The 65,000-nt window shown below is 43.3% G+C and overlaps 2 protein-coding genes across 51 annotated transcripts; one reads left to right on the forward strand and one right to left on the reverse strand.

The window, feature by feature from the left end:
• Positions 1-19,019: 19,019 nt before the first annotated feature.
• Positions 19,020-32,931, reverse strand: LOC127003215 (uncharacterized). Its single transcript, XM_050869592.1, has 5 exons — positions 32,890-32,931; positions 31,590-31,707; positions 31,328-31,383; positions 19,797-19,991; positions 19,020-19,742 (listed from the first exon to the last, which is right to left on the reverse strand). The coding sequence occupies exons 1-5, from the start codon at positions 32,929-32,931 to the stop codon at positions 19,158-19,160; spliced, it is 996 nt and encodes a 331-aa protein (XP_050725549.1). The 3' UTR covers positions 19,020-19,157.
• An 8,870-nt stretch (positions 32,932-41,801) lies between these two features.
• Positions 41,802-51,965, forward strand: LOC127004022 (mucin-1-like). Of its 50 annotated transcripts, none has more exons than XM_050871593.1 (11): positions 41,802-41,900; positions 42,469-42,603; positions 42,734-42,854; positions 43,890-44,305; positions 44,360-44,918; positions 45,081-45,115; positions 45,170-45,223; positions 45,278-46,139; positions 46,314-46,410; positions 46,590-46,709; positions 51,500-51,965. In XM_050871593.1, the coding sequence occupies exons 1-11, from the start codon at positions 41,850-41,852 to the stop codon at positions 51,537-51,539; spliced, it is 2,490 nt and encodes an 829-aa protein (XP_050727550.1). In that variant the 5' UTR covers positions 41,802-41,849; the 3' UTR covers positions 51,540-51,965. The 50 variants fall into 50 exon arrangements, with proteins under 50 accessions (XP_050727550.1, XP_050727594.1, XP_050727303.1 ...); XM_050871637.1 differs by having other exon boundaries at positions 45,386-46,139; XM_050871346.1 differs by having other exon boundaries at positions 44,360-45,223; positions 45,278-45,331; positions 45,386-46,139.
• The last annotated feature ends 13,035 nt before the right edge of the window (positions 51,966-65,000 follow it).

Here is a 65,000-nt window from a genome sequence, read left to right on the forward strand (position 1 = left end):
CAGTCCAACCGGTGAAGTAGAGACAGCTTAAGTGGCACCTCACCACGGAAAACTTGTCCACTCGTCCTAGGTAGTCAGCAAGGGAGACCTTTGGACAACTCTCAACATCTACATCAGGTAGTAAGTCTTCAGAGACGATCACACAGAAACAGCCAGTATCCCTGATGATGTTGGAGCTCCAAGACCCGTTAACAGTGCCCGAAACAGAAAACTTCGGGACACTTTTCTCGCTAAGGCAAAAGCCTACCTGATAGGATGGTTTATCAGGTTCGACATCTTTGAAGGCGCGGGGATTCTTCGGGCAGCGCGGACGTAGATGGCCTTCCTCCCCGCATTGGTGACACCTCAGGGTTGCTGTACTGGGCTGGCCAGAGGTCTTGGCGGAGGCTCCCAGAGAGGACTCTGAAGACTTCGTGGGCGAAGCAGCCTTAGAAGAGTCTCGGGAACTAGGAGAGGAAGCTTTCGGGTAGGCGTTGCGGGCAGACGACCAATCGTCGGCAAGTCTCACTGCGTCGGGAAGATGTTTCGGCCGGCGCTCCTTGATGAAAATCCTCAAATCTGGGGTAAGATTAGTGAGAAACTGATCCAGGAGCATAAACTCCCGCAGCTCTTCACATAGGCGGATCTAGGGAGGTTTCCTGGGGGGGGCCAAAGAGGATAGGGGCGCTTTGAATTTTTGGTGAGAGAGATAGGCGAGCGAAGCGAGCCCAATCAGCTGTTTTTTGAGATTTTGAAGTATTTTATGTGCTTTTTAAAGCACCATGAGCAAGGCCTTTCAGAAAAAATCCTGTGTTTTAACAATAAGTGTTTTGCTATTTAGAAAGTTCATTTGATATTTTTTTCACAAGAAGATTGAAATAGGTAAAAAAAAAATACTTGCTAATCAAAAATATTTATAGAAGTAAACATCAATAATAGTTAATGAAAATTTAAAACATAAATAATTTTACTTGCAAGTTTTCATACTTTCAATGAGTAATTATTCCATGGATTTTACTAGTACCTGAATCCATTTGAAAATGTTATAGGATGAATGATTATGATAGTTAAACGTACAATCAATCAGTAAAATCAAAATATACTGTAGTAGTAACTAAGAATATAATGCAGGGCACCTGGCACCAAATCCTACAGTTGGCAGCTTATATACAAATCATTCATGTACAGTTGCCCAAGGAAATTCTTCTAATCAAAGAAATATACCTTTCAATCTGGCTTTAATATACTCTTTCAAATCTGAATAAAATGATCTAATAATGGTCAGAAAAGAGATGACGAAGATTTTAGTGCTTGAAGGGGATAATAGTAGTATTCGTATTTTTGTAAAATTTGCATTGAAAAATGGATAGGGTTTTGTTAAATTGTAGACTGACTAGAACTAACTTAAGGTTTTCTTTCTCCTAATCAATACAACCGAACTGAGATTAAATTAAAAGCTATTCTGGACTTCTGAGCAAATGAATGTAATGAATCTCGAAACTCAACTCATAAGCAACCAGTGTTACCATGCAGTCTGCAATGAATTGGGGTCTCATAGAAGACTCTACAAGGTAAATGATAATTTCCTTAAAGCAGACATGGAAAACCTATCTATTACAGCTTCTGTAGAAGGAAGACGATTGCGATGTGTTTGGAGCAGAACAAGGGCCTCAATCTCTCTTCGGACATTGTGCTCCTGATAGCAGAGCACGTACGGTCAACCTTGCTGAACATCCTCTCTGCCTCACAAGTTGACACAGTGTGGCTAGAGAGTTAGTAGAGTCAGCATATTGGGAAATACAGCTTCCATACCCATACACTCATTGATTGTTGCCACTGCTGTTGTAGGTTTTTTCTCACATGATGACCAATGCCTCTGCCAAATCTTGAACTCGTCTCTTACAGAAGATTCTATTGGGTTATCTTTCATCAGTGGGCCATATTTGACAAATGCAGGTTGTACATCCTCCCATGACTTGTCACTCACAATACTAGGAATGAGAGAGCTCAGTCCAGCAGACAGTTCAGTGTGCTTACCGAACCTTTCACTAAAAATCTCTGAGCACTGCATCAAGTGCTGGAATGTGGACATTAATTCTGTAATATGATTTAGTGTCTACTGTGTCTTCACTGGATGCTCCTGTGCTTCAGTAAATGCATCTAGATGGAAGACGAGGTTTCTTCCACTTCAACTCCAATTTCTCTGCTGTGGCCTCAATATCTTTGAAAATCTCTGCAAACGATGTCTCACTGCTTTCACGCATAGATTGTAGCTCAGATTTTGTGGCATTCAGTAGTTTTAATGCTTGGGTGATATCACCTCCCTTTGCTTGCAGTGCGGCACATAATGGTTTCATAACTGATGATATAGCTTGGCAAGCCAATGAGACTAATGTTTCTGTTCTTCTAAGGAAGCTAGAAGACTGCTGGCTTTTGAACTGGCTTCTCTGTCTGCCCATGTCATCATCTCATGAAGTGCAGAAACTATAGTAGGTAGGCATTTCCAGAAGCGTGATACTGCAGTGTGTCTTTCAACAAATCGAGTGGTACACAGAGTTAAGAGATTGATGTTGTCACATTCACTTTCTTCTCCATGTTTCTTGAGCAAAGCAACACGTTTGGCACTGCTGTTAAAATGGTTAATCACAGCTGCCATTATGCCATGTGCATTTCTGATTGTGGTAACTGTTAAACACTTTGAGCAAGAGAGGTTGGTTGCATGGGAGACACAGTGAAAATAATCGGCGTACGGGGCTGATTCCTTCACAATCATAGCTGCACCAGATACCATGCTTGACAGTGCAGCTGCTCCATCATAACCTTGCCCAACACAGCGTTTGACATCCAAGGTTGCTTTGTTATGAAGAGCCTCTTCATAAGTGCAGGGGACATCAGAGGCTTCCAACCACGCCTGGAACAACCGAGTCAGATGGATGGAGAACTGCTGGTAGTTTTCCCCAACTCTAATCCTTGCGTGACGGAAGTCTTGACGATAGTTATCCGCCGTTTTACTAAACCCCGTGAGGAGAGCTTTCTTCAAAAGACCGTAATCTTCGGTTATTTTTTTTTTCTTACAACAAAGGAGGCAGCTCAAGGGCACACAAAAAAGAAAACAATAATAAAAAAGCCCGCTACTCGCTGCTCCCAAAAAAGAATCAAAAGAGGTGGCCGAAAGAAAGGTCAATTTCGGGAGGAGAGGTGTCCTGATACCCTCCTTTTGAAAGAGTCCAAGTCGTAGGCAGGAGGAAATACAGATGAAGGAAGATTGTTCCATAGTTTACCAGCGTGAGGGATGAAAGAGTGAAGATGCTGGTTAACTCTTGCATAAGGGGTTTGGACAGTATAGGAATGAGCATGAATAGAAAGTCGTGTGCAGCGGGGCCGCGGGAGGGGGGGAGGCATGCAGTTAGCAAATTCAGAAGAGCAGTCAGCGTGGAAATATCGATAGAAGATAGAAAGAGAGGCAACATCGCGGCGGAATTTAAGAGGTAGAAGACTATCAGTGGAGAGCTGATGAGACGAAGAGCCTTGCCATATTCTCAGTGAAGCTCTTCCCTCTTCGTCGAAGCGTCTCTTAGAGTGTATTTCCGTTGAAGGGTATGCCCAGTCCCTAACCTTCGAAACAATCTTTCCGTGTAGTGTTGGTACTACTGCAAATCAAACAAACGTTGAAAACCGAAACCTTAATGCAATTTTTATTTTATTTTTTTTTTTTTATTTTTTACGTCGCGGCCTATAGCGCCGGTAGGCTTTTTCCCGGTGGGGCCTGATGGTCGGCCCAAGGCTTCTTCCCGGTGGGTCCTGATGGTCGGCCCAGCCCGTTCTGGCGCAGGCAAGTGTTTATAGTGGCGCCATCTTGCATTGGCTCATGCTGCCCTCCCGGAGCTCATCTTTAATCCTAGAATCTAGAGTCCGGGTTGATAGGTGTTCTTCTGGACAGCATGTGGGTAGTTTTAAGCCACTCGGCGGCGGCTGAAATACCCCAGCTTGGTGGCACCGGGCGGGGATTGAACTCGCGTCCTCCTGAACGCGGTGGTGTTACTCTGTCGATTCAGCCACCGCCTCCCCAAAATTTAGGTACATTTCTATAATGGATTATATAGTGTGACTAATATTTATGTAAACAGTGCTTGATACAGTGACATACATTATATATAGCAGAAATTTTACATTGATACATTTAATTGGTTGGTACCCATGGCTATGTTTGCTTCGCTTTCTTATCATCCCGTTACCTGTGGGCGGAGCTTAGGAGACCTCGTTAGAATAAACTGCTTTTCTTTTCTTTATTTTCCTCCTGTTCCATGAGACATCTCTTTCACCCTTCGTTATTTCTCACTTGTAAATATATTTTAACTAGCTTTAGAGCTTCTATCAGTGGGTGGAAAATGATATCATCTATATTGCTGAGCTTTGCTAAGCTCCACCCACTGGTGACGTCACGAGTTTGGAGATTGGCTGTGGTAAGCCCAGCGCGGAGTACCACATAGCACCACATATTCATACAGACTTGTGAAACAAGCGCCCGGAGAAAGCCTGTTAGTCCGTCACTTTAAAATTCATCCCAGCAATCTTAATTCATGCTTATGGTTCGAAGTGCCCGCCCTACAAACGCGCAAAAAAGAGAACTGTTGTGAATAGTTGAGACTAAAGGGCGGGGCGTGCTGGTTGAGAGGTGTGTTCCAGTGTTGGCTTAAATTATCATAGGAACCGTGAAGTCTTGAATAAACAGAAAAATATTGTTTCTCGCATTGTATTATTTTTTATATAAGGCCTAGAAAACTTAAATTGTTCTTATACCCAATTAATAATACAGCAACATGGAAAAATGTTGTAATAAAGCATTAAATGTGCGAAGATATTAGCGAAGAGCGGGCCTTCACCTCCTCTTCGTCAAAAGAGGAAATTAGTTCATTTTTTTCCCGCTCGCCGCTTCGCGCGCTGTATCAAAGACACTCCTCGTCACTGAGAATACCGTTTGGTCCACGAAGCCTTGTTTCCTCGCGTGAAGGGGGAAGAGATTCACTGAGAATACGGGCGTTAGACTCCACTCTGTCCAGAAGAGCTTCGTGAGTGGAGCCTCCCCACACGTGAGATGCATACTCCATACCAGGGCCGACAAGGCCCCTGTATATGGATAGCAACTGCGCGGGGGAGAAGAACTGGCGGAGACGATACAGAACGCCCAACCTCGAAGAAGCTGATTTGGCAAGAGAGGAGATATGAAGTTTCCAGTTGAGATTTTGAGTTAAGGATAGAGCGAGGATATTTAGTGTTGATGAAGTTGACAGCTGAGTGTTGTCGAAGAATAGGGAATAGGTGTTTGGAAGATTGTGTCGAGTTGATATGTGGAGAAATTGAGTTTTTGAGGCATTGAAGGACACAAGGTTCCTTCTGCCCCAATCGGAAATGTAGCAAGGTCTGAGGTTAAGCGTTCTGCAGCCTCCAGTCTGGAGTCGTGTAGTTCCTGTTGTGATGGTCTTCTATTGAAATAAGTTGAATAATGCAGAGTGGAGTCGTCGGCGTATGAGTGGACAGGACAGTTTGTTATGGAAAGAAGATCATTGATGAATAACATGAAGAGAGTGGGTGATAGGACAGAGCCCTGTGGAACGCCACTGTTGATAGGTTTAGGGGAAGAGCAGTGACCGTCTACCACTGCAGAGATAGAACGGCCGGAAAGGAAACTGGAGATGAAGGAACAGAGAGAGGGATAGAATCCGAAAGAGGGCAGTTTAGAAAGCAAAGACTGGTGCCAGACTCTATCGAAGGCTTTCGATATGTCTAGCGCAACAGAGAAAGTTTCACCGAAACGGCCAAGAGAGGATGACCACGAGTCAGTTAAGAGAGCAAGAAGATCGCCAGTAGAACGCTTCTTGCGGAATCCATACTGGCGATCTGATAGAAGGTTAGAAGTGTAAAGTTGCTTTTGAATCTTCCGATTAAGGATTGATTCAAAAGCTTTAGATACAGGAAAGTAAAGCTATAGGGCGGTAGTTTGAGGGATTGGAACGGTCACCCTTCTTAGGCACAGGCTGTACAAAGGCATACTTCCAGCAGGAAGGAAAGATAGATGTTGATAGGCAGAGACGAAAGAGTTTGACCAGGCAGGGTGTCAGCACAGAAGCACAGTTTTTAAGGACAATAGGAGGCACTCCATCAGGTCCATAAGCCTTCTGAGAGTTGAGGCCAGAGAGGGAATAGAAAACATCATTTGGAAGAATCTTAATAACAGGTATTAAGGAGTCAGAGGGGGGATGAGTAAGAGGAATATGCCCAGAATCGTCCAGGGTGGAGTTCTTACAGAAAGTTTGAGCGAAGAGTTCAGCTTTAGAGACAGATGAGACGGCAGTGCTGCCGTCAGGGTTAAGGAGAGGAGGGAAAGAGGAAGAAGTGAAATTGGAAGAGATATTTTTGGCTAGATGCCAAAATAGAATAGATAGATAATAGAAAAATAGAATAGATTTGGCACGATTCCGGGCTGAAATGTAAAGATCAAAGTTAGCGGGAGTTCGAAGGCTCTGGAACCTTTTGTGAGCTGCCTCTCTATTTTTAATAGCACGAGAACAAGCGTGATTAAACCAAGGCTTCTTAGCGTGAGGAGTAGAGAAAGTGCGTGGAGTGTATGTCTCCATTCCAGAGACAATCACCTCTGATGCGCTGAGCACACACAAAGGGGTCCCTCTCCTGGAAGCAGTAATCATTCCACGGGAAATCGGAAAAGTACATCCTCAGGTCGTCCCACCGAGCTGAAGCAAAATGCCAGAAGCATCGCCTCTTCGGTGGGTCCAGAGGATGTACAGGAGCGATAGGACAGGATACAGAAATAAGGTTATGATCGGAGGAGCCCAACGGAGAGAACAGTTTGATAGAGTAAGCAGAAGGATTAGAGGTAAGGAAGAGGTCTAGAATGTTGGGCCTGTCTCAAAGACGGTCGGGAATACGATTAGGGTGCTGAACCAACTGCTCTAGGTCGTTGAGGAGAGCAAAGTTGTAGGCTTGTTCACCAGGCTGGTCAGTGAAAGAGGATGAAAGCCAAAGTTGGTGGTGAACATTGAAATCTCCCAAGATGGAGATTTCAGTAAAGGGAGAGTGAGTCAAGATGTGCTCCACTGTAGAGTTCAAATAGTCAAAGAATTTTACATAGTTAGTAGAGTTAGGCGAGAGATAAACAGCACAGATGTATTTAGTAATAGAATGACAATGAAGTCTTAGCCAGATGGTGGAAAATTCAGAAGAGTCAAGGTCGTGGGCACGAGAGCATGTGATATCGTTGCGCACGTAGGCGCAACATCCAGCTTTAGATTGAAATTTAGGATAGAGATAGTAGGAGGGAACAGAGTAGAGGTTGCTGTTAGTAGCCTCAGAAACCTGTGTTTCGGTGAGGAAGAGAAGGTGAGGTTTAGAGGAGGAGAGATGGTGTTCCACAGAATGAAAATTAGAACGAAGACCGCGAATGTTGCAGAAATTGATAAGGAGGAGGTTCGAGGTGTTATCAGGACACCTCTCAAGTCGGCAGCCAGAAGGAAAGTCCTCCCTGGGGGAATTTATGGTTCCCCCCCAGGCGGGGATTCCGAGGCGGTGTTTTCGTTAGCCATTTTGAATTTTGAATTTTGGGAAAAGGTGTGTGTGTTATGTGAATGTAGTGTGGTGTAGAAAGAGAGAAGAACTGTCTTTTGAGAGCATGCTGAACTGCTCTCTGGTGTTGATGAGACAAAAGGGAAACTGTTAGTGAGGGCATGGGAAGGGTCTTTGAAAGGCTTCAGCACCCTCCTCGCGTCCCATATATCCTCACCGGGAGTAGCTCACGCCCGTTCGGTAGGTTTCTTCCTACCTATTCCTGCTATGTCAGCTGACAGGGAAGTATACAGTTCAGTGGCCTTACCCGTGAGGAGACAACCCAACCTCGCAGCGTAGCTATCCTTGTCGATCCGCAGAAGTTCAGCCACCCTTTCAAAGCGGACGAGGTAGTTGTTGATGTCCTCTCCCTCTTGGTAGGTGGGCAATTTCGGTCCTCTCACGTTCTCGCAGGAAGGAGAAGCCGTTTTCCCCTGGGCGACGACACGGGCGAGTGCTATCTTTTTTTCCACTTGCATCTTGGCAAGTTGGAACTCTCTCTCGGCAAGGAGACGTTTTTCTTCTCTCTCTGCAGCCCGCTCTTCTTTCTCCCTCTCGGCAAGGAGGCGCTTCTCTTCTTTCTCCCTCTCAGCAAGAAGTTTTTCCTCTCTCGGCAGCTCGCTCGTCCCTCTCGATGGCTTGCTGCTGGACGACGTAGCGACCAAGATCCTCACCCTACAGCCCCAAGGCTACAGCCTGAGCTTTAAACACCTCAAAGCTGGACATGGTTAGTACAAGAGAACAAAGCAAAATAATCCAAACAGACAATGACATCAATAAGACAATAAAAAACAACAATAAATGCAACAAGAAACAAAAACAAACGAAGAACAAAAACACAAAAGGAATCAAGGAAGAAAAATTAGCAAAAAACTCTGCAAAAAAGGGTACTAAGGGGCGTAGAAGCCCACCTAATACTCAAACGAGTGATTGGGTGATAAGGGCAGCACAAGAGCTGAAAAAGTGCTATAGCAGCACCAACAAATCCCACCGTGGGCATACAACAGCCCAAAAGAACGGTGAAGGATTAAACACTCACTTCCGGGCCGCAGACAGCAAGTGGCGCGCAAAGGCGACTTCACAAGCCAACCCTTCCGATTAGCAGATGACCCAATCCTGGCGAGGTCGCCACATGTCAAGGTTCCAGTGTTGGGTGCTGTAATCGGAAGGGATAAACAACAAGATAAATGGTTAGACACCAGTTTACTTTAAATAAAGTAGAAAACCCCAAAACAGCCTCACAATCTGAAGTCTCCAACACGAAGGCTTCAGCACACCGGACTCAGCAATGACCCGTTGCACGGCTTCTTCCTCTTCTGGGCGTCTCGTCCTTTAAGTGACAATGATGAGGCAGCACAGCTTCGTCCTTGAAGTGGTGTAGACATAGTAGACGAGGGAGGCGTAGGAGGAAAAGGGGCGTCAGGTTCGGGGCGTCAGGTTCACGGCAGTAACGGGAGTCCAGGGCGTGGAGAGGAGAGAGGTAAGGCACCCAGAACGAGCCCACGGTATCCGAGTTAACCCGAGTGAGAGCAGGGCTGGAGCCTTAGTAGAATCAAGCGTTCAGAGCGAGGCTCGGCCGCTGTCTGACGAGGAAGGCGCTGGGGGTCACCAAGTCGCCTCCCATAGCAGGTTGAGAAGCCTCGGTGGTTCAGTCGACCGAGGCGTCGAACGGCGTCAGGCGAACGAGCAGCGGGAGTGAAGCAGGTGGTTCGCTGCGCCTCGGTAGTTGAACAGCTTCGAACGGCAAGATGCGGGCGGGCGGCAGAAGTGCCCCGGTCGTTCGCCCGCTAAGTTGGTAGTTGCCCTCACACACACACACACACACACACACACACACGGAGGTCCGTAGTGCAGTTGTTGAAACTCTGTCCTCCCAACCTAGAGTCGGGCTAGAGGAGCCGGGTTTGATTCGCAGGCGGAACGGATTCTTCTTAATCAGTTCCCCTTGCCCACCCAGAAATGAATGGGTACCGGGTGTCAGAAGGGGTTGTGTCCCGCATCTCGGGTGTGTGTGGATGTGATGTGAGGTTATAGCTGTACCCAAAGACCCCTGAATATGTGGTTCGAAACTCAAAACGGTGAAGATAATTACTGGCGATTGCGGATCCACACATGATGGTGGATGAGACATTAATACACTCTCTCTCTCTCTCTCTCTCTCTCTCTCTCTCTCTCTCTCTCTCTCTCTCTCTCTCTCTCTCTCTCTCTCTCTCTCTCTCTCTCTCTCTCTCTCTCTCTCTCATGTATGTGTGAGTGGGTGTGAGTGGGAGGAAAGAGAATTACATAGTAAAGGCTCATAATATGTTATTTCTGTATCTTGTCCTATCGCTCCTGTACATCCCCTGGCCCACCGGAGAGGCGATGCTTCTGGCATTTTGCTTCAACCCGGTGGGACGACCTGAGGATGTACTTTTCCGATTTCCCGTGGAATGATTACTGCTTCTAGGAGAGAGACCCCTTTATGTGTGCCCAGCGCATCACAGAGGTGATTGTCTCTAGAATGGAGGTACACATTCCACGTACTTTCTGTACTTCTCATGCTTAAAAGCCTTGGTTTAATCACGCTTGTTATCGTGCTGTCGAAGATAGAGAGGCAGCTCACAAAAGGTACCAGAGCGTTCGCACTCCTGCTAACCATGATCTTTACATTTCTGCCCGGAATCATGCCACATCTATTCTTCGATTTACCAAAACATCTTTCATAAATAGAAAATGTCAAAACCTTGGTTTTTCTAATTCTCCCCGTGACTTCTGGCATCTAGCCAAAAATATCTCCTCTAATTTCACTTCTTCCTAGTTCCCTTCTCTCCTTAACTCTGACGGCAGCACCGCCGTTTCATCTGTCTCTAAGGCTGAACTCTTCTTTCACACTTTCTGTAAAAACTCCACTTTGGACGATTCTGGGCATACTCGTTTATGCCTGTTATTGAGATTCTTAAGAACGATGTTTTCTATGCCCTCTCTGGCCTCAAATCTGAGAAGGCTTATGGATCTGATGGAGTGCCTCCTATTGTCCCTAAAAACTGTGCCTTCGTGCTAACACCCTGCCTGGTCAAACTCTTTCGTCTCTGCCTATCAACATCTACCTTTCCTTCCTGCTGTAAGTACGCCTTCATACAGCCTATGCTTTAGAAGGGTGACCGTTCCAATCCTTCAAACTACCGCCCTATAGCTTTACTTCCCTATCTATCTAAAGTTTTTGAATCAATCCTTAACCGAAAGATTCAAAACCACCTTTCCACTTCTGACATTCTTTCTCATCGCCAGTATGGGTTCCGCAAAGGGCGTTCTACTGGCTTTGCTCTCTAAACTGCCCTCCTACGGTTTCTATCTCTCTCTCTGTTCCTTTATCTCCAGCTTCCTTTCCGACCGTTCTATCTCCGCTTCTATCCCGTTCTATCCCCTAAACCTATCAATAGTGGTGTTCCACAGGGATCTGTCCTATCATCCACTCACTTCCTGTTATTCATCAATCATCTTCTTTCCATAACAAACTGTCATATCCACTCATACGCTGACGACTCCACTCTGCATTATTCAACTTCTTTCAACAGAAGACCTTCTCAGCAGGAATTACAAGACTCCAGAGTGGAGGCTGGAGAACGCTTAACCTCAGAACTTGCTATCATTTCCGATTGGGGTAAAAGGAACCTTGTGTCCTTCATTGCCTCAAAAACCCAATTCCTTTATCTATCAACTCGACATAATCTTCCAAACACCTATCCCCTATTCTTCGATAACACACAGCTATCACCTTTTTCAACACTAAATATCCTCGGTGTATCCTTAGCTCAAAATCTCAACTGGAAACTTCACTTCTCATCTTTTACTAAATCAGCTTCCTCGAGGTTGGGAGTTTTGTATCGTCTCCGACAGTTCTTCTCCTCGCACAGATGCTTTCCGTTTGTAGGGGCCTTGTCCGCCTTCGTATGGAGTATGCATCTCACGTGGGGGGGGGCTCCACTCACACAGCTCTCCTGGACAGAGTTGAGTCTAAGGCTCTTCGTCTCATCAGCTCTCCTCCTCTTACTGATAGTCTTCTATCTCTAAATTTCCGCCGCATGCATCTATTTCTATCTTCTATCGATATTTTCATGCTAACTGCTCTTCTGAACCTGCTAGCTGCATACTTCCCCCCATTCTCGCACACACACGACTTTCTTCTCATGCTCATCCCTATACTGTCCATACCCCTAATGCGAGAGATAACCAGCATCTCCATTTTTTCATTCCCTTCACTGATAAACTCTGGAACAGCCTTCCTTGGTCTGTATTTTCTCCTGCCTATGACTTGATCTCTTTCAAGAAGTGTATTAAGATACCTCTCCAGCCGAAATTGACCTCTCTTTTGCCTACTCTTTACTTTTTTTTTATTGGAGCGGCGAGTAGCGGGCTTTTTTTTGTACTCTTTTTGTTGCCCTTGAGCTCTGTCCTCTGATGTAAAATAAAAAAGAAAAAAAAAAAAATCCAACACCATTGTAATGATGCCAGAAACGAGATATTTTTTGTGTGTGTGTGTGTGTGTGTGTGTGTGTGTGTGTGTGTGTGTGTGTGTGTGTGTGTGTATATATATATATATATATATATATGTATATATATATATATATATATACATATATATATATATATATATATATATATATATATATATATATATATATATATATATATATATATATATATATATATATATATATGTGTGTGTGTGTGTGTGTGTGTGTGTGTGTGTGTGTGTGTGTGTGTGTATGTATGTATGTATGTATGTTTGCATGTATGTATGTATGTATGTATGTATGTATGTATGTATGTATGTATGAATATATTGAATGTATGTATGTTTGTACGCATGTATGTATAATTTTGTATGTATATAGAAAAAAAAAACGGAATGATGTATGAAGATGTAACTCCTATTGTAATACAATGACAGTTTTTTCTTCATTGGAGTGGTCGACACCGCCCCCCCCCAAAAAAAAAAAAATAGCTGGATCCTTTCAGATCTAACTTCTCGCATTTGCGAATCCTCCGCGGAATGTTGCTCGTTTGACTTTGCTTCCTGAACCAAAAGGAAAAGACACGCAACTTTTGTGCACAAACATTCTATTATTACATTAGAGAGAGAGAGAATTTTGTAGTTTTATTTAGCTTGATAATGTGTTTGTGTGTGTGTGTGTGTGTGTATGTGTGTGTGTGTGTGTGTGTGTATGCGCGCGCGCGCGCGTGCTTGCTCACGTGTGTTTATCTTCATTGTAGATAGCCCAGGAAGAACTTATTCTCTCTCTCTCTCTCTCTCTCTCTCTCTCTCTCTCTCTCTCTCTCTCTCTCTCTCTCTCTCTCTCTCTCTCTCTCTCTCTCTCTCTCTCTCTCTCTCTCTCTCTCTCTCTCTCTCTCTCTCTCTCTCTCTCTCCTATTTCCCGACCAATGGTTGTCTTCATTATTTCCGCCTTAATTTCCTTCCCGGCCATCATGTTTAACAGATACGCACACAACTTTCGAGCGTAATTTCCAACGAGTCGTACATAAGAGCCACTGGCGGCTAATTTTATACAAGGAGGCAAAAAGATTTCTCGTGTCCACCCGACGTGCACTTCTTCCTTATTTCTCCCTAAAGTATTAAGGAAAATCTAGAGGCAATTTCAGCGGGACTGCCTGAACAGGTAATTACATCCTACTTGGCCTTGAGAGACGGCCACAGGTGCCCCTCCTGGCAATGGCGCTAGATTAGCTCTTTTTCTCCCTCGGCGAGTGAGAACGGTACTTACTTGAGGCTGGCGGAGGGTGGAGACTAGTGCAGCGAGGCGAGAGTCCATGCAGGAGTGCGTGAAGACTGCTAGGTGTTTCTTTGTATTCCCTGCACGAGGAGTCGGGGATGGGTAGGGAGAGGAGGTGTGTAGGTATTTGTGTCTCGTACGTGAGGAGAGACGGTTGCGGTTAAGGACAGTGTGTCGGGGTAACGACGGGGAGGGAAGGGACGCAGCACCCATGTTTCTTTTTATACTGTGGTGGAATTGCGTGACTAATTTAACAAATCCTCCCGGATCTGTGGAGTAGCAAGTCTTTAGTGTCGGTGTGGCGGGAAAAATTGGAAAACCTTGCATCTGTTTGTTTGTTTTTTTGTTTTGTGTGTGTGTGTGTGTGTGTGTGTGTGTGTGTGTGTGTGTGTGTGTGTGTGTGTGTGTGTTTCCTTTGTGCACGTTTTTGATGTGTAGGTGTTGGCGTGAATGTTCGCTCTTGCCTGAGTACGCTTTCATGCATTCATGAGTCTTTTCAAGACAATTCTACTGAAGCAAGTGACAGTATTGGGAAAACAATGGGTGCAACCCTCCTCGTCCTCCAGCAAAGACAAGGCTGAAGATCATTATTTAATCTCGGGTGCCAAGCTAGCTGGTTGGTGCACCGCGGGCCGCAGGGATGCAGAATGAACTCACTATACGTTCCATCTGTATCAGTTATTCGTCATTACTGTTTATAATTTTGTCTACTTAGTTTTTAGCACTGAGTTGATGCCCAAGAAGCAGACACAGACTGGAAATGTTGTGGCTCTCAGCTGTCCTTATTACGAATTTTGGTCGCGGTGAATATCAGAATGGTACGTGCACACCAACGCGGCGGCTGGTTTGTGTCGGGGTCAGGTGCAGCCACTACCAGACACAAGCCTTCCTGACACTATGATTAACATAAATATATGTGTCCTGTGTGTGGTGGTGACTGTACCTGACTGCAACACGCGCCAGCAGATGAGTTCAAATGTATCTTCCGCCATAAGTAATCTGACTTGGCCAAATATAAGATAATACTTCAGGCGGGTGGCTTGTAGCTGAAATTCGTGATGCTGAAATGAATGAAATCTTCTACTCCTTCTTGGTGTATTGCAGCGCCGGAGTTGATGACGTAACTGATATTTAATGCCCAGACCGTAAACATATTATGAGCCTTTACTGTGAAATTCTTTCTCTCTCTCTCTCTCTCTCTCTCTCTCTCTCTCTCTCTCTCTCTCTCTCTCTCTCTCTCTCTCTCTCTCTCTCTCTTGCTTTCTATATCTATCTATCTAACTAGATCTCTTTATATCTCTATCTATCTAAGTAGCTATATCTATATTTTTTACAACACGGAAATCAAATCAACAACAACAGCAACAACAACAAAAAGCCCGCGAAACACTGTTCCAGCAAATAGTCCTGAACGAAGCAATTGTCAGTTTCGGTTGGAGAGGTTCTTGATACTCCATCATAGCAAGGTAAAGGGAGGCCAGCCAGTTATTCTCACGTGGGACGACGCTGGACTAGAATCTGTGTGGACTGCGCAGAGGTCTATCTGAGCTGTCCGTTTTCTCTGACATGGGAAACTCTTGTATAGTATGCCTTCATGCTGCATAGTTCGTGGGTGCAGATCCCTGCATTCCAAAGGAACCACACTGCTTTTTCATAGTCTCCCAAAAGATGAAGTTACAAATAATACCCTTTTTGGCATAGTTTTTTTTTTATTAGATCCTAAGCTAATTTAACAGTTTAGTACTGTGTATGATTTCATCAAGCATATACTGTACATATATAAATCATGAGGCTGTAGCCACATTGCATTGCACAACGGAAGCTGCCAAGCTGTAAAGGGAAGGACCTCAATGAGTTTAGCTGCACTGGGCACCATGGTCTGTACCCAAGACTTTGGTGAACAAATACTTTAAAGAGGAATGGGAACCCTGGATTATATGTTAATGCACATGCCCTATAGTCATAATTTTTATTATATGAGTGAATTGTCCTCACACTATAATGAAAATTAATGCAGAGGGCACTAAAACAGTACTGAAAATGCATTCCCGGATCAGAACCTACTTAGACATGCAGCAGAGTACATTACATTAGGATATCTTTAAATTCTTACATTCTCTCTCTCTCTCTCTCTCTCTCTCTCTCTCTCTCTCTCTCTCTCTCTCTCTCTCTCTCTCTCTCTCTCTCTCTCTCTCTCTCTCTCTCTCGTCTAGGTAGTGACGTCACTAGAATGCGCAGAGAGTGGTGGGGTAGGGGGGATCGAGATTACCTGGTGTTTCTTCTACCATGCATGAAAGAGTTCACTTCGTAGTCCGGAGGAAATACAGACGAAGGAAGGATGTTTCAGAGTTTGCTAGAAAAAAAGGAATGAATGCTAGTTTACTCTTGCATAAGGGATGTGGATAACATAGCGATGAGCTAGAGTAGAAAGTCGTGTGCGATGAGACCGCTAGATGGATGGAGGCATGTAGTTAGCAAGTTCAGAAGAGCAGTCTGCATGAAAATATCTATTGCAGATAGAAACATAGGCAACATTGCGGCGGAGTTTAAGAAACAGAAGACTGTCAATAAGAGGAGAGCTGATGAGAAGAAGAGACCTTGACTCAACTATGTCCAAAATGTCTGTGTGTGCTGCCCTCCTCCCCCTCTCCCCCCCACACACGCATGAGATGCAAACTCAATACGAGTACGGACAGGATCCCTACATGTGGATGCATATATGCATTTGGGAGTGAGAAAAAAAAGCGTGAGGATACAAAACGCCTAATAACGAGAAAGAAAATTTAACAAGAGATGAGATATGAAGTTTTCATCTGAGATATTAAGTTATAGATGTACTTAGAATGTTTAGAAAGGGACTGTTGAGTGTTGTCCAATAATAAGGGATAGGTGTTTGGAAGATTGAGTTGCACTGACAGGTGGAGAAATTGATTTTTTGAGGCATTGAAAAAAAAATCCTTTTGCCCCATTTATAAATGCTGGCAAAGTCAGAGGTTAAGCGTTTTGCTGCGTCCAGCCTCAAATCCTAAAATTCCAGTTGGGAGGGTCCTCTGTTAAAAGACGAGTAATTCGGCGTAGGAGTAGATATAAAGGTTTGTCTTGGAAAGATCATTCGTAAACAATAGAAAAAGTGGGAGATAGATCAGAGCCTTGCGGAACACCAATGTTGATAGGTTAAGGGTTAGAACAGTGGTCGTCTGCCACAGCAGAGGACAGATCGGCCTGAAAGGAAATTGGAGATGAAAATACAGAGAAAAGGATAAAATCCATTGGAGGGTAGTGAGACATGGACACTGAATAGAGGCTTGGAGAGGCGTGTCGATGCCTTTGGTAACAAGTGCCTTCGCAGGGTCTTGAGGTATCGCTGATATGACCGTGTCGAACCAGCTACTACTCCGTGAAAGTGAATCGAGGTTTGTTTATAGCTTAGTCCGTGAGCGCTAACGCCAGCTATATAGGCACGTGGCACGCCTCCCGGACGTCGATCCTGTTCACAGGGTTGTTTCTGTACGAAGCAATCCTGAGTGGGGGAGACTAAGGGGACGCCCTCGTAACTCATGACTGGGACAAGTCAGCCGCTCCTACAGGGAAGGACTTGGGATGGACAGGGCAGCTGCGTGGGAGCTTGCTCGGGAGGACCGTCGGGGGTATGGGCGGCGAGTGAATGAAGCGACGCATCCCAGGGCGTATTCTTCCCATAGTAGTTAAGAAAGCAAAGCAGTAAATTTTTCTAGCAATCCATCCATTTATCTCTATCTACCTATTAATCTATCTATCTATCTATCTCTCTGTATTTAACCATCTCTCTCTCTCTCTCTCTCTCTCTCTCTCTCTCTCTCTCTCTCTCTCTCTCTCTCTCTCTCTCTCTCTCTCTCTCTCTCTCTCTCTCTCTCTCTCTCTCTCTCTCTCTCTCTCTCTCTCTCTCTCTATATATATATATATATATATATATATATATATATATATATATATATATATATATATATATATATGCAAAACCGTTATTTATGTTAATAATTTTCCGCAATGATGTTTCGTATATGATATATGTAAACCGCTGATATATATTCCTGCTTAACATTTCTAAGGTTTCGTAGGTCACACATATATACTGTTAGTACTATGTGGTAATTGAAACTAGTCGTAGAATTCGTTAAGGGTATTTGCGTGATGTTATTTTATATGTGGGAGGTAACTAATATACGTACATCTCTAATTAACATATTTATTAACGCTGCTTATATCATAAATACTTATAGATGTTACACAACGTTGGTAAATAAGGCACTTGAAAGTCGTATTTGGAGTAACCAATTTGATATTTTCCGTGACATCTTAGGGCGCGGTTGAAGGAAGCTCTGGGACATATGTAGACGTGTTTTCCCCTGAAGCTTAAGCGGCCTTCGTTGCATGCTTCTGGCACAAGACTCTGTACAAGGAACAGAAAAGATAATTAATATTATGAATAGAAATTCCAGGGGTGACAATATCCCCATATCTTTTCAATGACTTTATCAGGACATCATAGGTTTTCTTTTATCTCACTCACCATCAGAAAAGTTACAATATTCAATACTGCATTTCCTCTATCCGCAACCAACATTAATATCACTACTCTTGCATTCATGTCCGTCACCCCTGGGACGATAATTACTACCTTCACTAACTCAAGTATCACCCCACAACCACCATGCTTATCTCCTCCACCGTATCTTCAACATCCCTCTTAATCTGGCATCCACCATCACCACCACAGAACGCGTACCGGACCCACTCACCTCTTTAAGTTGCTGCACTTCGAGTCGTTCCAAAAGAAATCCTTTGACTTCCTCATCTCTGTGCAGTCCTCGTTTTCAAAATTATTCGGCTCTCCGTCATGCCATCTGGTGAACAGGTACACCGTTTTGGTTTTAAATGCGCGTGTGCGCGCGCACACACACACACACACACACACACACACACACACACACACACATACTTCTCTAAGGCATACTTTTGTATGAATTACACTCACAAAGTGTTACATTCCTGAGTTTTTCATTCTATATTCTATATTGGCTGTAGCATTTTACGGGCTTGGTACGTTCTCCAAACACTGGCTAGAGTTGAATCAATAAATAGTAATATTGCAATATTTACCTAGTCGAGTTTGGAAATCTACTTGTTAATGCCGTGTGTGATGTCTACAAGGAAATTTCAAAGTAAAGTTAATAAAAACCTACCCTTTGAATACTGGTACGGAGTTATCTGTCCATCTGAACATTCCCTCGGTATTCCGATCTTCTAAACCAATCCACGTGTCATAAGTGACGAGACCTGGGGACAGTTGCGGGGGGAAGAACACTTTATGGTTACGATTTTTTAGTGTGCAAAGTCTCGACCTATTATGATAAATAAAGCATATAAATTGGTACTTTAAAACAGATGTCTTGCAAACTTTCATATCAAAAATTTTGTGCTTTAAAATCTTAAGAGAAACAAATAAAAGAAAATTTTCTGCATTACCTCTAAGGAACTGAAGTTCATCATTTGTCGTAATTTTGACGTAGTCTGCATTTTTACCGAGACAGAAGTACTGTCCCTTAACCCAGTCAAGTGTGATATCGTTGTCGACATGGTAACACGACGCTCCATGCAGTTTCCATCCTGCCTCGCAGACCCACGGAGACTCAGTGGTGGTTGTAGTCGGCTCATCTGTGATTGTTTGGGGTTTTGTGGAGTCCACTTCGCCTCCCTTCACGCATTCAATCAATGTTGTAGCCTCTGATGTGACAGTCGAACTTAGTTCAGTCACCTCAGAAGAACTGACGGGGACAGTGGTGAGTGTTGAGTCACCTGTGACAGGGGTGGGTGTTGAGCCACCTGTGACAGGGGTGGGCGTTGAGCCACCTGTGACAGGGGTGGGTGTTGAGCCACCTGTGACAGGGGTGGGTGTTGAGCCACCTGTGACAGGGGTGGGTGTTGAGCCACCAGTGACAGGGATGGGTGTGGATTCACCAGTGACAGGGGTGGGTGTGGATTCACCAGTGACAGAGATGGGTGTGGATTCACCAGTGACAGGGATGGGTGTGGATTCACCAGTGACAGGGGTGGCTGTGGATTCACCAGTGACAGGGATGGGTGTGGATTCACCAGTGACAGGGATGGGTGTGGATTCACCAGTGACAGGGGTGGCTGTGGATTCACCAGTGACAGGGGTGGGTGTGGATTCACCAGTGACAGGGATGGGTGTGGATTCACCAGTGACAGGGGTGGCTGTGGATTCACCAGTGACAGGGATGGGTGTGGATTCACCTGTGACAGGGGTGGCTGTGGATTCACCAGTGACAGGGGTGGGTGTGGATTCACCTGTGACAGGGGTGGCTGTGGATTCACCTGTGACAGGGGTGGGTGTGGATTCACCAGTGACAGGGGTGGGTGTGGATTCACCTGTGACAGGGGTGGGTGTGGATTCACCAGTGACAGGGGTGGGTGTGGATTCACCTGTGACAGGGATGGCTGTGGATTCACCTGTGACAGGGGTGGGTGTGGATTCACCTGTGACAGGGGTGGGTGTGGATTCACCTGTGACAGGGGTGCTGGCGCAAGCTTCAGACTGTAGGGCTGACTGAAGGTCTTGCGTTTCTGAAAGTTATGATAATCATTACTTTATTATTATAAATATTATTATCATTATTATTATTATTATTATTATTATTATTATTATTATTATTATTATTATTATTATTATTATTATAAATATTATTATCATTATTATTATTATTATTATTATTATTATTATTATTATTATTATTATTATTATTATTATTATTATTATTATTATTATTATTATTATTATTATTATTATTATTATTATTATTGTTATTATTATCATTATTTATTTATTATTATTATTATTATTATTATTATTATTATTATTATTATTATTATTATTATTATTATTATTATTATCGTTATTATTATTATGGATAATATTATTATTATTATTATTATTATTATTATTATTATTATTATTATTATTATTATTATTATTATTATTATTATTATTATTATTATTGTTATTATTATCATTATTATTTATATATCATTATTATTATTATTATTTTTATTATTATTATTATTATTATTATTATTATTATTATTATTATTATTATTATTATTATTATTATTATCATTATTATTATTATTTATATTATTATTACTATTATTATTATTATTATTATTATTATTATTATTATTATTATTATTATTATTATTATTATTATTATTATTATTATTATTATTATTATTATTGTTGTTGTTGTTGTTATTGGTATTATTATTATTAATATTATTTTTATTATTATTCATATTATTATTACAATTATCCATTATACATTTAATATTATTTATTTATTATTATTCGTTTTTTCTGTTGAGTTTGGGACACTCAAAACTATTATTTTCCGGCCTTTTGAACATAATTCGTAGGTAGGAACAGGTAGGAAGACACCTACCGAAACGAGCGCAAGCCACTCCCGGTGAGATATATATTGGAAGTGAGGAGCGTGCTGAAGCCCTCCAAAGACCCTTCCCATATCCTCACTTTCCGTTTCCCTATTGTCTCATCAACACCAGAGAGTAGTTCAGCATGCTCTCTTAGGACAGATCCTCTCTCTTTTCACACCACACTACATTCACACAACATACACACCTTTCCCAAAAAATGAAATTCAAAATGGCGCACCATAGCACCATGGCACATAAACGACCTTCCTCGGAGTCCCCGCCTGGGGGGGGGGGGGGTATCATAAATTCCCCCAGAGAGGATTCCCTTTCTGGATGCCGACTTGAGAGGTGTCCTGAAAACTCCTCAAACCTCCTCATAAATTTCTGCAACATTCGCGGTGTTAGTTCTAATTTCCATTCTGTCGAACACCATCTCTCCTCCTCTATACCTCACCTTCTCTTCCTCACCGAAACATAGGTTTCTGAGGCTACTGACAGCAATCTCTACTCTGTTCCCTCCTATTATCTCTATCCTAAATTTCAATCCAAAGCTGGATGTTGTGTCTATGTACGCAACGACATCACTTGTTCTCGTGCCCACGACCTTGACTCTTCTGAAATATCCACCATCTTCCTAAGACTTCATTGTTATCCTAATACTAAATACATCTGTGCTGTTTATCTCTCACCTAACTCTACTAACTATGGAAAATTCTTTGACTATTTGAACTCTAAAGTGGAGCATATAATTATTGACCCACTTTCCCTTCGCTGAAATCTCCATCTTGGGAGATTTCAATGTTCACCTCCAGCTTTGGCTTTCATCCTCTTTCACTGACCAGCATGGTGAACAAGCCTACAACTTTCCTCTCCTCAACGATCTAGAGCAGTTGGTTCAGCACCCTACACGTATTCCCGACCGTCCTGGAGACAGGCCCAACATACTAGACCTCTTCCTTACCTCTAACTCTTCTACTTACTCTATCAAATTGTTCTCTACGTTGGGCTCCTCCGATCACAACCATATTTCTGTATCCTGTCCTATCGCTCCTGTACATCCTCTGGACCCACCGAAGAGGCGATACTTCTGGCATTTTCCTTCATCCCGGTGGGACGACCTGAGGATGTACTTTTCCGATTTCCCGTGGAATGATCATTGCTTCCAGGAGAGAGACCCCTCTGTGTGTGCCCAGCGCATCACAGAGGTGATTGTCTCTGGAATGGGGCCATACATTCTACGTACTTTCTCTACTCCTCATGCTAAAAAGCCTTGGTTTAATCACGCTTGTTCTCGTGCTGTCAAAGATAGAGAGGCAGCTCACAAAAGGTACCAGAGCCTTCGAACTCCCGCTAACGATGATCTTTACATTTCCGCCCGGGATCGTACCAAATACATTCCTCGACTTATCAAAACCTCTTTCATCCATAGCAAATGTCAAAACCTTGCTTTCTCAAAATTCTTCCCATGACTTCTGGCACCTAGCCAAAAATATCTCCTCCAATTTCACTTCTCATCTTTCCCTCCTCTCCTTAACCCTGACGGCAGCACAGCCGGCTCATCTATTTCTAAGGCTAAATTCTTCGCTCAAACTTTCTGTAGCAATTCCACTCTGGACGATTCTGGGCATATTCCTCCTACTCATCCCCCCTCTGACTCCTTTATGTCTGTTAATAAGAATCTTCAGAATGATGTTCTCTATGCCCTTTCTGGCCTCAGCTCTGAGAAGGCTTATAGACCTGGGGCGGGATTCATCAAACCATTTACCGGACCTCTGTCTGGTAAGTCTCGCGGTATCTCCGCCCACCCGGTAAATCGGCATTCATCAACCACTTACCGGAGCCGTGGTAAGGCCAAAAGTTACCGCGGCTCCGAGCACCCGTAACTGAGTTACCGCAGGCGTGGTAAGTGCTTAGACACTGCCGCGGCTCATGTTCGGAGGCGATTTTGAGCCTATGTATTTTTTACCTCGTGACGTGCCCTTCACCATCAGAAGCAGAAAAGGATGCAGATTTAGGATCTGGGCTTATAGAAGCGATGTGACGAAAACCAGCTGAGTACGAAGGAGTTGAAGAGAAATAAATGCAAGAAAATGTGTACTCCCTATTCATTTAACTTTGATTTTCGTATGTGTATTTACACATTATTGTTACAATTGTATGCTAGTGTGATGCAGAATTTTCTCAAGAAGATGATGGTGGTCTCCATTTTTCTCAAAAATGAATGTTGGGGTCAGGAAACGGGGTGGGAGTGAGGTGTGTGAAGTCGTCGGTTTGGGATGAACTGGGCAGACCCATGCACTGCCTCAGGCCGGCTTCACTTGCAGGCCGCATTCTTTAGTATGTAAGTCTGTGGAACTGTCCACCCACATGACTTTTCCCTACTTGTTAAAACACTGCAGAGGGAATAATGTTCTGTCTGTGACAGTCACCTCCCGTCTCAAGTCTCCAATATTCTTGCTGTGGAGTTTAATGTCGTAAAATTTTGCTCTGACCTCCTCCACACTACTCACGAAGCCACTCGATCACGCCATTCACCTCAGCAGCCACAACTTCCCACGCCCACACCCATTGCTTGGCTGCACCAGTGAGGCGTGATGACAATGGCCCCCTAGCCAGTTTTGGTTGCGAGGGGTGAGTATGGGCAAACATTAGTGATAGCGAGGCACGCAGCTGGCGTTGGCGACGGAAAACTATGTAGGTAACACAAAAATGTTCAGAATATAGCTAGGCTACATAAGCGAGTATATTTTTATTTCAAGAATAAATATACAAGTAACAACGCATGTAATTGAGGGATCACCACGCTAATTGTTTGTTTTAAGGCAGTGTTTACGCCTGTACAATACGCATGTCTTGATTTTGAAGTATGTGTATTAGTAAACAAACGACACGTGAAAGCTGAAATACAGCATCAAAGGTCGCACCTGATTGGCTATCAGCCCAGACAATCGTCGTTAGGCTGCTGCGTACCGGAGCGTTACCATACCGTTGATAAATGCCGTGTTTGAAAGATGCCGCAGCTCTGGTAGCGCTCCGGTAAATGTGAGAGATACCAGAGGCGTGGTTGGTAAGATTGATGAATCCGGGGCCTGATGGAGTGCCTCCTATTGTCCTTAAAAACTGTGCCTCCGTGCTGACACCCTGCCTGGTCAAACTCTTTCGCCTCATCAGCTCTCTTCCTCTTACTTATAATCTTTTACTTCTTAAATTCCGCCGCCATGTTGCCTCTCTTTCTATCTTCTATCGATATTTTCACGCTGACTGCTCTTCTGAACTTGCTAACTGCATGCCTCCCCCCTCCCGCGGCCCCGCCGCACACGACTCTCTAGTCAAGCACATCCCTTTACTGTCCTAATCCCTTACGCACGAGTTAACCATCATTTTCATGCACTCTTTCATCCCTTACGCTGGTAAACTCTGGAACAATCTTCCTTCATCTGTATTTCCTCCTGCCCACGACTTGAACTCTTTCAAGAGGAGGGTGTCAGGACACTCTCCTCCCGAAATTGGCCTTTCTTTCAGCCACTCCTCTGGACTCTTTGTAGAAGTGAGTAGCGGGGCTTTTTTTCATTGTTTTTTTGTTTTTTGCCCTTGAACTGTCTCTTTTGCTGTAAAAAAAAAATATATATATATGTATATATATATATGTATATATATATATATATATATATATATATATATATATATATATATACATATATATATATACATATATATATATATATATATATATATATATATATATATATATATATATATATATATATATATATATATATATATATATATATATATTTTTTTACGTTGCTGCCTATTGCGCCGGTAGGCATCTTCCCGTGGGGCCTGATGGTCGGCCCAAGGCTTCTTCCAGGTGGGGCCTGATGGTCGGCCCAGCCTGTTCTGGCGCAGGCAAGTGTTTTTATAGTGGCGTCATTTGCATTGGCTCATGCTGCCCCCGGAACTCGTTCTTGATTCGCTTGGACGGCTTCCTCTAGAGTCCGGGTTGATGGGTGGTCTTCAGGACAGCATGTGGGTAGTTTTAGGCCACTCGGCGGTGACCGAAAAATTCGAGGGGGTAGCGTGGGGACTCGAACTCGCGTCGTCCATCACGTGGTGAATGTGGGCCCAGCACGCTACTTTCAGTTCGGCCACTGCCTACCATTAGTTCGTATATATATATATATATATATATATATATATATATATATATATATATATATATATATATATATATATATATATATATGCAAGAGGGACCTGAAAGCCCTACACATCAACACCGACTCATGGGAAGCAACAGCCTCAGAGCGACTGCCTGGCGGCAAGCAATTCAACAAGGCCTCCATGTGTTTGAGGGAGACACTGCCCAGCAGTCTGAGGCAAAGAGACAAAGAAGAAAGGCCCAAACCCGGCAGACCAACCAGCCTCTATCTTCACCTGTGATCAGTGTGGGAGGGATTGCCACCTCTGTATTGGCCTGTCCAGCCACACCCGACGCTGTACCTGAGGTCTTCAACTGCTCCATGGTCTCCTGAGACCGACGGATATATATATATATATATATATATATATATATATATATATATATATATATATATATATATATATATATATATATATATATATATATATATATATATATATATATATATATATATATATATATATATATATATCCTTGCGTCTTGGTACGTAACGGGAAGCGCATTGTTTGCGTTTAAAAAAAAAAAAAATATCCATAATCATGCACTTTTTGTGAATATTATCACACACCTTTCTCGTTTTAGTATTGGTGTTGTTACTGTATAAGGACAATCAGATTGAAGGGAAACTGTTGTCAAGGGCTAGCGGAAAGTGAGAGAACTCGGAACTAAAGAATATTAACCTAATATCCTGTTTTTGTATAGTGTACGTTTAATCTCCGAACTATGCAAAGACAGACAAGTTTTGGACACAAAGGCATGCATGGAAAAATTATAGTTTCTAATCAAGTTGTAAGCCTTACGTCTTAATAAAAACAGTAAATACATTAAATCATTTTATATCAAAGATACAGAGGAATCAGTGTTCGAAAACTCTACTTTAGGGTATGTGAATACAAGTCGTGGAAGGTTAGGATTTTGTTATGGTAAGCCACGGTAGTGGGAAGACCACGTTAGCTCACTGTTTCAAAACTGGGCGCGGAAACAGTGAGGACGGGAGCTGGGAGGGAGGCGAAGAGGTTAAAGGGCCTTGTTTGCCTAGCGGTCTGGTTCATAGAGGTTTCCTTATTGCTATTTTTTTCCTGCATGCGCTTCCATTAGCAATGATTGATTTAAGCCAGGTTATCCCAAAAAAAGATACCAGGAAGTGTGTTAGCTGTAATATATTTTATTAATATTTCATAATGTTGATGATAGCAATCACAATAATAATAACAATAATAATAACTATAATTATTATTATTATTATTATTATTATTATTATTATTATTATTATTATTATTATTATTATTATTATTATTATAATTATTATTATTATTGTTATTATTATTATTATTATTATTATTATTATTATTATTATTATTATTATTATTATTATTATTATAATTAATAATAATAATATTATTATTATTTTCATTATTATTTTCATTATTATTATTATTATTATTATTATTATTATTATTATTATTATTATTATCATTATTATTATTATTATTATTATTATTATTATTATCATCATAAAGATTATTAGTATTGATATGATTTCCGTATCCATGAAAAAGACTATCAATATGAGCCCCTGCCCGAAACAATTTAAGTTTAACAATTGTTGAAAGCAAGCAATATTGCTCCAGGCCCTTTGTGCCTGTGCGTCTGTGCTTATTATTTATGTTATGTCTGGAGTTAGCAAGTTCAGAAGATCAGTCAGCGTGAAAATATCGATTGAAGATAGAAAGAGTGGCAACATGGCGACGGAATGTAAGAGGAAGAGAGTTGATGAGAAGAAGAGCCTTGGTCTCTACCCTGTCCAAAAGAGATGTGTGTGTGGAGACCCCCACACACGTGAGATGCATACTCCATACGAGGCCGGACACGGCCCTTGCACATGAATAGCATCTAGGAGGGGGAAAAGAACTGGCGATACAGAACGTCCAGCCTCGAGGAAGCTCATTTAGAAAGAGAGAAGATATGACGTTTTCAGTTGAGATTTTAAGTTAAGGATAGACCGAGGATGTTTACTGTAGAGGAGGGGGACAGCCGACTGTTATCGAAGAACAACTGATAGGTGTTTGAAAGATTGTGTCGAGTTCCCAGGTGGAGGAATTGAGTTTTTAGGGGTTCAAGGACACCAAGTTTTTCTTGTCCCAATCGGAAATGATAATGTGGTCTGAGGTTAAGCGTTCTGCAGCCTCCAGCCTGGAATCATATAGTTCCTGTTGAAAGGTCCTTCTATCAAAAGATGTTGAGTAATGCAGAGTAGAGTCATCGGTGTAAGAGTGGATAAGACAGTTTGTTTTGGAAAGATCATCAACGAACAACATACATTGAGAGAGAGAGAGAGAGAGAGAGAGAGAGAGAGAGAGAGAGAGAGAGAGAGAGAGAGAGAGAGAGAGAGAGAGAGAGAGAGAGAGAGAGAGAGAGAGAGAGAGAGAGAGAGAGAGAGAGAGAGAGAGAGAGAGAGAGAGAGAGAGAGAGAGAGAGAGAGAGAGAGAGAGAGAGAGAGAGAGAGAGAGAGAGAGAGAGAGAGAGAGAGAGAGAGAGATCGGCCTGGAAGGAAACTGGAGATGAAAGTTCAGAGAGAGGAATAGGATCCGTAGGAGGGTATTTTGAAAAGCAAAGATTTTTACAAGACTCCATCAAAAGCATTCGAGATGTCTAAGGCAACAGCAAAAGTTTCACCGAAACGCCTGAGAGGATGATCAGGAGTTAGTTAGGAAGGCAAGAATATCACCAGTTGAACGCCCCTTGAGGAACCACTGACGATCAGATTCAACGTCAGAAGTTGATAGATGTTTAAGAAATTTCCTGTTAAAGATTGTCTCAAAAGCTTTAGAAAGACAAGAAAGTAAAGGTATTGGACGGTAGCTGGAAGAATTAGAGAGGTCACCCCTCTAAGGAACAGGCTGTATGTAGTTATACTTCCAGCAGTAAGAAAAGGTGGATGTTGAAAGGCACAGACGAAAGAGTTTGTCCAGGCAGGGTGTCCGCACGGAAGCACAATTATTAAGGACGATAGGAGGCACTCCATCAGGTCCAAAAAACTTCTGAGGATTGAGGGCAGAGAGGGAATAGGAAACGTCATTCTTAAGAATCTTAAGAACAGGCATAGTGGAGTCAGAAGGGAGGATGAGTAGGAGAAATATGCCAAGAATCATCCAGATTGGAGTTTTTAAAGAAAGTTTGAGCGAAGAGTTCAGCCTTAGACATATGAAAAGGAAAAAGAAGTGAAATTGTGTGAGATATTTTTGGCTAGGTGCCAGATTTTCTCGGAAGAATTAGAAAAAAGCAAGGCGTTGACATTTGATACTTATGAAAGTATTTTTGGTAAGTCGAAGAATCGATTTGGCATGATTCCGTGCAGAAATTTAATAAAGATCGTGATTAGCAGGAGTGCGAAGGCTTTGGTACCTTTTGTGAGCCGTCTCTGTAGCCTGTCGTAGCACGAGAACAAGCGTGATTAAACTAATGTCTAATCACTAAAAGAGAAAGTACGTGGAATGTGTGCCTTCATTCCAGAGACCATCACGTCCGTAATGCGCTGGGCACGCACAGAAGCGTCTCTGTCCTGGAAGCAGGAATCATTCAATGGGAAATCGGAAAAGACATCCTCGGGTCGTCCCACCGAGCTGAAGCGAAATACCAAATGAACCACCTCTTCGGTGGATCCAGAGGCTGTACAGGAGCGACAGGACAGAATGCATAAATAAGGTTGTGATTGGAGGAGCCAAACGGAGAGAACCGTTTAATAGAATAAGCTGAAGGATTAGAGATTGGAAGCGGCCTAGAATGTTGGGCGTATCTCCAAGGCGGTCGGGAATTCGTTATGGTGCTGAACCATCTGCTCTAGATCACTGAAGAGAGCAATATTGTGGGCTTGTTTACTAGGCTGGTCAGTGAAAGAGGATGAAAGCTGGTAATGAACATTGAAATCTCCTAAGATGGAGATTTCAGAGAAGGGAGAGTGAGTCAAGATGTTCCCCACTTTATAGTTCAAATAGTAAATTTTTTTTACATAGTTTATAGAGTTAGGTGAGAGAGTTCACAGACTAAGCTGGTAACAGACCTCCTTTCAGTTTCACGGAGTAGTCGCTTTTTCGACAGGAAGTTATTCCAGAGATGCACCATGATCCTGTGAAGGCACTTGGTACCAAAGGCATCAGCACGCCTCTCCAAGTCACTTTTCAGTGTACAAGTCTCACAGCCATACAGAAAAATATGGAGCACAAGCGACTTATAGACTAGAATCTTTGTCCGCCTGCAGAGATATCGACAACGCCATATACGTACTCGTGTTGAGCGAGTCCATAACACCGTATGCCAGCCAATCCGTCGAGTGACATTCTGGTAAGGCCCACCATTATTATGCATTACGCTACCAAAGTATGTGAAGCTTTTGGTGACATCGACATCCTCACCACATGCTTTAATAGACTGAACTGTGTCATCTAGTAAGCCTCCAAACGACTGGACCGTGGTTTTGGCCCAGGAGACCTTCAGTCCCAGAGGCTTCGATTCCTCACACAGCACTTCGAGGGCTATCACCAAGACCTCCAGCAATTCCGCGAGAAGTACAGCATCATCAGGTCTGTAACCTTGATATCACCAACAGATACTTCGCAACGACTATGATTAGCAACTTTCATTGATACCCAGTCCATGCAACTGTTGAAAAGTGATGTAGCAAGGACGCATCCCTGCTTCACTCCTGAATTGACAGGGAAGAAACCGGAAACGAGCAACTTGCCCAGTACACTGAGTATTGTAATACCACGGTAATTGTTGCAGTCCTGTCACTCCCCTTTTTCTTTCCACATAGGGACTACCAACCCCCTTTTCCAGTCAAGAGGAATAGCGCTGAACTGCCACACGACAGACAACACCGCATTCCACCAATGGATCATGGCTTCACCCCCGGCTTTCAACATCTCGGCACTGATATTACAGATCCCAGCTGCTTTTCCATCCTCCAAACTTCCTCAGTCTCTCCCACCTCCGGAAGAGAGGTTGGAGTTTCGTCTATTGGTGGATCAACAGCCGCTCTCTGCAACCTAGTCCTATTTGAAGGAGTCCGCTTGGGCCTCTGCCGTGTACAACGGCCCAGAGTGCTCAGCCCAACGCGCTCGGTAACTTTCCGCATCTGGTACTGTCTGCCCATTAATCGTAGTACTCCTCAGAGATATGGATTTGGAGCGGAATTTCTCCATAGCTCGAAAGGAAGGTCTTAGGTCGTTTGCATTTAGACAACCCTCCACATCCTCAGCGTGGCCTCTGACGTACGTACCTCTCCCTATCCCTCCTCAGAAAGGTCCTAGTTTTTTTCTCACCGTGTGCAATCTTTGATTCAGAGTGAGTCTTTGACGAACTATGGGTTTAAACTGGATAAATTCAGATTCAACAGGGATATAGGCAAAAATTGGTTTACAAACAGGTGGTGGATAAGTGGAATAGGCTTAGAAGTCATGTGGTGAGTGCCAATACAATTGTCGCATTCAAAAATAGATTAGATAAATTCATGGACAGCGATATTAGGTGTGGTTAGATACATGGGAGCTACACGGGAGATTATGTTCAGAGGAGCTGCCTCGTACAGGCCTACCGGCCTTTTGCAGACTCCTATGTTCTTATGTTCTTAACTGGAGCACTAATGAGATCTAACATTGGCCGCAAGTTTCGCAGCTCTAATGTTTCGTCAGGAGTACTATAAATGGTGAAGACTAATTTAAAGTTTCGAAAGAAAACGCCTACATATTTTTTTTTTGTCAACAATAATCTGTTCATCCTAAGTTTGTGGCTGAATGGACAGCGTGACGGCGCCGCGTCCAGGACGACGCGGGTTCGCGCCCCGCCACGTGCCACAAGCCGGGATTTTTCAGTCACCGTCGAGTGGCCTAAGACTACACACATGCTGTCCAGAAGACCACCTATCAACCCAGACTCTAAATTATCTCTCTAAAAGAGAGGGTCAACGATGAGCTCCGGGAGGCAGCATGAGTCAACATACACTTGCCTGCGCCACAACGGGCTGGGGCTGACTATCAGGCTCCACCAAGAAAGCTTACCGGCGCCACAGGTGGAGACGTAAAAATAAAAAAAATAAAAAAGTGCTTCGAATTGTATCACCCCAAAAGTTTTGGGAAACTGGAGAGCCTCCCAGCATCTGTTTATTACGATTGAAAGAAGGAAAATATTAAGTTTGAAAATCAACATTTTGCACACAAAAATGTCCCTTCATGGGAAATCGTCTCGTGACGGCTGTCTGATCTGACTGACCTGGCATGTCCCTGACGAGGGAGCAGGTGATCGTGCCGTCCTGGCGGTACTCCTGCCTCACCATGTAGCCCTGCTCCGTCAGGCGAGCCTCCCGCCTGAACAGCGGTCCGGCTGACCATGTCTGAGGGAAGAATTCTGCTGAGCTGGCTGCCACGGCATCGTCAGGCATGAACAAATTTGCATCAAGCAAGTGAACTATAAACATTTGTGTCATGGTGCCTTTGACCGAAATAACTCTGACTCACCTTCACGCTGTCTTCACATGGTGAGGAACAGTCCACTTGCGGCTCGGGGCCAGAGAAGTCAAGGTTCAGAGTTTCATCACACGCCAGCCCTGTCCCCTGCCGCCACTCCCCACCCACGACACCGCCACACACTAGCTGAAATACATTACGAAAGTCGTAAGAAGGCATACATTATGCAATGTCTATGATTATCATTTGCAATAGTATTGTGAAAACTAATCAAGAACGATACTCGACTCTCATTTGACATGGAAATTTTGTAATGACTCGTTATTTTTATTCTGTAAAAGTTAGGCTGATCTTCCACAGAGAAGATTTTTAGATATTTTTAACATATGTACATTTTTTACAGCAAGGGAGACAGCTCAAGGACACTAATACAAAGTGGAACAAAAAAGCCCGCCAGTCGCTGCTCAAACAAAAGAAAAACGGAACAAGAGGCCAAGAGAGAGGTTAATTTCAAGAGAAGAGGTGTCTTGACACTCCTCTCTTGAAAGAGGTCAAGTCATAGGCAGGAGGATATACAGATAAAGGAAGGCTCTTCCAGAGTTTTACCAGCTGAAGGGAAAAAAAGAATGCAGATGCTGGTTAACTCCTGCCTAAGGGATTTGGACAGTATAGGAGTGAGCATTAGTAGAAAGTCGAGTACAGCGAGGCCGCGGGAGGTGGGGGGAGGCATGCAGTTAGAAAGTTCAGAAGAGCTCTAAAATATATTTATTGTGGTAAAATATATAAATATATAGACCCTGAGATCAGATTTTAATTCTTGACACGGCCCTATTGACTTATTTATACCAACAGCGAAAATGGAAATGACTTTTCAGTAAGCATGATGAACAGTCCGTGTCTCTGAATGAACAAGTCATATGCTGCTGGACGGAAGGAATAATAAAGTAAAGTAACTTTCACCAAAGCTATTTTAGTGATGATCTGGACCGTGTTATTGTTACGCATTGAAATCTTCAGTTATCTTTCAATCACAAGCCTTGTTATTCATTGTATGCAGGAAACATAAGACAAAAATGTTTTTGTGGTTAAATATAAACACGATTTACTTGACAGGAATAAGAGTAAACGTGTCTTGCAGTTCCTTTTAATATTATTTTTAATGAAGTTCTTTGTTCTTTGAGTAGTTATCAAGTGGAAAATGTTTAATTTATACGGTATCATACCATTGACTGAGGTAACAAACTTTAAAGGCCTTGAAATAATTGTAACACTCGTCACATTATCGGAAGTATACCTGTGCTGTATCTCAAAGCATATAATTACAACTTGTACGGACTCGCCGACTCTGAGTCGTGCACATCAACTCACCTTCGCCACTAAGAGCAAGACTGCGACCTGTTGGCTCAGCATGGTTTGAATGCAGTTTCGTAGCCGCTACCCAGCCCTTTATATACTTATCCGTTATGAAAATCTTCTTCAGAATGCAACTTTTTTTTCTTTTTCCTGAATATATGTCCTTTCGTAATTTGTAGCAGTCTATTTGTTGTACTTGATTATTTCTTTTAGTAACTTGTCTGACTAAATTGCTTCATTTTATAAATGATCTAATTTTGTTGATCAGAACACACACGGTTTACAGACTGGTGAGTTTGGACTCACTGCGCAGAAAGGCTGGGCATTCAGGGCTGAGGTGCCGGTGCGGGGCCGAACACCTGATCCAACACGAGTCAAGCTAACTCAGCGCGACACACTGACATAAACTAAGTGTTTATAATGAGCCCATTCATAGTGAAAATGTCCTGGAATGTTAATAAAGTGAATAATGTGTACCTGGTGCAGGTCAAGGCTATATTAGAACTGTTTATCATGCTGCAGAATCTGTATGTGACCAACTCCCTGATGCAAAAGTTTATCATTATCTTAAAATTTTCATACTTTCACTGGTTTACTCTTAAACAACCTTATTTCGTTAACATGTTAGTATTCCGACAACTAAAATGCTTTGATGATGGAAGCCACAAGACGCCACCCCAACTGACGTTCCATGTTAAACTTTGTCCTTCCTTCGTGGGAACAGTGTATGTCCTCCTCCCACTGGCCTTCTCTTTTGGACCTTCTGGCCTTCCATTGTCAGAATGGTGGACTGCTTCAACGGTAAAACACACACACACACACACACACACACACACACACACACACACACACACACACACACACACACACACACACATAACTTCATTATTTGGTGACCTGCCGGATGATTATATTAAACATTACCTTTGTTTACTTCCTATTTACTTTCACTCGGGCTCCCCGATTCTTTTAAGTTCTTTGATGATTCTCAGACTTACTTACTGAGACTTTGTCATCTGTGAGTCCAAGGTTGTTACACCGTGTATTTTGATTTTAATGTTATCCCACTCATATTTCTGAATCTTATAAGTAAGCTGCAAACAATATTGGGGATATTCTGTCCTCCTGCCAAACGCCATTCTCAGTTTTAATTTTCACGCTTTTATTGCGCAAATAATGTTTACCGTGCAGTAGTTATATGAATCTTTCAGCAGCTTTACGTACGGTTCATCCACGCCCTGCCTCTTGAGTGCTTGCATAAATGGTGTATTTCTAACAGGGTCACATGCTGAACCATTTCTATGAAAACCATACATAATGGTTTAGTGTACTCGACAGATGTTTTCGACATGTTGGTTAATTGCGTGGATGTGGCCAGCCAATGAAAAATCCGGCTTTTTCTCTCGGCGGTTTTCAGTCTCATGTGGCACTTATTCTTTTTGTCATAAACTTATTGGCAAAACTTTGGGTTTCAGGGCGATAACTAATCGGTTGATAGTTCTGTTATTCTTTTGATTCGCCTTTTGTCGAGAATTGATAATGTAGTGGTATTTTTCCGGGGTCTTGGAACTTTGTAACTCTCGCAGCATATATATATATATATATATATATATATATATATATATATATATATATATATATATATATATATATATATATATATACACACACACCGCCGTCTCATTTATCTCTAAGGCTGAACTCTTCTCTCTAACCTCTAAAAACTCCACTCTGAATGATTCTGGGCATATTCCTCCTACTCATGCCCCCTCTAATTCCTTTCTGCCTGTTTTTAAGATTCTTAAAAATTATATTTTCTGTGCCCTCTCTGGCCTGGACCCTCAGAAGGCTTATGGGGCTGACGGAGTGCCTCCTGTTGTCCTCGGAAACTGTGCTTCCGTGCTGACACCCTGCCTGGTCAGACTCTTTCTCCTCTGCTTGTCAACATCTACCTTTCCTTCCTGCTGGAAATACGCCTATATACAGGTGTGGTTAAGAAGGGTGACCGTTCTAATCCCTCAATCTACCGCCCTATAGCTTTACTTTCATGTCTATATAAAGCTTTTGAATCAATCCTTAACCGGCATATTCAAAAGCACCTTTCCACCTCTTGACCTCCTATCTGATCGCCAGTATGGGTTCCGCAAGGGGCGTTCTACTGGCGATCTTCTTGCTTTCTTAACTGACTCTTGGTCATCCTCTCTTAGCCGTTTCGGTGAAACTTTCTCAGTTGCGCTGGACATATCGAGAGCTTTCGATAGAGTCTGGCACAGATCTTTGCTTTCTAAACTACCCTCTTTCGATTCTATCCTTCTCTCTGTTCCTTTATCTGCAGTTTCCTTTCCGGCCGTTCTATCTCTGCTGTGGTAGACGGTCACTGTTTTTCCCCTAAACCAATCAACAGTGGTGTTCCACAGGGCTCTGTCCTATCACCCACTCTCTTCCTGTTATTCATAAATGATCTTCTTTCCATAACAAACTGTCCTATCTACTCACACGCTGACGACACCACTCTGCATTATTCAACTTATTTCAACAGAAGACCCTCTCAACAGGAATTGCAAGACTTCAGACTGGAGGCTGCAGAACACTTAACCTCAGACCTTGCTATCATTTCCGATTAAAACTGTCCAGAGCTCTTATCATCTCTACTGCCACACAATCATCACCAACTGCCTTTCCTGCCTTCACTTTCCTGACTGCCTTCTCCACTTCACCTTCACTAATGTCAGGGCCCGTCATTTCCACACCTAGTTCCAAATTCTCCGGTCTGTCGTCTCTGAACAATTCTTGTATATACTCTTTCCATCTGGCTACTTGTCCATTGCTGTCTCTCCATTTCGTCTCATTATTGCTTCTCCTGTACTTATCTTTCTTTTGCCAATAAACTTCTTCACTCTTTAGTACATCATTTGAGAATCCCTATTTGCCAAGTCTTCCATCTCATCACACTGTTCATTTACTCACTTTTCCTTTGCAACAGAACATCGTCTTTTTACTTCGCTGTTCAGTTCTCTGTATCTTACTGCATTCCTATGCTTAAACGCCCTTCGCTCTACCAACAGGTCGAGAATATCTTCTGTCATCCACGCCTGTCTTGCTCTTCTTTTTTTCCTTGGTATTATTTCCTCAGCCACTTCCACATATGCTTTTTTTGTAACCATGTCCATTCATTTTCTGGTTCATCACATTCATTTTCCTCCAAAACTGCCTCGTATCATTTTTGAAGTGCTACAATATATTTTTCTTTTATGTCTTCCTTCCTAAGTTCTTTTAGATTCATTTGGGGTTCTCTTTACTTTTCTGTATGCTTTTTTAATTGTAATCTAGTCACTGTTACCACTGGGTTATCTGGATCTGGATCTGGACAATAATGCGCAGGGCACCAAAGAAGGTGCATAACACGCACTGTCACAATCAGCACCCGGATAAGTTTTGCAATTTATTATCGAGTTCCTGAACTTTTATTTATAGTTATATAATCTATTTGATTTATATAATTGTTTCCAGGGTTCTTCCATATATATATATATATATATATATATATATATATATATATATATATATATATATATATATATATATATATATATATATATATATATATATCTATATATATATATATATATATATAATGAGAGCATGCAAAATAGCTGCGCTTGCCCTCGGAGCTTTTTTGCGACGCATTAGCCTTCGACCCTTTGGTGAGTAAGAAGAACCCATTGGCCCGGGATATTGGGCTTTTTTATATATCATTTTACGTAACCTCCCTTCGCGCTGGTAGGCTTTCTCGGTGTGGCCTGCTGGTCGGACTCAGTTCGTCGTGGCGCAGGCAAATGTTTCTAGCTGCGCCATCTTGATTGGCTCATGCTGCCCCCCGAAGCTCAACCCTCTGTTTTCGAGAGAACCCAGGGTCCGGGTTGATAGGTGGTCTTCTGGAATGCATGTGAGTAGTCTTGGGCCACTCGTCGGTGACTAAAAAATCACAGTTGGTGGCATCGGCCGGGACTCGAACCCGCGTCCTCTTGGACGCGGCGCCGTCACGCTATCCACTCAACTACCGCCTCCTCAATCTTTTTTTTTTGAAGGGCAACAAAAAGTGTGTAAAAAAAAAAGCCCGCTACTCACCGCTCTCACAACAGACAAAGGTAAAGAGTGTCCAAAAGAGAGGTCAATTTCGGGTGGAGAGGTGTCTTGATACACTCTTCTTGAAAGAGGTCAGGTCATAGATAGGAGGAAATGCAGACGAAGGAAGGCTGTTCCTGAGTTTACCAGTGTAAGGGATAAGAGAATGATGCTGGGTAACTCTTGCAGAAGAGGTTTGGACAGTATAGAGATGAGCTAGAGTAGAAAGTCGAGTGCAGCGAGGCCGCGGGAGGGGGGGAGGCACGTAGTTAGCAAGCTCAGAAGAACAGTCAGCGTGAAAATATCGATAGAAGATAGAAAGAGAGGCAACATGGCGGCGGAATTTAAGAGGTAGAAGACCATCAGTAAGAGGAGGAGAGCTGATGAGACGAAGAGCCTTAGACTCCACTCAGTCCAGGAGAGCTGTGTGAGTGGAGCCCCCCCACACGTGAGATGCATACTCCATACGAGGGCGGACAAGGCCCCTGTATATGGATAGCAACTGTGCGGGGAAGAAGAACTGGCGGAGACGATACAGCACGCCCAAACTCGAGTAAGCTGATTTAGTGAGAGAAGAGATATGAAGTTTCCAGTTAAGATTTTGGGCTAAGGATAGACCGAGGATGTTTAGTGTTGAAGAAGGTGACAGCTGAGTGTTGTTGAAGAATAGGGGATAGGTGTTTGGAAGATTGTGTCGAGTTGATAGGTGGAGAAATTGGGTTTTTGAGGCATTGAAGGACATAAGGTTCCTTTAACCCCAATCGGAAATGATAGCAAAGTCTGAGGTTAACCGTTCTGCAGTTGTTGAAAAGGTCTTCTGTTGAAAGAAGTTGAATAAAGCAGAGTGGAGTCGTCACCGTATGAGTGGATAGGGCAGTTTGTTATGAAAAGTAGATCATTGATTAATAACAGGAAGAGAGTGATTTATATATATAGATATATATATATATATATATATATATATATATATATATATATATATATATATATATATATATATATATATATATATATATATATATATATATATATATATATATATATATATATATATATATATATATATATATATATATATATATATATATATATATATATATATATATATATATATATATAATGAGTGTGTGTGTGTGTGTGTGTAGTTATAGTTTTTTGTGTGTACATATAATGCTATTGGCATTCCGTTCATTTCAGATTGTAATGAAGGTTGTGTAAATATATAATGAAGAGACAATAAAAATAAAAAAAATCATAAATGATTCATATCGCCAAGCAATCAGTTTCACGCAGATATAAATATAACACAAAACTCCCTGAGTTACTGTAGCTGCTAAATGAATAATCTGTCCCTGCTTGGCTCGTAACGTATCTGTGACTCAATATAACTCAATGATTATTCAATTATAAACCCATTTTTCACTAAGCTGCTCTAGCAAACGCTCTAAATTTCTCTTTTCATCTGATTATCTGTCAGCCCTGACTTCCACAATTTCTCTGTTGCCACTCTGTCACTCCTATTTTATCAGTCCAGTTCATCAGAATATAGTGTGGATACCATAATCTTAGATTCGTAGATGACTTTGTCGAAGTGATTCATGGGAACCTTACACATAATTATTTGAGAATCATATAGAAAGATGTAAATTAAACCAGTGTTTATTAATATCGATAGATTGGAGAATGAATAGAAATGGGATTTTAGCTTTAACATGTAAGGACAGGGAGGTCAGGCAGCAGATAAAGGTTAAAGATATTCTGATGACGATTGAAAGAATAAATGGGCAAGGCAAGGCAGTTTCGCCCCTCCCTCGCCGCGCATGCGGCATGACGTCATGCGAGATAGAGTGGGAGGAGAAGGAGAGGGGGAAACGGTAGAGAGGGAAAGAAGTAAAGTAAAGTTGGGGGCATACGCTATAGCAGCGCGTGGCCTCGGTACTCATCTCCGTGACATTAACCCTTGAGCCTGTGGTAGGAGGGAGCCCATTACCCCGGGACACAGGGCCAGTGTGACATCCGGGTTACCACAATTTATCTTCCCTAGGTTTCTCCAGGTACCCATTTATCGACCAGCCCGAATGAGTGGATGAACAGCTGGGTGAGCTGCACGCCGACTGCCCGGGCCGGGATTCGAACCCGGGCCCGTGGAGTAGAAGCCAGGCACGCTGACCACTAGAGAGAGAGAGAGAGAAAGAAAATTAAGATCCTAGTGCAATTTATTCGGTTTTGCAGAAACTACAATGCCAAACACTTAAGAATTTAAGTTAAGCCATTGGTTAGGTGTTTTTTGATACACGAGTATGATGACTTTAATTGGATGTGACGGTACTTTAGTGATATGGAGAAAATAATTGTTTATCTATTGGTAAAATATCTAATTGTGGAAACACTTAAACGAAGCGGAAAGGAAAGTGTAAAGTACCAGTTTTTACCATGGAAAATAATATAGGTATACACATTCATGACAATCTTAATAGCATGCCTGAAAGTTTTCCGGAAAAAAATATTGAGGCTATTATGAACAGTGTCCAACTAGAACCGACGATACATGACACGCTTAGGTCGGAGGACAAAATGCAGACTGACTGTCACTGACGCCCGCCGTTGAGATTCAAACCCTGCTGTCCGGCGCTATGTCGCGTGACGTCACTACTAGGCCCCCCCCAGCGTGAAACTACTATGCGTAGTTATTTTTACCATGGAAATGGGCTTGTACATTTCATATCAAATTATATTAATAACTAATAGAAAACCAAAGGAACAGCTCAGGACAAATAGAGAACCAGATGGGTAACTGAATTTTAAGCATTTGCTGGAGCACGAATGAGTTCTACAGACATTAGTAGAGGTCTATATTCTATAGTGCCTCCGTGTTGTAGGGGTTACCATACAACAAATTAGCAGTCTCGGGGTCTATTCGAAGCATGGGCAGTTGGTGCACAGTTCACCCAGCTGTTCATCCTCACTTTCAGGCTGGTCAATGAATGGGTACCTAGGGAAACTTGGAGAAGGTAAACTGTAGTAATCCGGATGTCATTTCTGCCCTGTGTCCCGGGGAAATTGGTTCTTACCCCCCTTAGTTTCAAGGGCCAAAGAAACGGATGAGCACCGAGGTCACGCGCAGTCATAGCATATGCCCCCAGCTTTACCTTTATTTTAATGTTTCAAAGTTAACCAGTAATATGCTATTATAGTATGTTTCATTCCGGCTGGCCACCAACAGAGCGGGAATTTTGATGGATGTGGCACCTGCGCATTTCTAGTTCGTGTATGCGTGAAAATCATCTGCTGTGATAGACATTCAAGGTTATTTTTCAATAATATAATTGAATATTTATGTATACAAAAAATAAACCTGTCGTTTGCATCGATGATCTAACATACAAGCACGCGAAAAGACAAGATTGTATTAAATAACATCGGCACATCATGCTCGAACGATCTGTGTTTTTTCAAATTCTTTGAGTGATAGCTCATTTCAGGTATATTAAAAGACATCTGGCTCTGCAAGTGCAAATAAAGGGTATATTTATAATTTACTGCATGTAAATAACGATTAATAACATGGAAGAGTATAACTGTTGAATGCGATGCTAGGCTATTTCGAATATTAGGCTACCCATGTTATTTACATGCAACACGTCAAAATTCCTTATGTATAGACACTTGCAGAGTCGCATGTCACTTAATTTATGTAGCCTATGCCTGAATGAGATGAAATATGAGTATCTGAAAGGCTATAGATCATTCGAGTATGATCAGACTATGCTGTTTGATAAAAAAGTTGTTCCTTCCTGTGCTTGTATGGTAATTATCGATGAAAATCTTCTGTGTTTCTGGTTGAGTTTTTTTTGTATACACTAACATTTAAATATATCTCTGAAAATATGAAGTTGATCTTCACGCAATAACGAACCCACAATGCGCAGGTGCCACATCTACGTTCGCAAGTGGCCAGAAGGAATGAAACGGACTATCGTAGTTAATTTTAAAACTTACTAATAGCAAGTGGTGATAATTATAAAGCTGCTAAATTGTAGCCTTTAGTGAGATTCTAGATTTAACTTCAAAAGGACTTGCCAGTGTAGTCATTGGGGTTATTATTTAGCCATTGATGATAAATATTAGTTATATGTGGAAATACATTTCTGGTGTATATACGTATTCATTAAAAATAATTGTGTACACCTTTTTACAGTTGCATCATAACTGTATTAAGATGCCTGGTCAGTGAAAACAATCAGCAAATCAAAAAATAAATAAATAATTGTACAATATAAATAGGACAAGTCTTTATCTAATTAAGATCCAAAGTTTTTAAATTGCAGCAGTAGATCGAGATGATAACCCTCGCTTCAAATTTGGTCAGCTTATAGAGCCAAAGTGGAGGCTCCTACTTTATTTGAACATCTTGTTATTTATGACTGGTTGGGATGCGAAGTTTTGGATGCTCATTTTTTCCAATCAGTATTCTCATTCAAATAGAGAAAAATCTAATTTTGTAATCCGTCAATGTAGAATGCCAGTTTTAGGTGAATGGTGTTTTCAACTGATCATACATATGTGTGTGGATGTGTGTGTGTGTGTGTGTGTGTGTGTGTGTGTGTGTGTGTGTGTGTGTGTGTGTGCTTAATTTTGATGATTTATAAGATAATGAAAGGCTTACATAAGTGATGTGAGTACACGAGGGAAACACACGAGGGTAGGAGGGGACTGGTAATTGTCGCTTTTCAGGAATGTCGTTACCTACTTATTGAATGCACTGAAAGGCTTTGGCCGGCGAGAAGGTGCCGTGTAGATGATATATAAAAACTCTGCAGTGGCTGGATCCCTCACATGTCCTGATCAACATGAGCGGACAGCGTCTGGTTCGGCTGGCCTTCCTGGCAGCAGTGTGGGAGGTAAGGTTGCGACATAGTCAAAAGCATCGAGGCTGTTATGAAATCTTTATAATTTTGAGTTTATGATTCACCGTGTTCTGGTTCCTTTCCATAATGCAAATTACTGTGTGTGTGTGTGTGTGTGTGTGTGTGTGTGTGTGTGTGTGTGTGTGTGTGTGTTCATCCACGGTCTGGTCACATGCCTGTACCCTTCCGGAAATAGCTCTCTTTTGAATTCGCAGGAGCGAAGACAAAAGACAGTAACCACTCCTGTCAGCGAAAAAAAAAATAATAATAATAAAGTGGCTGAGCGCAACTCGAACCTCAGATTGCCGGGTGACAGGCCAAGGTGGTATCCACTGAACTATGAAGCTATGGAGTGTGTGTGTATCGGTCTGTGTGTGTGTGTGTGTGTGTGTGTGTGTTCGAGCGTGCGTACATGCGTGCGTGCATGTGTGTGTGTGTGTGTGTGTGTGTGTGTGTGTGTGTGTGTGTGTGTGTGTGTGTGTGTGTGTTATCACAAAAGTCTGCTTGCATGAAAGTACCAACACTTTAATTTTCTTATAGGAAACCCTTTTTATGAATCCAGGTAGTGTGTGGTGGTGTCGTGGGTGGGGAGTGGCGGCAGGGGACAGGGCTGGCTTGTGATGAAACTCTGAACCTTGACTTCTCTGGCCCCGAGCCACAAGTGGAATGTTCTTCACCATGTGAAGACAGTGTGAAGGTAAGTCTAGTCAGAGTAATTTTGTCAAAGGCACCATGACACAAATATGTTTGTAGTTCACTTGCTTGATGTAAATTTGTTTATGCCTGACGGTGCTGTGGCTGCCAGCTCACCAGAGTTCTTCCCTCAGACATGGTCAGCCGGACCGCTGTTCAGGCGGGAGGCTCGCCTGACTGAGCAGGGCTACATGGTGAGGCAGGAATACCGCCAGGACGGCACGATCACCTGCTCCCTCGTCAGCGACGTGCCAGGTCAGTCGAATTGGGCAACCGTCACAAGACGATTTGAGATAAAATTATTTCTTTTTTGTACAAAACGTCGCATGTTAAACTAAAACTTTTCCTTCTTTCAATCGTAATAAACAGATGCGGGGTGACTTTCCGGTTTTCATAAGCTTTTTGAGGTGATACAGCTCGAAGCAATTGGCTCACAGACTTGGGTTGAACAGATTCTTGCTGACAAAAAGCTACCCAAAACCAATGCAGCCGATTTCTTTCGAAGCTCAAGAAGCTGCGAGCTTTGCGGATTATGTAAGATCTTTGTGGTGCTCTACTTTGTCAAAGACTCAGTCTGAGTTAAAGATTACACAGCGCGACAGTGACGGAATGCTAACGATTTGCTTATGTTAAAATGCAGAAACTTTAGTTCGGAATATGGCCCTTTTCGGAAAACAAAAGCAATCTGAGACATAACATAAATAATGAGCACAGACCCACAGACAAACACACAGGGCCTGGAGCGAAATTGCTTGCTGCGAGCTTATTCGTAACACTGAATAATAAAACATTAAACTAGTAAGTAGTGTAAAATAAAGGAAAAAATACTAAGCAAAAAGCAGATACATATACGCCTCTAAGAAGGCATAACACTGGGAATAAAACGTGAAATCTCACGCAGTACTCCTCTCGTTGGGGCAGTGACACACGCACAATCTCACATCCCTTTCCCAGATGGAGACTGCCGCCGCCTGGGAGCTTTGTTCTAAAAAAAAAAAAAAAAACGGAAATGATGAAATATAGGAGTCCATTATACTCGGGGCTTACCTATATAGTAAAATGGTGTTGGTGATGATGATAATAAAACCAATGATGCTATTCTTGAAGCACTGTTCATAATAATAATAATAATAATAATAATAATAATAATAATAATAATAATAATAATAATAATAATAATAAAAATAATAATAATAATAATAATAATAATAATAATAATTATTATTATTATTATTATTATTATTATTATTATTATTATTATTATTATTATTATAATGATAAAACTTTCAGAAGTGCAAGACCTTCAATCAGCCCTTCAATCTGAGGCCTGTACCTCTGTCTCCGGAGGTCCTGATGTGACCACTGTCCCCGGCAGCTCTGAGGTGTCCACTGTCTCCGGAGGTCCTGATGTGACCACTGTCCCCGGCAGCTCTGAGGTGTCCACTGTCTCCGGAGGTCCTGATGTGACCACTGTCCCCAGCAGCTCTGAGGTGTCCACTGTCTCCGGAGGTCCTGATGTGACCACTGTCCCCGGCAGCTCTGAGGTGTCCACTGTCTCCGGAGGTCCTGATGTGACCACTGTCCCCAGCAGCTCTGAGGTGTCCACTGTCTCCGGAGGTCCTGATGTGACCACTGTCCCCAGCAGCTCTGAGGTGTCCACTGTCTCCGGAGGTCCTGATGTGACCACTGTCCCCAGCAGCTCTGAGGTGTCCACTGTCTCCGGAGGTCCTGATGTGACCACTGTCCCCTGCAGCTCTGAGGTGTCCACTGTCTCCGGAGGTCCTGATGTGACCACTGTCCCCGGCAGCTCTGAGGTGTCCACTGTCTCCGGAGGTCCTGATGTGACCACTGTCCCCGGCAGCCCTGAGGTGTCCACTGTCTCCGGAGGTCCTGATGTGACCACTGTCCCAGGCAGCTCTGAGGTGTCCACTGTCTCCGGAGGTCCTGATGTGACCACTGTCCCAGGCAGCTCTGAGGTGTCCACTGTCTCCGGAGGTCCTGATGTGACCACTGTCCCAGGCAGCTCTGAGGTGTCCACTGTCTCCGGAAGTCCTGATGTGACCACTGTCCCCGGCAGCCCTGAGGTGTCCACTGTCTCCGGAGGTCCTGATGTGACCACTGTCCCAGGCAGCTCTGAGGTGTCCACTGTCTCCGGAGGTCCTGATGTGACCACTGTCCCAGGCAGCTCTGAGGTGTCCACTGTCTCCGGAGGTCCTGATGTGACCACTGTCCCAGGCAGCTCTGAGGTGTCCACTGTCTCCGGAGGTCCTGATGTGACCACTGTCCCCAGCAGCTCTGAGGTGACCACTGTCTCCGGAGGTCCTGATGTAACCACTGTCCCCAGCAGCTCTGAGGTGTCCACTGTCTCCGGAGGTCCTGATGTAACCACTGTCCCCAGCAGCTCTGAGGTGACCACTGTCTCCGGAGGTCCTGATGTGACCACTGTCCCCAGCAGCTCTGAGGTGTCCACTGTCTCCGGAGGTCCTGATGTGACCACTGTCCCCAGCAGCTCTGAGGTGTCCACTGTCTCCGGAGGTCCTGATGTGACCACTGTCCCTGGCAGCTCTGAGGTGTCCACTGTCTCCGGAGGTCCTGATGTGACCACTGTCCCCAGCAGCTCTGAGGTGTCCACTGTCTCCAGTGGTCCTGATGTGACCACTGTCCCCAGCAGCTCTGAGGTGTCCACTGTCTCCGGAGGTCCTGATGTGACCACTGTCCCCAGCAGCTCTGAGGTGTCCACTGTCTCCGGAGGTCCTGATGTGACCACTGTCCCCAACAGCTCTGAGGTTACCACTGTCTCCGGAGGTCCTGATGTGACCACTGTCCCCGGCAGCTCTGAGGTGACTACTGTCCACGGCAGTTCTCCTGGTATGACTGAAAGTACCATCACTTCTAATCCACTGAGTACGATTGTAGTGACTGGATCCACTCAACCTAATGGTGGCAAGGAAGATACCTCTGAAACAGAAAGTTCCACATTTGAGACATCAACTATTCAAGACTGTGCTGAGAACAAGGACACTACGGAATCATTGACCCAGTCTGATATCGATATTCTCAAAGCGTCCACCATCGCTCCAACCACAATACTGCCCACAACTCTGCCGCCTACAACACTACCACCCACAACACTACCACCCACAACACTACCACCTACAACTCTACCGCCTACAACACTACCACCCACAACACTACCACCCACAACACTACCACCCACAACACTGCCACCCACAACACTACCGCCTACAACACTACCACCCACAACACTGCCACCCACAACACTACCACCCACAACACTACCACCCACAACACTACGACCCACAACACTACCACCCACTACCACCACAACAACAACAACCACCACTCCTCGCCCCACCACTGTTTCGTACGGCTGTCCCAGCGGCTGGAAGCTGTTTGATCAGTCGTGTTACTACGTGTCGACGAACACAGGTAGTTGGGAAGACGGAAGAAGTTTATGTCGGTCTAAAGGCGGCAGTTACGTCAAAATCACCGGAGTGGATGAGTTCAACTTCGTAAAAAGTGAGTTTAAATGTTAAATATCATTTATATATGTCACTAAATACTTTTGTCCTTCTTCTTAAATTCATTCATTGAATAAATTAATAGCATTTTTTTTATAATTTATTATAATGTAGTCGATCAACTGTTGTCATGTCTCCGCCACTATGAGTTTACCTGTTCTTTCCCACTTAGGTCTTGTAACTGTCAACACGTGGATTGGTCTCAATGACAGAGATACGGAGGGACGCTATATCTGGGACTCCGACGGCAGTGCTGTCTCGTACAAAAAGTATTTGAAGTGTCTTCTCAAGCTTTTGACAGATTATATTTGTTCTATAACCCATAGATTATTTTTTTAAAAATAACTCTACAATTAAGAAAGGTTTCGACAATTCGTATGCCAATTCATGTTTTATTTGTAATTTTTTATGTATCTCTAACTCCTAATAATGAACGCCTTCTAATCAGTTGGGGTAGCGGAGAACCAAACGACGACAGCCTCTTTAATGTCGCCGTAGAAGACTGTGTCGAACTCCACGAAAACAAAGGATTCCTTTGGAACGACGAAAGTTGTGGATCATCCAGAAGGTAAGCAGATCGGTGTTTGCACTTATATATTCTTGTTGATTGCACTTATTTTCATTTGAAGAAGTGGGTTAACATTAGCAGCTGGATCAACACCATCTCTTCATTGTTTTTTTTTCTTTTGCAAACATACCGAAATACAGGGAGTCACGGACTTTCCAGATTAGCAGATTTTTTGGATCACCATAAGGGGGCATCAAAATGTTTAAACTTACCATTGCTAAACGTTTACCATAATCGGTGAGGCAACTGAAAATATTCAGTACCTGCCTTAGATTTTTACTACACTTTGTATGGCACATTTAAGCGTCACATCTAAGAAATAAACCTAAACAAGTTATATGAAGACGTTTACTACATGTCATCAATGGACGCACCGTTGGCGGTAGTCACGATGTGTGCCATTTTTCTTTTTCGACTTAAGTTGCTTAATCATACAGAATGCGAATTATTGAATGCTTGCTTCAATAAAGATCAAGAATTGAAAATATGAAACGGGTAATAAAAACGACCATAACTACGTAGCTATAAGCAGCAGCAGCAGCTGTTACTGCTCAGCTTATTCGCTTTTGTTAATTGTTGTCTATAGCGCCTGTAGGCTTTCTTGAGGGGCCTCTTGGGTGATCTCAGCCCGTTAGTGGCGCAGGGGAGTTTTATGTATAATGGCTGCCGTTTTATATGACTTGCTTGGGCCATGCTGCCCCCTGGTGCTCCTCTTGAACGAAGTCGCTGAAGTTAGAGTTAATTAAGGATCTGGGCAGCATGTGGGTTATCTTCCACCACTCGGCGATGGTTTGAAAAATCATCGTGTTTCGGCGGGACTCGAACCTTGGTCCACGAGCTCACCACGCCAGCACGCTGACCACTCGGCCACCGCCTCCTTTGTCGGCGGGGATAAGGCAATGTACATCTTTTTTTCTTGGCAATGTTGATTTAAACCTACCTCCTCCTCTTCCCCGTAGTAGGTGGTATAGTAGGAGCCATAATGGTGGAAGAATACAGATAAAACTTCGAAATCGGGAGACAACAGTAAAACGGACAGCCCGGTGAGTAAACGTGCAAGGAACTGGGTGAGTCTCACGAGTGTCAGCGTGGGTGTGGAATTTGATACATCGGTGCACAGCTTTCTTTTTTCATCTTTTTTTTTTGTATGTTTAGATTTTAACCCCGATTATTCTAGATGTAACCCAAAAAGATAAAAATTGACCATCGGCTGAAAATTTCTATATATCCATTGAGATTTCCGAAGCATTCGGCACCGGATTATCGGACTTTAACTGTAGTTTCCTCGCTAAATTAGCTTCCTCGAGGTTAGGCGTTTTGTATTGTCTTTGTCAGTTCTTTTTCCCCTCACACACGCTTTCATATACAAGAGTCCTGTCCGCCCTCGTATGTAGTATACATCTCATGTATGGGAGGTGAGGACTCCACACTCACAGCTCTCTCGGACAGCATGGAGTCATAACTTCTTCGTCTCATCAACTCCCCAACTCTTACTACCAGTCTTTCACCTCTTAAACTCTGCCTCAATGTTGAATCTCTTTCTAGCTTCTACCAATATTTCCGTGCTGACTGATCCTCTGAACTTGCTAACTGCATGCCTCCCCCTCTCCCACGATCCCGCTGCACACGACTCTCCACTCTTGCTCATCCTTATTTTATCCAAATCCCTTATGCAAGAGTCAACCACCATCTTCATTCTTTTATCCCCTCCCCTGGTAAACTCTGGAACAGCCTTCCTTGGCCTGTATTTCTTCCTGCCTATAACTTGACCTCTTTCAAGGGAGGAGTGTCAAGACACCTCGTTCCCCGAAACTGACCTCTCTTCTGGTTTCTCGTTCTGTTTTATTTGGTTGGAGCAGCTTCTAGCTGGCCTTTTTCTTCCTGTCTTTGTTTTTTGTCTCTGAGATGCCTCTCTTGCAGTAAAAAAATAGTTAGGTGCAAATAATGGTCATAATAATGATGTGTCTGACACAAGTCTTTGCTTTCTAAACTACCATCCTACGGATTCTATCCCTCTCTCTGTATCTTTATCTCCAGTTTCCTTTCCGGTCGTTCTATCTCTGCTGTGGTAGTCTGCCATTGGTAGACGATCACTGTTTTTCCCATAAACCTATCAACAGTGGTGTCCCGCAGGGTTCTGTCCTATCTCCCACTCACTTTCTGTTCCCATCAATGATCTTCTTTCAACAACAAACTGTCCTATCCACTCGTACGCTGATGACGCTACTTTGCTATATTTAACGTTTTTCAACAGAAGACCATCCCAACAGGAATTACAGGACTCCAGACTGGAGGCTGCAGAAAGCTTAACCTCAGATCATGCTATCATTTCTCATTGGGGGAGGAGGAACGCCTGAAAATCTCAATTTTTCCAACTATCAACTCGACACAGTCTTCCAAACACCTATCCCCTATTCTTCGACAACACTCAGCTGTCACCTTTTTCTACACTAAATATCCTCGGTCTATCCTTAACTCAAAATCTTAACTGGAAATTTTACATCTCCTCTCCTACTAAATCAGCTTCCTCGACGTTGGGCGTTCTGTATCGTTTCCGCCAGTTCTTTCCCCCGCACAGATGCTGTCCATGTACAGGGGCCTTGTCCGCCCTCATATGGAGTATGCATCTCACATGTGTGTGTGGGGGGGGGGGGGCTCACATATACAGCCCTTTTGGACAGAGTTGAGTCTAAGGCTCTTCGTTTCATCAACTCCCCTCCTCTTACTGACAGTCTCCTATCTCTTAAAATCCGCCGCAATTTTGCATCTCTTCTATCTTCTACCGATACTTTCATGCTGACTGCTCTTCTGAACTTGCTGTCTGCATGCCTCCCTCCTCCCACGGCCCCGCTGCACCTGACTTTCTACTCTTGCTCACTTCTATATTGTTCAAATCCCTTACCCAAGAGTTAACCAGCATCTTCATTCTTTTATCCCTTCTGCTGGTAAACTCTGGAACTCCCTTCCTTTGTCTGTATTTCATCCTGCCTATGACTTGACCTCTTTTAAGAGAGGGGTGTCAAGACACCTCTTTTCCAAAATTGACCTCTCTTTTGGCCTCTTACCCTGTCTCGTTTTGTAGGAGCAGCGACTATCAGGCTTTTTTGTTGATTTTTTTCCCCTTGAGTTGTCTCCCTTTCTGTAAAAAAAAGAAATAGGTACGTAGATCTTACAAGTGACAACGCATGAATGGTTCTTAATGACAGAGGGACGGAGGGAAGCTATGTCTGGTACTCCGGCGGCAGTGTTGTCTCGTTCAAAAATATCTGAATTGCCTTCTTCAGCTTTTGACAGATTGTATTTTGTTTTATAATCCAGAGATTATATATAAAAAATAATAGACAACAATTAGCAAAGGTACTCTCGTTCATCCCTTTACCGTCCGAATCCCTCAAGCAAGAGCTAACCAGAATCTTCATTCTTTCATTCCTTTCTGGGATGGAACAGCCTTCCTTCGTCTGTATCTCCTCCTGCCTACGACTTGACCTCCTTCAAGAGGAAAGTATCAAGATACCTCTCCACACGAAACTGATCTCTCTTTTAGCCACTCATTTGTACTTGCATTCATTGGGCCAGTGATTAGCGGGCTATTTTTCTCTCATTTGTGTTTGCCCTTGAGCTGCCTTCTTTACTAAAAAAAAAAAAAAAGAAGAACGATACAAGCAGCTTACGACGAAAGAAGATTTTAATTAACATTTTTCAAATTTTACAATAGGCTTTAATCTTCTTTGGAAAGTGATGGTCATTGTAACATGTTAGCCTGTTGATTTAAACCATACTATATCTCATTGAATTCGGCGGCTGTTCTCCTTTGCATCTTGCCAAAAACTCAACCCCAAGATCCTTGGAGTACTCTTTTTTTATTATTCATATTAAAAGTACAACACCGAAATACCGTGTAGGGCTGTCAATAATCGGTAGAAGCGATCGGATTGTTGAAAAATATCGAGGTTATGACGGTGTGCTGAAATGTGCTAAATCCTTGCCTTAGAACACTCATACACCAACAAAAGACTACACACACACACACACACACACACACACACACACACATACATATCATATATATATATATATATATATATATATATATATATATATATATATATATATATATATATATATATATATATATATATATATATATATATATATATATATATGTGTCTGAACGGATAGCAAGACGGCCCCGCGTTCAGGAGGACGCGAGTTCAATCCCCGACCGGTGCCACCAAGCTGAGATTTTTCAGCCGCCGCAGAGTAGCTTAAAACTACCCACATGCTGTCCAGAAGACCACCTTTCAACCCGGACTCTAGATTCTAGGATTAAAGATGAGCTCCGGGAGGGCAGCATGAGCCAATGCAAGATGGCGCCACTATAAACACTCGCCTGCGCCAGAACGGGCTGGACCGACCATTAGGATCCACCGGAACGAAGCCTTGGACCGACCATCAGGATCCACCGGGAAGAAGCCTACCGGCGCAATAGGCCACGACGTAAAAAAAAAATATAAAAAATATATATATATATATATATATATATATATATATATATATATATATATATATATATATATATATATATATATATAGAGAGAGAGAGAGAGAGAGAGAGAGAGAGAGAGAGAGAGAGAGAGAGAGAGAGAGAGAGAGAGAGAGAGAGAGAGAGAGAGAGAGAGAGAGAGGTGTGTGTGTGTGTGTGTGTGTGTGTGTGTGTGTTTTATTAACTAAACGTAACACTGTATTTCTAGTACAATGACTAATTCCATTTCGTGCCTCGCGTCCATCAGGTTTGCCTGTGAAAGAGCTGCATACGTGTACACGGGTTAAGTCACGAAACCAGCCGCCAGCAGTCCCGGGGCGTGAAAAATATATTCCTGCAGTTTATGATGAACAGGTATTTGAACGACGAGACGGGACACTTCGAGATATAAATAATAATTGTCTGAAGCAACTGAGGGGAAAGCAAAGGCCGGATAGAGCCGCAGCACCATCGCCGTGATCAGCGAGAGTTTGAGAGGGTCGTCTACAGGCCGCGACCTTCCTCCGCAAGTACAACCACCACCGATCTTCATCATCTTAAAAGAAAAAAAAAGTGTTATAAGTAGATTTTCCGCGTATATTTGTCACCAACAATATAATATAATGTAAAGATTTCCTTCTCGGGTAAAATGTATATTTGCTTCACATTATTATTCGAAGTGTTAGTTAGGGTTCAATCCATATATGAATAAAAGGTATTGATTCGGGAGCAAAGAGTCCTTTTTATTGACGTCAACATTTAAGGATATGGATTGCAATAAAGATTGAAAATATATATACTAATGCATTCCAGTTCGTATTGAGTTGCCCCATTTATACTAACCATCGTCAGGGTGCATGGCAGATAGTGTGGTAGTTTATAAAGCCACCTGCACTGCAACTGGTGTGATTTGTTGCCTTTGCGGGGTTTTGAAAAGACGAACACGATTCTCTTGGGCATGGAGCCAAATGGAAGGCTTTGAAGTGAGGCGCTGGGCGTGTGGGGCAAGGCAACGCTATACCTTGCCTACATGCTGGGGGAGTGCGGCGTGCTTATGTGGCAGAGAGAGAGAGAGAGAGAGAGAGAGAGAGAGAGAGAGAGAGACCGCGACTCCTGGAGGTGGTGCAGACCGCCCCTCCTCCACGCTGACCGCACACCGCTATACTCCCCCCTGTAGGGAGTAGGGTGTGTGATGTGACCCGACCAGCCACCAGGGTGGCCCTGACACTCCCCCCAGCGGCGGGCCATTGCCCGCTCATCAACATATATGCACACATTTACAATATGTAAGATGTAAAAATAAATAGAGAGAGAGAGAGAGAGAGAGAGAGAGAGAGAGAGTATTCCTGATGTCCATTACTGTTTAGATTCTGTATGATATTTTAGTCATTACAACACCGGCGGCAGGATGCAAGTCTTAGATGAAATGAAGTAATTTGTGCTAAGTGGCGATTGATTTGTTTCTTGACTTTCGACATATTGAGGGTATTAAAGTTTGCAACAGTCATTGCCAGTAATCAGAGAAAAACATAAATGCTGTCTTTAGTGATGATGTGTTGTTATCGTTCCGTTGTGGCAAAGGTGGTGAGAAAACTGCCACAAAGAATGGGGTATTCCGTTTTCCGCCGGTTTATACTGTTTCTCTTTTGGGAGAAAGCCAAGTGGAAAATATGATAAGGAATTGCGCTCAGGGAAGAAAAAGGTTGTGGAATAGAGGGAAAGTGGACACGGTTAAAACTGAATATTGAGTCAAAAGGACGCCCACTTGGAAGAATAAAGATTGTTAAATCGTAAGAAAGGGGACTAATGACATTGATTATTTATTGGTAAAAACACAATCGCCGAAGGGTCGCGACGCAAACCACCTTAATATTGCATCAACCGCCCAGCGCCCATATTGCTGCCGCCCGCCCAGCCGCCCATCTTGCTGCCGCCCACCCAGCCCCCGCCTGACCGTTCCTCGCTACCACTGATGCCCCCGCCGTGTAAAGGACCCCAACGAGCACCTCCGTTCACATTCATTATACTTCTCGTGCTTGCCGGCGGGGAACAACTCCGCCATTCTCGACCCGTCCTGCACCTGGCTCCCCTTGTTACCGGGCTTACGGCCTGGACACGAAGCCTCTAACAGGAACTTCGTCGGTTGAGTGAATCCGCGACTGTAATGTGAATTCCCTTTGTCGATGGTCGGGTCCGGCGGTAAACTTCCTGCGACAAATACGACAAGCTCCAATTTTCACGGATGGTCCGACCTGCTGGCCCGACTTAGCAGCGAGACGGGGAGGTTGTCGCCTACAATATAAGGGAACTCTCTCTCTCTCTCTCTCTCTCTCTCTCTCTCTCGCTCTCTACGGTATTTTTTGTCGTTGTAATTCCCCTTCCCGCAGCATGCCACTGCCCCAGCCACGAAACTGATGTAGTCCCCATCATTGCCTTTAATAGCTGTAAGTGAGCAATGATAGCAAGTAACACCCCGCCCAGCTAAAGCGACGTTCAGCCCCGCTCCGCGTTGCTGCTGCGCCCCGCCACATCAACCAGGCCTCGCCCGTGCCATGCTTGAAGGTCGACGTATGCAGGCCGGATGATTTTGATGGGTCGTTGCGCTCATCTGCCCCTTTGGTATTAGTGCATTTTTCGTCTTTTTTCCTTATTTTTTTCATTTCTTTTTTTTTCTTTCTTTCTCATTCATACACACACACACACACACACACACACACACACACACACACACACAGAGAGAGAGAGAGAGAGAGAGAGAGAGAGAGAGAGAGAGAGAGTATTACAGAACAAGGAGAGAAAAAACTCGCTGTAAATAAATTAAAAAAAATATATAGCGAGGCCCGAGTGACTCAGATGTGCAGCGTGAAGATAAAATGTTGTCAGCCTCAAAAACTGAAGCGCTGGAGGAAAAACTAAGCTGACATGAAGCACAAAGGCGACGCTGGAGTGGCCGACCATTGGCTTCAAGCGCGGGACCATATTTTGTAGCGTCTCGGGCTCCTATTACGAAGTGACGATTAACCGGATTTTCATGGGTTATTTTTTCCGTTCACAGTGCAGAAGTTGTGTAAAACTATCACTAGGATCACCAAAAAGTCCATAAAAAAACCGTCAACTTCCACGAGAGGCTTTTTAAACTGGCGAACTGGTGTGCCGATTCGTTTAAGAACACGGGCTGCAAACTAGGTGTCATATTCTTAAACATTCCGGCGCCCAAGCACACACATTTGACAAGGCTTTCGTGGGAGTGTGGGGCATTTCCAAGGGTAGTTTTATGACCTTAGTGGTAGTCTGACCCTTGTTCTGTACCATGAACCTACAAAAACACTCATTATAGAACTCGACTGATCTCCTCGTCGGCCTTTGGAACTAGTTGATGTGAGGGGTGGAAGCGTTAGACAATACCGACTATCATCATCACCACCTTGCCTCCGTTTGCCGTTTAGTCTGAATGGCAAGATGATGAAGGGGAAAAAAATGAGTACTTATAACAAGAACTTATACCCATTAAACAGGGACTCTTTAACCTTCTTCAGTATAGAGAACAGCACTGCCACATGTAAGATCCTGATGTCAGAAGGCAGCGACTCTCTAGACACTCCAGACAGAGGGAACAAAAGGTGACATAAGCTGCGTTCTCTGGTGCTCGCATCTCATTTCTGTGGATCTGGTTGTGATGGATTTTCTGTTTGTGATGTAGTTCGACTTTTAGGGCCGCTTTCACAGTCACTTATTTTATCTCGGTCGTTACCAATGGCGGCGATCACCGATATAGTATTTCCACGTAAAACTGGCCGATGGGGGAGTGGTGGCTGCAGGGTTAGCCTAGTCCCGCACCTTACCACACATTCTCAACACCTCTCACTTCCTCTGCAGCCGCCACTACCCCATAGGCCAGTTTCACGTGGAAAACTATAGCGTCGATCGCCGCCATTGGTAACGATCAAAACAAAGAAAGTGACTGAAAACGGCCCTTAGAACAATGGATATCGTACCAGGAAAGAAGTATCTCGTGTCAAGTATGATAAATAAAAGCTTAGAAGAAAAATTAATAAGAAAGCTATAAGAAAACACCGAACAACAGTTAACATCAGCAATTGCAAATGTGCGTTTCTACCTCCAGGAACCGGCGCCTGAATGAATGCAATTGATTTTCTTTTTGTGTCGTGAAAAAATACAAAAAAGAACGCCTTTATTTACGGGCACCAGCGATGCCTCGGCTGTGTAGCGTCTGATGCATTAGCGGAAAATGGGAAAAAAGTTGCCTGAAAATTACGCTTCTTTCTTTCCAGCCCCAAACAAGAGGAATGGAAATGTTTGCAGTATTTTGAATGTTTGCGTTCCTCTGGATGCTTGTTTGTTTATTTGTTTGTTTATTTGTTTGTTTATGTGTGTGTCTATATGTGTGTATGTGTGTGTGACCCTCCTGTTTGATTGTGTGTGCATGGTTAAAATAACATTAATTCAGCAGAAAACCCATCTATGCTATGTAATCTTTGTTGTACTCTCTCTCTCTCTCTCTCTCTCTCTCTCTCTCTCTCTCTCTCTCTCTCTCTCTCTCTCTCTCTCTCTCTCTCTCTCTCTCTCTCTCTCTCTCTCTCTCTCTCTCTCTCTCTCTCTCTCATGTGTTAGCCATTATAACTTATTTTGTGCAGTGCCACACAGGGAGAAGGGAAGCCGACAAACTGGTCTGAAACAAGCCAATTGCCACTTACACACACACACACACACACAGAGAGAGAGAGAGAGAGAGAGAGAGGCTGCGTTTGTGACAGTCTTCCGCAGCATTAGGGGAGTGTTGTGAGTGTTTGTGAGCGCGTTGCCTTAACCCCGAGGCTTTGTAAATACATGTTAAGGCTCAGCGGGATTTATATGTATCTTGATGGCCTCGTGCAGCGCGGCCCCTCGTGTTTGTCGGGGCCTGTTGATGCGTGGTTATGCCGCCGCGCCGAGGGGAAGGGCCTGGCATACGTTACTTGGGCCTTTCGTTCCCGTTTCAGTTTTTTTGTGGTAGTATTCCTGTATTTTGATGGTAGCTGTTATTTTTATTGTTATTATCATTTTTATTAATATTATTTTTATTATTATTATTATTATTATTATTATTATTATTATTATTATTATTATTATTATTATTATTATTATTGTTATTGGTAGTAGTAATAGTAGTAGAAGTAGTCGTAGTAGTAGTTGTAACAGCAGCAGCAACAGCAATAGCAGTAGTAGTAGTAATAGTAATAGTAGTTGTAGTAGTAGTAGTAGTAGTAGTAGTAGTAGTAGTAGTAGTAGTAGTGGTAGCAGTAATAGTAATAGTAGTAATAGTAGTAGTAGTAATAAAGGTAGTTGCAGTAGTAGTAGTAGTAGTAGTTTTAGTAATAGTAGTAAAAGTACTAATAGTAGTAGTAGTAGTAGTAGTAGTAGTAGTAGTAGTAGGCGCGTGCGCGGACAGCTGGCGTTCATGGACATCCGCATATTCGACCCGACGACTGCCTGTCTGCCTGCTGGCCCTGCAAGCCGCCCACCCACCCTGTCAACAGGGGAGAGAGGTGAAGGCATACGGTGAAAAGTCCAAAGAATGTGGATCAGGGCAGCTTCACCCCCTCGTCTTCACCATCCGGCGGGATGATGGGTCCCAGGGCCAATGCTTCTACACACGCCTGAACTAATCTCAGAAAGAAGCAAGCAACAAAGAAGCAGCAGCCAAGGATGGATGAGGAGCCTCTCTCTCTCTGTCCTGCTCAGGTCGGCTAAGCCAGGGGGGCAGGGCTTGAACACTCAGACCCAACCAGCCTCTCATCTATGGACTACTAAGCCACAGTGGTGGTGGTGACGATAGGGTGGGTCAGGGTGTGGGTCGTAGGGGAGGGAAGGGAAGGGGACTAGAATAGATGATAGGTAGATGATGGTCAGGTAGTATTAGTGATATGGTTGGATTTGGATGCCACGGTCGAACAGAGTTGGGTTAGACCACCTCCAAGCTATGGAGCCCTCCATGATTATGTGTCGGGAAAATAAACATGGGTGGAGGTATCATTTATGTTGTAGTAGTAGCAGTAGTAATAGTAGTTCTAATTTTCATTCTGGAACACCATCTCTCCTCCTCTAAACCTCACCTTCTCTTCCTCACCGAAACACAGGTTTCTGAGGCTACTGACAGCAATCTCTACTTTGCTCCCTCCTACTATCTTTATCCTAAATTTCAATCCAAAGCTGGATGTTGCGCCTACGAGCGCAACGACATCACTTGCTCTCGTGCCCACGACCTTGACTCTTCAGAATTTTCCACCATATGGCTAAGACTTCATTGTCATGCTATTACTAAAACATATGTGCTGTTTATCTCTCACCTAACTGTACTAACTATGTAAAATTCTTTGACTACTTTTTTTTTTTTTTTTTTTTTTTACATTGCGGCCTATTGCGCCGGTAGGCTTCTTCCCGGTGGATCCTGATGGTCGGTCCAAGGCTTCTTTCCGGTGGGTTCTGATGGTCGGCCCAGCCCGTTCTGGCGCAGGCGTGTTTATAGTGGCGCCATCTTGCATTGGCTCATGCTGCCCTCCCAGAGCTCATCTTTGATCCTAGAATCTAGAGTCCGGGTTGATAGGTGGTCTTCTGGACAGCATGTGGGTAGTTTTAAGCCACTCGGCGGCGGCTGAAAAATCCCAGGTTGGTGGAGCCGGGCGGGGATTGAACTCGCGTTCTCCTAAACACGGGGCCGTTACTCTGACGACTCAGCCACCGCCTCCCCATGAACTTGAACTCTAAAGTGCAGCACATCTTGACCCACTCTCCCTTCGCTGAAATCTCCATCCTAGGAGATTTCAATGTTCACCACCAGCTTTGGCTTTCATCCTCTTTCACTGACCAGCCTGGTGGACAAACCTACAACTTTGCTCTCCTCAACGATCTAGAGCAGTTGGTTCAGCACCCTACACGTATTCCCGACCGTCTTGGAGACAGACCCAATATACTAGACCTCTTCCTTACCTCTAACCCTTCTGTTTACTCTGTCAAACTATTCTCTCCGTTGGGCTCCTCCGATCACAACCTTATTTCTGTATCCTGTCCTATCGCTCCTGTACATCCTCTGGACCCACCGAAGAGGCGATGCCTCTGGCATTTTGCTTCAGGTCGGTGGGACGACCTGAGGATGTTTGTTCTCGTGCTATCAAAGATAGAGAGGAAGCTCACAAAAGGTACCAGAGCCTTCGCACACCTGCTAACCATGATCTTTACATTTCTGCCCGGAATCGTACCAAATCTATTCTTCGACTTACCAAAACATCTTTCATAAATAGAAAATAACAAAACCTTGCTTTTTCTAATTCTTCCCGTGACTTCTGGCACCTAGCCAAAAATATCTCCTCCAATTTCACTTCTTCTTTCCCTCCTCTACTTAACCCTGACGGCAGCACCACCGTCTCATGTTTTCTAAGGCTGAACTCTTCTCTCAAACTTTCTGTAAAAATTCCACTCTGGACGATTCTGGGCATATTCCTCCTACTCATCCCCCCTCTGAATCCTTTATGTCTGTTATTAAGATTCTTAAGAATGATGTTTTCTATGCCCTCTCTGGCCTCAACTCTCAGAAGGCTTATGACACCCTGCCTGGTCAAACTCTTTTGTCTCTGCCTATCAACATCTACTTTCCTTCCTGCTAGAAGTACGCCTTCATACAGGCTTTGCCTAAGAAGGGTGACCGCTCTAATCTTTCAAACTAACGCCCAATAGCTTTATATTCCTGCCTATCTGAAGCTTTTGAATCAATCCTTAACCGGAAGATTCAAAAGCACCTTTCGTCTTCTGACCTTCTATCTGATCACCAGTATGGGTTCTACTGGCGATCTTCTTGCTCTCCTAACTGACTCTTGGTCATCCTCTCTTAGCCGTTTCGGTGAAACTTTCGCAGTTGCGCTAGGCATATCGAAACCTTTCGATAGAGTTTGGCACAAGTCTTTGCTCTCCAAACTTCCCTCCTACGGTTTCTATCCCTCTCTCTGTTCCTTTATCTCCAGCTTCTTCTCCGGCCGCTGTGGTACTGTCACTGTTCTTCCCCTAAACCTATCAACAGTGGTGTTCCACAGGGCTCTGTCCTATCGCCCACTCTCTTCCTGTTATTCATCAATGATCTTCTTTCCATAACAAACTGTCCTATCCACTCATATACTGACGACTCCACTCTGCATTATTCAACTTCTTTCAACAGAAGACCTTCTTAACATGAATTAAAAGACTCCAAAGTGGAGGCTGCAGAACGTTTAACCTCAGACCTTGCTATCATTTCCGATTGGGGTAAAAGGAACCTTGTGTCCTTCATTGCCTCAAAAACCCAATTTCTCCACCTATCAACTCGACATAATCTTCCAAACACTTATTCCCTATTCTTCGATAACACTCTGCTGTCACCTTCTTTAACACTAAATATCCTCGGTCTATCCTTAGCTCAAAATATCAACTGGAAACTTCACATCTCCTCTCTTACTAAATCAGCTTCCTCGAGGTTGGGCGTTCTGTATCGTCTCCGACAGTTCTTTTCCCCCGCACAGATGCTTTCCATTTATAGGGGCCTTGTCCTCCTTCGTATGGAGTATGCATATCACGTGTGGGTGGGCTCTACTCACACAGCTCTCCTGGACAGAGTGGAGTTTAAGGTTCTTCGTCTCATCAGCTGTCCTCCTCTTACTAATAGTTTTCTACTTCCTAAATTCCGCCGCCATGTTGCATCTCTTTCTATCTTCCGTTGATATTTTCATGCTAACTGCTCTTCTGAACTTGCTAACTGCATGCCTCCCCCACTCCCGTGGCCCCGCTGCACACGACTTTCTACTCATGCTCATCCCTATACTGTCCTAACCCCTTATGCAAAAGTTAACCAGCATCTCCATTCTTTCATCCCCTTCACTGGTAAACTCTGGAACAGCCTTCCTTTATCTATACTTTTCCTGCCTATGACTTGACCTCTTTCAAGAAGAGTGTATCAAGACACCTCTCCACCCGAAATTGACCTCTCTTTTGGCTACTCTTTACTGTTATCTATTATAAGAACATAAGAACATAAGAACATAAGGAGTCTGCAAGAGACCGGTTGGCCTATACAAGGCAGCTCCTGTACACTTCACCCCACCTTACCTCACCATCCATGGCTTTATCTAACCTCTTCTTGAATGTATCTACGGTATTGGCACCCACAATATGGCACCCAAACCTGTTCCATTCGTCCACCACTCTATTGGTGAACCAATTCTTGCCTATGTCTTTGTTAAATCTGAATTTGTCTAACTTAAAACCATTGATTGCTACGCGTCCTACCCGGCTCTTTTACTATCAAAATCTTATTGACATCCCCTTTATTAAATCCCTTCATCCATATATAGACTTCGATCAAGTCTCCTAGCAACCTTCGCCTTTCTAGCGAGTGTAGATTTAACTGCTTCAGCCTGTCTTCATAAGGCAAGTTGCTCACCCCCTGAATCATCTTTGTCATCCTCCTCTATACAGATTCTAACATCTTGATATCCATTCTATAGTAGGGGGACCAGAACTGAACTGCATAATCGAGATGAGGTCTAACTAGTGCTAAGTAAAGTTTGAGGATGACTTCAGCGCTCCTATTGCTTACGCTCCTTGAGATGAAACCAAGTACTCTGTTTGCCCGATTTTTATCCTGAATACATTGAGCCCTAGGACGGAGGTCAGCGCTCACTAGGACCCCTAAGTCTCTCTCACGCCCAGACCTACTTAGATGAGTGCCATTTAAGAAGTAATTGTGTAAGGGGTTATTCCTACCTACACTCAGAATGCTACACTTCCCGACATTGAATTCCATCTGCCACTTCCCCACCCAATCATATAGTCTGTCAAGCTCATCCTGAAGAACGATAGCGTCCCTGTTTGATTGGATTACTCTACCGATCTTGGTATCATCTGCGAACTTGCTGACATCACTACTAATTCCTGTGTCCAAGTCATTGATGTAAATAATAAAGAGCAGAGGACCCAGCACCGACCCTTGTGGGACGCCACTCGTAACACTGCCCCATTCAGATTTTTTACCATTGATTTGCACTCTCTGCTTCCTACCACTAAGCCACGCCCTGATCCAGTTCAAAACTTTCCCATCTATGCCGTGAGCCTGTAATTTTAGTAATAGCCGGTGATGGGGAACTTTGTCGAAAACTTTAATGAAATCTAGATACAATGTCATAGTTTTCATCTCGGTCAACCGCCTCGATTACTTTAGTGTAGAAGGACAAGTTAGTAAGGCAAGACCTACCCTTTGTGAATCCATGCTGTGAATCATGAATTAAACTATGCTTTTCTAGATGAGCGGCGAGTAGCGTTTTTTTTTTTTTTGTACTCTTTTTGTTGCGCTTGATCAGTGTCCTTTGATGTGAAAAAAAAGTGGGAGTAGATTTAGCAATAGTAGTAAAGGTTGTGCAGGCAGCAAAAGTAGTAACAGTAGGATCAGTAATAGCGGTGTTTCCAGTTCTATAAATCTTAAATATAGCGGTATTTGTTTGGCTTGTGAGTGTAAAGTATGATCCATTCGTTTACTCGTGATGCGAATCGATTGACAAATAGCCTTAAACAAATCATCGTGGGATACCTTGCGGACGGTTATGGATCATAACATTGTTTGCTGGGCTTTATGCTCTGGTCTTCTGTATCGATCACGACTTGCCTCTGAGTCCCTTGTTGTAATGCTGGAGGCGATGGTAACAATAATGATAATAATTGTAATAGCGTTTAATAAGTAGTTAGAACGAATCAGTATCAGAAGTACGCGTGTGTGGGGTTCTTGAAAGGTCTGGACTTCCGAAAATCCCGTAAATTCTTAGCAATAAAAATGATTAAATAAAATATCTGAAAATTGAGTTTCAGACTCACAGCCCCTCTAGTCATTATTATTTAAATATCTGACCAGTCACATCTCTCATAGGGTAAGCAAAAGCCAGATAAAACCTGCTCTTAAGTTTATTGAAAGTAACAAAGAAACTCGCTGGAAATTAAGAATAATTAATCAATACCAAGCACACAGCAACCTAGCTATCTATCTTAACATCCTAGTAAATGGTTACTTAGCTGTAGGTGGGAGAAAGCCAAACCACACCATGTCTTGCGTTGTCTGGAGCCCTGGAGTCCTTCTTCGGTCCTCTTCTCGTTCTTCTCTGGAACCGCCGTGCCCTCCTTACCTCCCACAGGCTTCCCTGACCTGAGTACATAGTCACTCTGGACTTGCGGATACTACAAGGCTGGAAAGACCACCACGATGAGAAACGTGGCGCGGGAGATATGTGAGGGACGTCTGCTCGCAGCGACGTCTGGAAGGGAGATGCTGCGTGCGGCTCTTCGAGCCCCACAGTCCTCAGGCCGGGCTCCGCGGTTAAGATGCCAGCTCTCGCCATACTGACATCTCGTTTTCTGTGCAACACTTACGCAAAAACGCCCTAACGGCTATGGATTTATCATTTATTAATAACCTCGCATGCACTAGGATTTAGTGGGTCATGCATCCCACACATAGCTCAGCCTTGGCAGTATTAACGAAATGATTTGAAAAGCGCGCCGTTCCCGCCTTCTAGATTTCTCGCCTGACTTGTGACTACTCCCGCTCTCTCAATCAAAATGGCGGGTACTCCCGCGGTATTTTTCCACTGGCCACTCCCTGAATAATGAAATCATGACAGCGTGACCGTGGTGCGTGCATAATTTTGGGCTAGTATGAAAGGCAGCCACCTAATTTAGACTTTAATACCGCTTAGTAAATAATACACGCATTTTTTTTTCTCAGGGTGATTTTTTTTTTTTTTCATGTGACAACCGCTGAGTAGCACGGAAAGCATTCGAGCTCAGTCAGGCGTGAGGGATGATGTGTGGAGGGCGGCTCGTAAATTGTTTTCGCCGAGCAGCTGTTATCCCCCGAAGAAATGGTCTCGTTTGTTTGCCGTCAGGGCGTGGCTCCTTCAGTGTTCCTTTTTTTCTGCAGAAAGTTTTTTTCCATCCCCAATTTCAGTATATTTAGCCTTTTAGAGATGGAGTGGCCATTTTTTTCTCTTTCTCTCTTTGTCTCTTTATGTCCCTCTGTCTCTGTCTGTCTATCCGTCTGTCTATCTATCTGTCTATCTGTCTGTCTGTTTCTTTCTTTGTCTGTCTGTCTGTCTGTCTCTCTCTCTCTCTCTCTCTCTCTCTCTCTCTCTCTCTCTCTCTCTCTCTCTCTCTCTCTCTCTCTCTCTCTCTCTCTCTCTCTCTCTCTCTCTCTCTCTCTCTCTCTCTCTCTCTCTCTCCCCCCCCCCCCCCCATGATGTACCTGCTTCTCTAGTCTTTATCGTTTTGTCGCGTCCTTTAATAATGAAATAATGCAAGTGGTTGCAATGCTATTATAGATAATAATGATATTAAATAATGATAATAGTAATGAATAAAATAATAATAAGGATGATAACAATACTAATGATATAACAGTACTATGAATAATATTAACAATAAAAAAGATAATGTCAATAACAGTAATCATCAACAGGGGAGTACAAAGACGCCTCTGTATACAAAAACTGACAACTCCTTCTGTCATCTCCATTCCTTATTACCGGGGCAACGGACAGCAGCCTCTCTCTCCCTTTCCTTTTTGTGTGTGTCGAGGCGTCTCGGGTTACTGACTTTGTAACTTGTAGTACTTGTAATTATCCGGTTTTGATTACTGCACAGTGGGAAATAATAATAGTTTGCTATTCAGACACACTATAAATTACTCCCATTCATCGCCTAATTAAAAAAACGCAAAATAAAGATACCTCCTCGCTGTATATAACAAGTAAATTAATGATCCACTAACCACCAAAAGCAGAGTATTTGTATCATATTTTAATTATGACTAATTACAAAATTGACTTTTTCATTTCAGGGCACTAACCAGGAAGCCAAAAGAGGCACCACCGATTGACATCCAGCTATTGACGTAAGTGTGAAATAACGTTTTCACCTGTAAGAAATACGCTAGATATTGGTAAAAGAGAGAAAGATAACATGCAGTCAAAATCTGGGAACGTAATTGCAGCGAAATTTACACCGCGAGGCTGCACCTGAAAAATATTAGATTATTCTGAAGGGGAACGAAACGCACTCCCTTCATCAGCCGTGTATACTGTGAACTTCCCCTCTCCCTTCCCTTCCTTTCCTCTGAATATGGTCAAATCGCTTTATCCTCTCCCCCCTTTTTCTTTCACTTTCATCCTCCTTCCTGCCATGGGAAAGGGACATCCAGTACGAGAATGAGAGAGAGAGAGAGAGAGAGAGAGAGAGAGAGAGAGAGAGAGAGAGAGAGAGAGAGAGAGAGAGAGAGAGAGAGAGAGAGAGAGAGTAAAACTTTTCCATATATATGAGTGTTGGTGTTCAGGGACGAAACACAGTTTTTCCTCTGGCATCCGTATCCTAGGAGTGGGCGGCCGAGGGAGGGTTGGACGGGGGGGGGGCAGAGATGGACAGGAAAGGGGCCCCACTGTGTTATCTAAACCGGCGTGGCTCCCTTGTCGCTGCGTCGAGAGCCCTTCGAGATCCGGGAGGCTTGTAGAGGGTAAGAAGAGAGCCTCATAGCTCCTCCTCAAGGGTCGAAGGTATTATTTCAAAGCCTGAGGACGAGAAGCAGCACACAATCCGGGACCCAAGAGTGAGATGGTGATTATATATATATATATATATATATATATATATATATATATATATATATATATATATATATATATATATATATATATATATATATATATATATAT

This window comes from Eriocheir sinensis, chromosome 3 (assembly GCF_024679095.1).
Source record: "Eriocheir sinensis breed Jianghai 21 chromosome 3, ASM2467909v1, whole genome shotgun sequence".
NCBI classification, from domain to species: Eukaryota; Metazoa; Arthropoda; class Malacostraca; order Decapoda; family Varunidae; genus Eriocheir; species Eriocheir sinensis.

Coding starts and splice junctions, on each gene's coding strand:
- LOC127003215 (XM_050869592.1), bottom strand. CDS start 32,931: ATGCTGAGCCAACAGGTCGCAGTCTTGCTCTTAGTGGCGAAG. Junction 31,708..32,889: donor TCTTGCTCTTAGTGGCGAAG/GTGAGTTGATGT, acceptor AATGTATTTCAG/CTAGTGTGTGGCGGTGTCGT. Junction 19,743..19,796: donor CACACCCACCCCTGTCACAG/GTGAATCCACAC, acceptor CCCCTGTCACAG/GTGAATCCACAGCCACCCCT.
- LOC127004022 (XM_050871239.1), top strand. CDS start 41,850: ATGAGCGGACAGCGTCTGGTTCGGCTGGCCTTCCTGGCAGCAGTGTGG. Junction 42,604..42,733: donor CATGTGAAGACAGTGTGAAG/GTAAGTCTAGTC, acceptor TTCTTCCCTCAG/ACATGGTCAGCCGGACCGCT. Junction 46,140..46,313: donor TGAGTTCAACTTCGTAAAAA/GTGAGTTTAAAT, acceptor TTTCCCACTTAG/GTCTTGTAACTGTCAACACG.